Source organism: Sander lucioperca, chromosome 20 (genome assembly GCF_008315115.2).
Source record: "Sander lucioperca isolate FBNREF2018 chromosome 20, SLUC_FBN_1.2, whole genome shotgun sequence".
Lineage (NCBI taxonomy): Eukaryota > Metazoa > Chordata > Actinopteri > Perciformes > Percidae > Sander > Sander lucioperca.
Genome location: NC_050192.1, coordinates 8,601,664 through 8,654,067, shown reverse-complemented (window position 1 = coordinate 8,654,067; position 52,404 = coordinate 8,601,664). Strand labels below are relative to the sequence as shown.

Genomic DNA, 52,404 nt, shown 5'->3' with positions numbered 1-52,404 from the left:
TGACAAGCTTAAACTGTTGGCGTCCATCATCCTGCATATCAGATTAGCGTGAAGCAAACCAATAAGGGCACAGCAGTGTACTGCCAATATCTAGATGAATCTTGGGCATTTACACAGTAAGCTTGTGGTGATGACAAGCTTGGCAATGGATGGCTGGGGCAGATTTTAACACCAGACTAAAGAGCTCAGACAGACAGAAGCTTTCGTTCCTCGGAGGGACAGCTCACTCTGAGTGGGCCCGCAGAGGCTACGAGGCTCAAATGGAGGACACCCAGTGTGACCTGGTACAGGAGGTGACCGAGGCACTCCTGGAAGCTATTTGGTAAGATCAAGCCTAATTAAGTGAGCAAGAAAGCAAGTAGGCTCACTATTTGCTCATTCGTTTGGCAGTAGCTTGCTGCAGAGTAGATTAATTGTCCTTAAGGTAAAGGAAAATTGAGACCCAGAGGAGAATTGAAGTCTTGGATGAAGTCAAGCCTTTAGTTTGCCCAAACACTTGCACTAGACTTTTAAAAGCCCTATTTCGTTTTAAATCAAGGTGAAAGTGTTGCTTTTAAAAATCAAGTGACTAGCTAATTTAAATTTACTCTATCACACACACCCTGTTGATGAAAGGCGTACAATCAACAAGCCTTCTCCAGCGGCTAATACCAACATAAGAATGCTCGTTACTTTGGCAGTAATGTGAGCTGCTTTTGTTTTATCTTTCATGCTAAATGGTCCCTTATCAACCTGCGTAGGTGTGTGCACTCACCTAATTGAGTTCCCACATATAGGCCATGCATGTGATTCACAACATGCCTGCACATTGATCGCTTTCTCTTTCTGTCACTGTACTCTTACACACTCCCACTCTAGTTTTTTGATGATGAGAACAAACATTCTACAGATACGTTGAAGCATAAAAATGGCAGGTGATTTCAGTCTGACTGCACTGTGCAGCACACGGTTTGCGACAAAAATATACACGGAGTTGGTGTTTAAGGGGTAGATGGGAGGCATCAGGACAAACAGAGAAGACGTATATGAGGAGGCATAATATGCGCATACACTCATATACATAAAACATGCACACATATGTATACCGCTACATTAATAGAAAGCCATGCATCTTTGTACAGTTTGGCTTCAAAAATGTGTGTGTGTGTGTGTGTGTGTGTGTGTGTGTGCACATGCTGATGAGTCAGAGTGAACACTGAGTCCTGCCTGGGGCATCACTCCTCCCTGGCAGTGGCTGTGTCAGCATCAGAGACATTTCAGCCAAATGTCAAGCATACTACCACTAGTACACATCTGTATTTATATTTTCATGTGAATGGCTGTACGTACTGCAGTTTAAGTATGCATACTTAATGCTGCACAGCAGGTCATCTGTAATTGTATCTAGCTGGTGTGCTGGGGAATAACTTATTTATGTTTGACACTGTGCTTTTATTGCATACAGAGTTCTAATAAAAAAGGCTACACTTGGATAATAGAGACAATCACTTTGGTTGTTGTGTAACATCCCATTTGTGAATAAAGATCACATACAAGAAAGGCCTTGAGCCATAGTCAGTGTTCAAATGTAACAAGTACATGTCTCAGTTTGTGCGCTGAAACATCAGGATGCCCTTGATAATGATTAAAAAGGCCCGTAAGGAAGAGAAAGAAGCCTCCTCTTCCACTCTGTATGATACTTCCACTGTATGTCCTACCATGCTCTCTGGCCTTGCCACCTCCCCCAACCACTCAACCACTGAGTGACTACACTCTCTCTGAAGTCAGTCCGCACCAATTAGCCTTTGCTACAAGCTGTGCCTTCACACTGTCAGTGCAGATCACCTGCTAGTTCAACACTGCCTATTAAAGACTGAGATGACTGAACATGGAGGTGGTCGCGGAGGCTGGCTCTCAGGAGTGGTACTTGTCTGCTTGTTGCGTGTTTGGCTCGAGAAGAGAGAGACATCTGCACCAATTCTAAAGCACAGTCTCCACATTCCCCTTTTTCTTTTCATTTGCCAAATTTTTAAAAAGGTAAGAAAGGGAGGGGAAGAGAAACGGAGAAACATGCATGTGTGTGTGTCCGTGAGTGTGTTTGAGCGAGAGAAAGGGATAGTTAGTCTTTGTTGGTCTATGTAAATAGGGGCATAGAAAGTAGTCATAGGAAAGCTGCATCTCTGCTGCCCCTCTCAGGTAATACGATGTAACTGCACAGTCTCTGCTGGGAGTTTAAAGGTGTTTCACAGACAGACACTCTCTCAAATTTCCTTGCCTCTCCTCCCCCCTCCTCCCAAAAATTCTTTCTTGCTTCCTTCCTACATCATTTTGTAATTGTTCCCTTTTGCTTTCCCATTTTCATGTTGTCTCTTTCATAGCTCTGTCACTCTCTCTGTCTCCCTGTCTGACGCTCCCTTCCCCTCCCTTTTCTTTGTGCTGCAGTACTGTGTAATGGATGCCCATGGGTTATGTGTACCTGCTGCACTGTGAGCCCATATAATCAGTATCAATAGTCAGCATAGATACATTAGTATGTGACATGAAAGTGGGAAAAGAGAGATGAAAAAATACAAAACAGATTCTTCAATAAGGCAGTGGTCTACATATACAGAACATGAGTTGTATTGTTATCTATGAACAGTAAATTAAAGTGTACCCTTTTATAAAATATTTCACACAACTCTATATAATTGAACTGGAGTCACATTACTGGGCTAAGTCCACTGGAGACTAATACAAGGACCGCTGGTAATGACACAATTAATTAAATGCAGACAGCCATTGGAAAATAGGCATGTTTTTACCATAGCCAAGCATCAAATTAAAGAACTACAGTATTTCCTAAAATCCATTTCCACTAAAATAATACTAACCTTCTTAGTGATAAAGTTAAGACTACCATTAGACTAGTCTGGATCAACAGAAGTACATTGCCAGTATAAGCCAGATGTCCGGCTATGCCCCTTAACAACAACCTCCGAGCTAGCAAGCTAACGTTGCATGCTGAAAATGGCAAGTTTTGACGAAAATTTGATTTGTGCAATGACGCAGGCCTGCTTGGTTCTTTCGGTGAATGTTTGTTAAGATTTACAAAGAATGTGTTTACAGTATTTACTATCTAACTGGGACGTTTCAGAGCTGATTGGTGGGGATTGCTGTGGACGAAGGACACACAGCAATACACTACATGGTTATACATTTAACCATGTATCCAGCTAATTTAAAAGGCTCACGTTACTGTATTATGTGGACAGTTAACTTCAGTTAATATTGTATGAGGCGTTTTTATTTTGTGGGGTGCGAATGTTCCATCAAAACAAGTTCCTTTCCAAGACCATTTTGCAGAGCCACCGTCGCTGCGTCCTGAGCATAGCGCTGCCCAAGGTGATTGTGATTGGTTTAAAGAAATGCAAACAACCCAGAGCAGTTTTCTTCCTATCCTAGATTTGTGGTGTAACCAGACCTGACCCCACAGTGCTGTGAAGATAGGTCTGGCAATGCAAGACTACCATAAGATTAACAAGTTCTAAACCATACGGTACTGAAAATACAGAAAAGGTTCTTCATCAGTGCCTTCCAAAACAACACAAATTACTGTACCAAGAACAATTTATGAGCATTTCTACCACCCTTGAAATCAAAAGGCCCGACCCAGTGGTCCACCTACGTAGATATGTTCCCTTAGTTTGCTTTATTATTGTTATTATTATTATTATTATTATTATTATTATTATTATTATTATTATTATTATTTAAACTCCTTCTCAGGACTGTGTGGAAAGATAAAGACATTGGTCTTTACATTATATTATCTCTGACCCTCCTTTTGTTATTGTCATACCTGTTTCGGTGGGATAAGTTAAACCTTCAACATTATTATTAGTTTGTAAAGTTTGGTGGCCTAAATTCCAGCATAGCTCATACAAGCTTCAACACACATGAGTGGCTGTACAGGGCCTTTAAGGTAAAGTTAAATTTAGAAAAAATGTACTTAAATAAGTGTCAGATTGGGGTTATGGTTAAGTTTACGAGTGTTAACATTTAACGATGGGGGACCATGGTCGCTGGTGCAGAAGTCACAGACTTTGTGTGACCTGTTCTCTTATACTTATATATGGCAGTATAACAATGTCACACCACATCTTCCTTCACTACAGTCAAAAACAGAAAAAAACAAAACAAAAGAAACTTGTCAGGAAAATGTAAACATGGTTTGCTTTAAGTATTAAAACCAGTGCTGCTGTTTTCGTTATGAGCGCAGCATATTAGACATAGGGTGATGATTTTAATAGACGTTAATATAAACTTTTAAAATACAAATTTAAAATGTGCTACATACAGTAGCTGTAATGAGACTGGATGCAGAGTTGCTGTCCTTGGTCCTGAAACACACTGCATGCTGACAGTCTGGGTCTGGAGCTGTCTATGGTGCTGAAAACAACCCCAGACAATTACCAAACTAAGATGCTCAGTCCCACAAAGTCATGGAGCTGAAGTGTGACGTATATGCAATTAAATGTACGGATTTTGATCGCTGCAATTCTCATAGTATATTCACTGCAATCAGATGATAATCAATTAAATATTTCAAACTATTTGTGATAAAGGCAAAGGGTACTGAAAATGTCTATGTTGTGCTTGGGTAGTAGAAGCTTGTAGCAGCAATGCAGTGACAGCACCACGGCTAAGTACAGAGTCTTGGGAAGATGTACTTAGAGCTTTAGTGGCGTATGTTAGACAGCAAAAGCTGACTGCAGCGTACTGAGCACCATAGGGTTGCCAAAGGGAGACACGAGAGGGAGTAAGACAGAGGGAGAGGGTGAGGAAGGGAAAGAGAGGAGGGAAGAAGGGGGATGACAGAGGAGCTTCCATTACTAAACAGAGGGAACATTAAGAAGATTTAATTTGCCTAATGACAAAGGCAGATCCCTTAATGGCTGCACACTATATTGTAGTGAAGCATATTCCATTAATGCAATACATCTCTGAATATTTACAGTAGGTCTGGCTCCCTCAGCTTTTTTTTCTCTCTTCGGATTTTCCCTTCTTTTTTTTGCTTATACCCCTCTGTGCCAGTTCTTTTTATTACATAATATTGCGGACAAAAAGTACAGAGAGAGGCTGGTGCATGTGCATCCATGCTCTCTTTATGACTCCCTCTCCCCTGCTACTTCTCTATTTCTTTAATCGCTTTACTCCATCATCATCACAAACACACAAACAACACAGATACCCAGAGCAAATAAGCACAGATACGCTAAAATGCACACATCCACACCCGTAACGATAACAAGGGCAAATCCAAATTCTTGTCTTGTTTCACACATACTCATCCAAATCAAAGCAGTATGCGATTAACATCAAAGCAAAGTTTACATACCAAGCTCAAGGGTGTGGGTAAAGCTTGCGCATTCATAATTGATGGCAAAATACACACACACACACACACACACACACACACACACACACACACACACACACACACACACACACACACAAACAAACAAACAAACAAACAAACAAACAAAAGGGGCTCTAACTTCATACTTCCAAAGTGGCCATTACTCAAACTGAGCTAGAGGGCCAACACAAAAGAAATGAAGACATACATTTGTTGTAGGGAAATATAAATGGATGCATTCATAAGTCTAGTCATAGTCACATACTAATGCATGCACAGAACTCTGTCAAACATACAGTAACCCCCATTAACCCAAACACTACCTTTGGCCCATAGAAGCACAGTTTGAGCAGAGGGAAACTGTACATAGTGAGTGCATCATTAGTATACACTTATAAAAGATGGATTATCATGTTTGCTTGACCTTGATTGGTGGGGTTTGTGTTTTTGTGAGGCTTCATTTGGTTTAGGTGATGCTCCAATTTGTTACACATAAGCAGCTCATTTCTCTCTGTTAGCAGGCTAATAATGTTATAAAGCAGAGGACTTTGTTTTGCGAGGCCAGAGAGCCGTTTGAGGGCTGTAACTCTCTATTCTCATATTCTTCCCTGTGTAGCTACGCTCGCCTTTCTTTTCGGCTGTCCCGTATGACCTTTCTGCGGCTGAGTTAGAGATTAGAGGTTGGATGGGGGAGAATACAGCTGGGACAATTTAGATTGTTAAAGAGAATCTACGGTTTTAAGCAGGGATGCCAAAGAGAAAAGAAAGGTCTTAAAAGATACATGAAAGCGGAGACACAGCAGTACTGGGAGATGAGAAAAAAGGGAGAGGGGAAGGGCCTGGTGTGTAAGCAAGTGCGTGTGCGTGCATGCTTTTCTCATTGTATGCCTTCAGCTAGAAGTGGTGGGAGGTCTTTAGTTTTTATTCCAACATAGTTGTTAATCCTCTAATTGTGCTTAATTACCTGATGGCTCTAATTAGGGCCATTGATAGTATGAGAGGAGCAACCCTCCTCATCGACCTGAGAGTCATAAAAAGACCCCTGGCTGGCTGATGCCCTCTCAGTAGTGTAGGTCTATGTGTTTGTGTGTATATGATGGACCAAGCAGAAGAAAGACAATAAAAAAGGAATTTGATAGAATGTGGGAACTTTTGCCAAGTATGGTGGGGATGAAAAATGTGTTGGTATTGCAGATGATGAGGGTGAGATCATGATTGTTGATGAAGTGCGTGTGTGAGGTAGAGAGACAGAAAATGAGTAAAAGTGATTGAGCATATGTTCACTTCACTTCTGTCCCTCTCCCCTTCCTTTTCACCCACCATCTTCTCCTTCTTCTGCTCTAATTTTTTCTCCTACGAATGATGAGGGGTTGACATGGCAGTGGGCCTGCTCTGTTAACCAGCTTATGTAACCATGCTCTGGCGGCTTGGAGGATGTGCTGACAGCATGCTTTCTCAGCGTCATTAGCAGAGTTACACAGCTGGCTCCGAAATAGGGGGAGGAGCGAGGGAGAGCGAGAGATGAAATAGAGGGAGGAAAAGTGGAAAGAAAGTGTGACTAGGGAAGTTGGGAGCAGAGCAAAGGCATCAGAAGGGATGAGGTGGAGGGATGGCTGAAGATAGGAGGCGGGGTGTGGGAAGAAAGGAGAGGATGCAGGGTTGCCTGGAGCTATGGGACCTCCAGGAGGTCTATCCCAAACTTTCTCAGCTGAGCATCTAGCTCAAACACTATTCACACACATTTTTTTTCCACATTTACTCAATTTTCATTGCAGCAATGCAGCAGGCACGCCGCTGTTCCACCTATTGTTTTTTTAGCCTCAAAGGAGACAGACATGAAAGAAGAAAAAAAAGAATTGCTCTTCTCCCTTAGGGCGTTCATACTGCATGCTATCGTGCCCCACATCAGAGGCAACAGAAAAGCAATTCACATGCAAATACCAATCTCCCTGTGTACTGAACACAGATTAGAAAAACAGCAACCTTGCATCACAGACCCCGAACAATGTCGGGGAAGACGCGTCATATAACACAGATATAACGTGTCTAAGAAACATCAAACAGAGCCGGAAACTGCGCAACAGAGGAAGCTGTCAATCAAGATGTCTGAACTCCAGCACCCTGTGAGGATCAAACAGAGTATAAAGACAATATACCACATGAGCCAACTTTTTTATGTATTCCTTATTCCCATTCTGCAGTGAAAACAACTTGTGCAGTGAGTGGTTAGTGCAGTCAACAAACCCTTTTTGATTTGGCTGTAAAGCTGTCGTGTACATAAAATGAAACACGGCAACAGCAGTTGAATCAGCAGCCAAAATATCTCTGAGGCAGTTATGAGCAATTTAAATTAGGCTACAACAGCTATCATTTCTTGGCCACAGGGCTGGACAGCGATAGGAGGAACACATGCATCATAATGAGGACAACTGGTGAAGGAGAAGACCGATAAACAGTTGACGGGGTGATACTAAAACATAGGTGCAGAACTATATTTTCCACTCTGTTTTTTTCTTTTTTAATCCAACGTACATAACACCAAACTCCCACAAAACACAGACACGCCCACACCCACACTCTTTTCTGTCTCTCTCCCTTGCTTGGTTTAGCAGAAGCTGCTTGGCTTCAAGCTGAGTATGATTGGTGGAAGGCCCAGTCCACAAGAGCTGTGAGCTCAAGGCCTGGATAAACATCCGTTGGGCACAGCACAGAGTCAGAGAGAGGTGGGGATACACTGCACATCTCCAATACCCTCGCCACCAGCAGCAGCAGCACAAAATCTCCTTTTCTTAAAACTTTGATGCTGAGGGGAACCACTGCTGCAATCTGAGGCCCCTAGTCTTCAAGTGTTGACACTGAGATAGAGTAGAATCTGGTGAAGTTTGTGGGTAAAGCATGCTTATGGAAGTGGGAATAGTTAAGGACTTTTATTAACCTTTTAGAAGTGGTGTCAGCAATAGGGAGGGTTGCATGACTGCTGGAGGAATGATGATTGGATTTACAGTATGCATATGTATGTGGGAGAGAGAAAGAAGGAGACCATGAGGCCGACATATGCATTTGTTAATGTGTTGTTCACTGCAGTGTATAAGACTTTAAAGCCTTCATCAGTCAGTCAATACCTCCAGCTCTGACAGCTTCCAGTTCTCCTACCTTACATCTTTTTATTTTACTCCTTCTCCTTTTGCCTCAGTTACACACACACAAACATTGATGTTATTTTCTAATTCTGCATTTCCCTTACTCTAACACCATTTCCCATAGTCTCTGCCTTCGTTTCTTCTTTTTGCTACCGCTCCCATCTCTGATGCAACTTTCTCTCTCCAGAGGGGGATTTCTGTGCCAAGTCATGGTTTATGGTTATATAACGTCTGTTTTGGTGTGTGTGTGTGTGTGTGTGTGTGTGTGTGTGTGTGTGTGTGTGTGTGTGTGTGTGTGTGTGTGTGTGTGTGTGTGTGTGTGTGTGTGCGCGTGTGTGTGTGTGTGTGTGTGTGTGTGTGTGTAAGCCTGAGTGTCTGTTCTGCCTGCAACGGTGATGTCACAAACAGGCTAAAACTTTGATGAGCCCCACAAATGTCTTGGGGCAGTGCAGTGACACGGTTTCACCTCAAAACCACAGAGACATCCTGCAGCAGCGCTTAACACAGAGAGCAACGGCTCTGGGCTGATGGTGAGTCGGACATCTCCACGTACACACAGAGGTGCCACGCCTAAGGAGACGTAAACAACAACAAATAAACGGGGAAATTAAACATGCCAGCAGGGTACAAACTCATTTGCTTATTCATGGAGTCCCTCCATACTAGTGCGTGACTAATATTTTAGCAGGCGGATAATATCAGCTGATACCAGCTCCTTACAGATATATGGCTATAGTTCTATAGTCTTTTCTACTGTATTGTTGACCATAGGGCTGCAACTAAGAGTTATTTTTATTATTTTATTATTATATATGTTGTTTGGTCTATAAAATGTCAGAAAATGATGAATGTCGATCAGATTTTTTTCAAAGCCCAAGTTGACGTCCTCAAATGTCTTGTTTTGTCCACAAACCAAAGATATTCAGTTCACTGTCACAGAGGAGTTAGATACTAGATAATATTCACCTTTAAGAAGCTGGAATCAGAGAATGTTTACTTTGATTTTCATAAAGAATGACTCAAACCGATTACTCGATTATCAAAATTTGTAGTTGGCGATTCATTTAATAGTTGAATACTAATCAATTTAATTGATTCATCTTTGCAGCTATAGTTGACCATCCTGTTCCATAATTAAAGTTTAAAATATATTTTAGTTACTGTATTTTTGAAAATGAATATCCGGTGAAGTTTACTGTTCAAAATGCAATGATATCTTACATGCTGTTATTGTCATATTTGATGACTGCAAAATCTCTTCTTTGGCACATTGAGTGGCGTAAACTCAGTGTCATTCTGCTGTGCATGCCTAACATGTATGGCTTGAATGATAATAAACTTTACCTGGTGCCTTGTAACTTAGTACACACTTTTGTCCTGAATCTGAGGAGTTGTTGCAAAAACTGATTATAATAAAGCCTGTCTAACTTTAAAATTTTCTCATGAAAATAAAGTTGAATTCATAAGGAATTAAATGTACCCAAAGACGTAAAACATATTTTTATGCAAGTTTTTTTTCTTCTTCCTTTTTATTATCTGGTGAGCCCTAAGAATTATTGTATTACTTATTTATTATTACAGGTGAAGTTTGCACTTTTACAGCCAGTCAAAGTCAAACATTTGACCCGTTCTCCATTGTCAAAAGTGGAGGCCCATGATTTTAACTGGATCTTTCAAAGCGAGTTGAAAAGTGGACAATGCAGTGATACAGCGTTGCCTCGGGGCCACAATACTGCCAAACTGGCACTAAGGCTTCTTCTAAGTCGGTTGGTACTCGCTGTGCTTTGGCTGCTGAAAGAACATCCCTTGAAGAGGGAGACAGAGAGGGAGAGTGATAGATGTGAGAAATGCTAGAGATTTTCTATTCTGTGTGAGGTGCCTGCGTGCGTGTGTCTCTTGCTAATTTTTGTGTTTTTTCAGAGCTTCCTTTTATGTAGCACACTGCAGGAAAACACAAATATCCCTAAGGCTGGGGTGGAGGGAGAACTTGAAGTTAGGCACAGAGAGAATCGATTAGGACACACAAATACACACAGGGCCCCCAGACACTTGTGGTGGTATCCGCATGCACCCACATTCCCATACACACACACACACACACACACACAATGTTACACAACACCTACCCCATATCCCTTGCTCTCCAGAACTCGCCCTCTATCCATTTATCATTCACAGTTTTCTCATTTTGTGCCATTTTTCCTGGTCTCTGTTCTCTTCCTCCCCTTTCCTCCACATCCCAAACGCCCATTCTCAACATTATTTCTCACAACACAAGGGAGACACACTTTCTTGTTTTTTCACTCATCCCAGAATGAATCCTTTTCCTCTCCTTGACTTTGATGAATCATTCTGTCCCCCCTGAAGAGTCCAATGACGGAATAGCTTCCATGCCATTGATGTTTACCAAAGCTAACTATCCATTGCCAGGACTCTGCTGCTGGTTACAACATGGCTGTCATTTACTTGGCGAAGTCGAGAGTATAAAAAGCTGAAGTGGGGTTGTAGCTGCCAGTGGCAAAAGTAAACACATCACAGTGAGCCAAAAGGGTGACATAAATGTCATTGTTAAGCAAGCAGAACAGTGACAAGGCCCTTTTACACTGACTTCAATGTTTCTCCTTGGAGACAGTCTGTAAGCTAAATACTTTAAGACATTTTTGACAAAAGTGGCACAAAAAACAGATTAATAAGAATAGTTTGAGCATTGGCTCTGTGTGGCTGTGCTGGTAAAAAAAAGATTGGCTTCGGTCTGTTGCCAAGCTGCGCTTTTTCAGTGCACTCTCGGTTTTGTAAATCACTTTGGATAAAAGCGGCCGTTTAATTATAGATTAAGCACAAACCAAAATTGCACTTGTGATGAAATTATTTCTTTTTAAGAGACGCTGCCAAACACAATTGACGCCGGCTGGCTTACAACTGGGTGCAGGTGGTCAGAGCTCAGCCGTGTTTGATTAGGGTTTCTACATAATGAGTAGATACATGCACTCACATGCAGGCAGAAATTCAAACATACACACACACACACACACACACGCACACACACGTACACACACACACACACACACATACACACACACACACACACACACACCATCAGATTTTGGTCCTTTGGTGAGCCAACACTCATACTGTATTTGGCATAATGTCCACCTATTGGTATTCAACACATAGTGCAGTCTTGCTTTGATCTTTGTCCCGTGCTCTCCCCGTTCGCCCTCTCTTTCTCACTCTGCCTCAGATCACTCTATTTACCTCAAAGACAGTTTGTCCATATTTTAGTCTGATTTGCATGACAGCCTTGGTGAAGCTGTCCTCTAAGTCAAGGTGGAAGAGGGACTGTTTGACAACTTGATCATATCAAAGCAAACTGGGAGCCGCCAGCAAAAGTCAATAAAAGATAGAGCTAGTGACAAACTCGAAACCACGTAAATCTGGTGTTTGTCAGGTGTGCTGAGATAAGTTCACAGAGTGAAAACACTATTAATGAAGGTTTAGAGATTCAAGTGGTTCTTGTTTTTACAACCTTATGGGTTTGTAATTGGCTCTCAGTCTCCCAAATGCTTTTATATCAAGGCCTAACAATGGAGATGACCCCCAAATGTCCAGGGGAACGTCATTTGCACAGATTCATGCCGTTCAGGCTTTCTGTAAGTGAGGACTATTTCTATATATGTTGATTATTTTCTTAACTAATCAATCAACTATTTGGCCTATAATATGTCACTAAATAGTGAAAAATGCCCATTGTATTTTCCTAAAGCCCAAATGAACACATTCAAACACAACAGCTTTACTACCATAGAAGGACTAAGAAATCCAGTGAATATTCATATTTGAGAAGTTGAAACCAGTGACTTCTGGTCATTTGTGTTTAAAAAAGTTATCATTGTTTAAAGTATCAAAATTGTTAATTTTCTATCAATAAGCTAATCAATTAATTAATTAAGCTAAGAACTTCTTAATACTCACTTTGAATACAGTCTCGCCAAACAATAAAGGTTCTTATATAACTTGCAGAGCAACAGGGGCAGGTGTGCTCTCAAGGGACTGTCATGTGTTGTAAAGTTGCAGGCATCCTGTATACATATATTTGATGTAACTGAAGGTAAATATGACAGAGACATTGAAGAGTGCTCTTCATCCATATATGCTCAGCTATGGCTTCTTTCCCTTTGATCTCTAAAAATAAAAAAGGCAATTCTGAAGTTAGACAGGAAGAGCATTGATCCGGCCTCGTGAAATATCAACTACGCATCCAGCCACACTTGGCTGAGCCCGCCGATCGAACTTTGGCAAGTTATGATGTGCATGTGGGAGTGTGCGTGTCTGCACATGTGCAGGTATATGAGCAGTGAAAAGACCTCAACCCGCAACCACACACACTATCCATCTATCCAATAATAGATTATGGGACTAAAATTGGCGAGTAAAATGATGTCTGCTCTCTTTGCTTTAACATTATAGTGTGAAACTAAGGCAATCTTTTGGCAGTGTACTCATGCAAACTCTGACAGCCTTGCCCCTGAGTCGCCCATGCCTGGGGAAATGTGCTGAGTTAAGAGTGCTTCATTAAACCCTTGCACACATATACAGACACACACATACAAGTACTCCCTTTCCTGTAGCCACTATAAATGTGCAGGTACACAACCACACAGTACAAATGCATACATAAGCATAAATACATACACACAGAGATAGGACCCTTTTCGCCTGCAGTGGGTTTTGCTGGCACACTTCCTCCACCTAACTGTTATTGCATTAGCTGTATAATGTAATGATGGGCAAGGTTTTGACTGTTTGCCATCCTTAAGGGGCCTAAAGACACTGTAGGCTTTCACACAGTAGAAAGGGACATACCAAGGTCAGGAAGGATTGAGGCTGACACACGAGTGCGTAAACTAAATTAAAATGAAGTGTTGAAGCAGCGCACTCAAGAAAAAGGACATGAAAGGAGTGGAGAGGAAGTGAAGTGCTTTGTGTGTGCAAGAGAAAGTCAATGACAGAAAATCTGTTGTGTTGATTCAATTCTGGAAGTGTTTACACCAGCACAGTGTTATATGGAAACTTGTAGACAGCGATGAGCAATTTCCTCAAAGTCATATCGGCTCTCCGTCAACAAACAATCAACATGTTTCTACAACTTGCAAAATGTGAATAAAAAACGCTGATTGATGATAAACACTCATGGCAGAACATGTGCTGTGTGGCTCTAAGACAGGTTAACTATATTAGACAAGTAACTATACGTGTAAATATAACACTATCCCAGTGTTTATGTGGTTTAAGAAAACATTTCAGTAAATGGAAAGATTGAGTGAATGGTATGAAAAAGATAAGAGTATAAGAGATAAATCATAATCCCAGTTTTCTAAATTATTAAACAAAGATTATAATAAGTAAGAGAGGTTTTCTTTTTGTTCTTTACTTAAGACAAAATCGCTATTTATAATAAAAAATAATATAAATGAAACAATGCCTTATAATGAATGAAACCCAAACTCTAGAAAGAGAAGGACAAAAACATATTTTTAAGAAAGAAAGGGATTCATGAAAGCGGCTCTCAGCGGAAATTTACAATGTATTAATCTCAAGAAGAGCAATATTCTTTGGTGCAGCAAAGTGCATAATGGCCAGAAATGAAACTCAGTTACAGACAAAATAAACTGAAATAACCTTTTGAATAAATGCAGTAATATAGAGGGAACTGTTCACAGTGGAACATATTAAATAGATATCTTAGATAGGGCTGGGACGGTTACCGCATTACCGCGGTCATGTGACGCCTACCACGGGTCTGAGCTTGTCACCGTAATCACCGCAAAAAAACATTGGCCTGCACATGTGTGAGAAATGTCTTTGCCTTTCCTACCGTGTATTACGGTAGGAAAGGCAAAGACATTTCTCCGTTCTCAGCTGAGGTAGACACATTAACGTTACAGCTGCAGTGTTTACCATTGCCAGTGTTGGGAGTAAGGGCGTTTAAGTATAACGGCGTTACTAACGGCGTTATTTTTTCAGTAACGGAGTAATCTAATTAATGACTTTTCCCATCGTTGCAACGCCATTATCGTTACTGAGAATGTAAAGTGGCGCGTTACTACAATTTGGTTGAATGAAGCGCAAGGTTTTCAGGCTTTGGCTACACATCAGCTGCCTGGAGAGTGCAGGGGTGGGGATGATGACACCGTTGCAAATGCGATGATGATTGGCTGGGTGGGCGGATGCCCTGCTCACGCTGTCTCACTGCACGCTCTGACTACCACTAAACACAAGACAGCGACAATGGCGACGAGCCAGGGAAATTCAAAGGTAGCGTTCTCGAACTGGAAGTACCGGCACTACTTCTCGCTCATTGGAATTAAAGGCAAGAATGTTTGTTCTAGAACGTAATAGCGTTATAGAACAAAAAATAATGTCACAGTTACTTTGCTGAGTAACTAATTACTTTTACAATGTGGTAACTGAGTTACTAACTCAATTACTTTTTGGGAGAAGTAATTTGTAACTGTAACTAATTACTTTTTAAAGTAAGATGACCAACACTGACCATTGCACATTAGCCTAGCAGCTAGCAGAGTTTCCTTCTGTTTATAGATTTTTCCCGATAAAACGGCACGGTTGAATTTCAGCCTGCATGCATGTTTCGTAGCCTAAAACAGAGCGGCTTATATTGGTAGAGAGAGCAACAAGTTAGTGAACGGCCGAGTCGCCCTCTCTGCTCTCTGTCTGCTCAGCTGCTAGACGGGCTGCACTCGGCATTTCGGCAAACTATTTTATTTATATTTTACTTTATTGACAAAAGAGCTTTCTGAACTGTCTGTGGAATGGATCAACGGAGATGAGAGAAACCATTGTGGCCCTAAATGACAGCAAAACTCAGTAAAGACTCTCACATTGAGCTGAAATGGAAAAACTGTGCTGCAATCTTTTTATACAGTCTATGGCTGCAACTTATGTTGTAAGCCAATGTTTTTCATTCACTTTACCGGCAGTATTGCCAATAGATAAAGCCACCGTGTCTTGAGAAGCTCTAGCTTGTTGTTTTATTATTCACTTTTTACTCACTTTACATCATCTTTGCTATCCTCTCGCTTTTCCTCACATCGGCACTCATACGCTACTCTCCATTACCACTCGCTCTCCTTGACCACACGGGCACTGACGTCACTCACTTAAGGCAGACTGCCATTCTTGCTCCAATTTACGCTACTCTCGTAAGGGGGTTGTGATATACCGCTCTACCGCGGGAATTTCTTGCTTTTCAACCGCGGTAAGAAAAAATCCATACCGTCCCAGCCCTAATCTTAGATACTAGTGTGTCATGTTGCACAGCAGTAAAAAGAGTGAGTGACGGCTCAATCCAAACTGATTGACCCAAGTAGTGTTTACAATTGTGGCTTGCTAACAGCCCTAACACACTAAGCCAACAGTTGGCCACCAGGTGCAGTTGGACTGTGTGACTGCTCGTCAATTGTTTTTGAGGGCCTGTTGTTGGGCTCAAATTGGCTGGTGGTCAATCAGCACTATTTCCTAGTTCCATTTTTTTCTCCCATAAGCTAAAAATCATGGGCTGCCATTTTTTGTAATACATACAAAATATTGTATTCTGAGCATTTTAAGAAGCGGTTTAATCCGATTTACAGCAAAAAATAATTGGCTATTCGGCAAGTGGTTTAAGTGATTGGACACCAATAAGTCTTGGTCACTTGTATTTAGCGCTGTCCACTTGTGATACAATAGCCAAAGTCACATTTTAAAACTAATTGTAAACAGGGTCTCTGTCAGCTCTCGTTCATTAAAGTCAGCTTGGTGTGTAAAGATTTGGTGATGCCTGCTGGTTCATTCACACTAACTCAAACATTTCAAAATTTGTCAAATGTACAAAGAAAACAAAATGATAACCTACAAGATTTATCTGGCTATGAGGGTAGAAGAAATTACGAGACATACATCACCTCAAACGTTCAAAATACCTTTAACTAACTAAAGGCATCATTCGGACCTGCTGGTTGTTTTCACGGAAAATGAAGTACTGTAGTATCATAAATAATTGAAAAAGTGATGATGTTCATTGGTAACAACATAGGTTCTAATCAAATGTTAAGTGATGCTGACACATTACTCTTCTTATCTCCTGTCCTCGAGGGAAGCTCTTTTGAGCACTGAAGTTGAAACAAAGAACTCCCTGTTTCCCTCCTACCGGTCCTTCAGAAAGGGTTTCTCTGTGTCAGAGCAGGGTGCACGTCAACTTTTAATGCTCTTATTTCACCTCTCATGCTTCTCCTGCTAGAAGACAGTGAGAGTTCGATGAAGAAAGTTAAAAGAAGAAAAGATGAGAAAAGTTGGAATGGAAGAAAAAAAAAAAAAAAAAGGATGTGGCTGTGTTTCAGTACGGTAAATTGAGATAAGGTGACCTCTAAAAGAGACTTCTGATGGCACATCAATTAAACTATAAATCATGTCAAATCTGTTCAAGTCATTGCATTGTAGCGAATATAGGGTGGACTTATATTTCCATGGAAATTTATTTCTAAACAATGAGTTGGCACTCTTCTACTTCTAAGCTGGAAATTTATTTACTAAATTGGATTTGGGCAACATAACCGTGTCTATAGGTATAGGATATGATACTGATGAAATTCTCAGTTATAATAATTTAATTGGCTTTTAGATCTCCAGACACTCTTAAAACTAATGGCTGATATAAAAGTTGTGTGAATAAATGAGTGATCAACCAACTTAAGTATATGAGGAAGAAAATCACTTCATGTAGTAAAAACTATGACGGTTCAGGGATTCTACCGTCAAAAGATGTGAGAATTATCATATTTATTGTAAAGAAGACCTTGGAACATTCTATTAGCATAATCCTGTATGATGAATAGACAGTTCCCAAGGCAGTGTGCATTGAAGGCTGAGGGTTGGGTCGGCAGTGTGGTTTGCTGGCCCCGTGCCAGAGCACTCAAGGGTCAATTAGGGCATATCAGCTGAGAGCTTGACAGTCTGTTGGAGATCTCAGCAGGCCACACACGACTGAATCTTTAGGGTCCAGACAGGCAATTAAGGTTCTCCAGGTGAGGGGAGGTTGATAGAAGCAGTTACTTTTTTTTTCGGCAACCACATTGTAGTGAAAGCTGCTTAAGTGAGCCAACACTGGTTGGATGGTGGTGGCTGATTTAGGCAATTGCTGGGACAATTGCAGCAAGGGAAAAGTCAAACTCAACTTGTGTTTTATTTGATGGGTGGGCTGGCTTCCTGGCCAGACAAATCCAGGAGCCTAAATGGCACATGCCAGTGTCCATTACTGGACAAATATGTTTTCTGAGACTTAGGGACAAGGAGCTGCTCAGATTTTTAGAATGAAAAAATGACCTGAATAATATGTGTCTTGTCAGATTTGCTATTAATGCATGAAGGTGCAAGTGAGAGAGTGAGAGAGGTGAAGTGGCCAAAGTTCTGTGCTGCAGGAGTAGGAGACAAAGTCAGCCTCCTGGACTACACATCCCACTTTTGTGTACTGTATGTGTGTGTCACATTAGTTTGTTTGCGTACACACCCACTCAGGCATCTTGACAATGACAATGTATGGCACTGAAAGCCTGCAGCCAGATCCCTGCTAGAACAGCATCCTGCATCGCTCTACAGTTAGAGGACACAGCCACACACACACACACACACACACACACACACACACACACACACACACACACACACTTTACAAACACTGTCACAGGAAGTTGGGCTAAAAGTGTAGTGGACAGATGCATACTCAGCTGGGGAGAGAAGAGTGAAGCTAAAAGCGAAGGGCACACCTACAGTAGCACTACAATCACAGTGAGAGAGAGAAAGAAACAAGTAAATAGAGAGCAAAATCCATACAAAGCACAGGCATCAACTTCAACCCTGAGGTTGTGCCACTAAAGTTAAATTTTAAAGCCAATCACGGCAGGAAAAAATTATAAGGACAAAAAAAGTGCATCTTCAATGCTTTCCTAATTCAACGTGATGTGTAATTAATTCTGGTTGACTTAAAAATTAAGGCAAGAAAAACAGAGAGGCAGAAGGGGAGGGGAGAGGGAGAGCTGATTTGAAATGTCCTTGTATAAGGTCAGGGCAGGTGTTCGGTGGTGGATGGACGTCTGTGTGTATGTGTCCTGATATTTGCTTAAAGACAGAGTTACGCTGCATCAGTTAAAAAAAAATTAAAAAATACCTTGTCATTTTCTTTATTTGTTATTCAAAACAAAAAGATGTCCAGTATCTCAGTCCTTCCAGAAAAATGCGGAATTTTTTTGTGATTGTTGCGGGCAAAAATCCTTGATTATGCGGCACGTTTTCTTAAAAAATGCGATGGAATATGCGGGATATTTATGCAATGAAATTGCGGGAACTTCATGAACTTCATCATGGCTTCATCGCGGGGTTTGCAGCTTTTCGATGATGTTCACGTCACTTCATAACGTCACTTCATAATGTCACTTCATAACGTCACTTCATAACGTCACTTCATAACGTTCCCATGGCAACAGGGGAAAAAGGCTGCTCTTGTGTGAAGTAAACGCAACATTTCTCAACTTTCTGCTAAGATATATGTGAATTTTTTGCAACGAAAATGCGGGGATTATGAAATCATGCAAGCCCCGCATATTTTGGAAAATCGGCAATTTATGCGGCGAAAGTGCGGCGTATTTGAAAAAATGCGGCCCCCGCATAAATATGCGGACTTTGGCTGATTAATCATTGAATTATGCGATGGCATAATCGCGTTTTTCTGGAGGGACTGGTATCTCTCACTTAATATTCTTATTATGACTGTATAAGTGATCAACCCTTGTTGGCTGGCTGCAGTATAGGTCATAAATCCCACCGCCTCCATTTTAGCGGATGTGACATGGGCCAAACTAAAAAATTAAAGTTCACCTAAAATACATTTCTCCCAAAGATGGTTTGTCATTTTAGGTAGCTCTTATCACACTATTTGTTCAAGTGTTGATTTTTCTGATAAGTTTGGTTTATATATATATAAGAATTAAGTTATTTGATTGTATAAAAACAGGGTGAAACGTCATGATTGACAGCTGGGAATAACTTGCTATTGGTCAAGCAGGTGTATGGGCAGGACTTACATACCGCGGCTCCACCACGGGATCACTACTGCGGAGACTCTGGCTCTAAAATTGCAAGATGGCAGTGCCCGTATCCGGGATATTTTGGCTTCACTTTTGTCCAGTGGGAGGAAGTGGAGACACGTTTTTACAGTCTGTTGCATACTCACGCAGACATACATACATGCTGAATACCCCTCAATAAAATTGTATGAAGTCCATCAACTTTGGATTTGTAAAGAAATTATGTTCTTCACATATTGCTTCCTCCAGACGATCACATTCAGTACTAAATTTTACTTCAGCTGAATCAGTGTATTCTTCCCTATTTTTTCTATGTAATGGCATGTTTGAAAAGAGGGGCCAAATGTACTTTTCTTGAGTGCTGCACAGCAAACTGCAAACCTTAGAGGAGCGATAAGTTCAGAGTCTAACCTAGCACCTTGTGTGCTTTGAGCAGGCAGGGACAACACAGTGTTCCGTCAGTGTCCACACAACTGACTTTACCACAGCCTATGTGTATTGACTCTGTGGCCTTCATGTCCATTGTGCACACACATTTCTGACTCATCTCACCCACAGATGCATTCGAAGACATTGATTATTTCCTGCCCATTTTTCTTTTTTTCTATCATAGTCATGTTCTTGCCAATCTGTTTCATTGTCACTCTGTGAAATGTTGCTTTCTGTTTATACTCTCATTCAAACTCTGTGAAAAGAGACATTTGGCAAGGGAGCGAGGCAACAGTTCCTTTTGTACTGCTTATCTACTCACTCCTGTTCATGTGGCCGACGCCTGAGGTTTGATCCCTGCTGGGAGTGCGGACGCAGGAACTGACCAGACAAGAGGCTCCTGGATTTCTCTGAAGGGCGGGAGGTGGTTTGGGGATTGGATGTTGGGGTCCGATGGGGTGGGGGGAGTAGTTGCCCTGTTATATGAGTCCAGACACACTCTCCTCTTTTGCTAGCAGCTAACATTCCCCAGCAGAGCTCCCCTCACGTCTGCACAGCCAGCAGCTTAAATTAACAGTCTGGGGCTGCAGACAGTGGCAGCAGAAACAGACAAACTGTTCGAACCCACAGAGAAAGACTCACAAACACTAACTGCGGTCTAACTATACTTGTGAGTACACTGCCACTGACAAGCGAACCTGATGAAACGCATTGTTCGCACAGTTGCACTTGTGATTGAATAAATACTGTATGGACTTATAAAAGAATACTGACATGAGCGTCCCAGTGTGCGATGAATTACTGTCGCTACCAGAGTCTTGCTGTCGTCAGCAGGGACAGCACTGCTGTGCAAGAAGCAGTCTTACTTTATTGATACACTTTCACTCACACAATACCTAAGCCCTAATCCGAACTTTAAGCCTCGCCACAAAATCCTTAACCCTTATCTCAGAAGAAACATGATCCTAATTCTAGTCTTAAACTTAAACTCTTAAACCCCTACATTCCAAATGTTCAAACTACAGTTATGTCACTTCAGTGTTGTTAATATGCAGTGAAGTGACAATATCATTGATCGACCAACAGCTGAGGCTGATGGGAATGTCTGTTTTTCTGGTATTTGATCATAAAACAAAGTATTGGTCATTGGATCGCCAAATTTAGGAAAGTTCATCCTGTGGGCATCATGAATGTCACTTTCATGGCAATCCATCCTATGCAGGTAGTAGTACTGTAACTGACCGACTGACATTGTCTTACATGGCTAAAAACATTCCAGATTTCTGGTATAAGTCCTTTATCATAAAGTGTCCTGGACAAATATCCACAGTCCTTATGACTTAAGTTCAAACTGGTTCTCACAAGGAGGGCAACAAATAATTCACACATACTGTACTACGCATCGAACAACACTGACACATGCTCATCAAACAACAAACATCATTGATTTGTGTACTTTTGTGCACATGCTGGCAAACACAAACCGTCTGCTATTCACACACTCCCAATTCTATGTGGCATGGTAGAGAGGATCAATGTGTCAACACAACAAAACCAGGGTGGTGGCCTCCTCGCGGCACGACAAGGTGGGAGATATTGAGTGCCTGGCCCCTGATCCCAGTGGTGGAGACAGACCCTCTAGGGAGAAAAAAGAAAATGGAAGCAAGGAGATCGAGAGACAAGAGCACTCAAAAAAAAAAGGTGATGGCAAAAAGAATAAAGAGGGAGAGTAATGATGGGAAAAGAATGAGACAGGGAAGATGAAGGTCTTAGAGGCATAGTGTAAGGGGCAGAGGAGGGAGAGACAGCTTAGAGGAGAGGGAAAGGTAGATAAACACTACTGTATGAGGGAGCGTGAGAGAAACTGTCGAGTATGTGTGTGTGCTGAAGCTGAAAAACAGTGAAAGGAAGAGAAAGAGAATGTGTGTGTGTGTGTGTGTGCGTGCATGCGTGTGTGTGTGTGTGTGTGTGTGTTCCCACATATTACACAACAGCACATCAATATGTACAAACGGTAATTTACAGGCATCGAATTATATAAAAAAAAGCTGCCATCAGTCATCAGAGAGCAAAATCCCAGCTTTGCTCATCACATGGCACTTCTTTGGTGTTTTTCTGTGATTTGCCTTTGCATTTTATCTTCAGATTTCACAAACGGATGAGCACTGAAAGGAGTTGGCCAATGCATAAACAACCATGATCAAGCTCATGTTATAGAGTTTGTGGATACAGAGTTTTTTAGTTTGATTCTAAGTGTGCATGCAAGCAAATGTGTCGTCACTGTCATTATTGGTAAATGCTGGCAGCAAATGTTGATTTACATACTGATAGATATTGAAGAGTACCTATTAATATGCAAAACAACAGTGTGTACAACTATATAGTGTACATACTGCTGAGTGAGTGTCTCACAGGCTCTCTGGGTTTTCATTTATGTCTGGGAGTGTCTCTAATGAGAATATAACTTTCATGTTCATGTGTATGACTGTGATACAAGAAGTGCATTGTGTGTGCAGTACGAATACATAACTGTGTTATTATACGGAGACATTAAAGATGTAACTGTTCTCCGGCCAACATCCTCTATCTCTGGTCTTCACAAAGAATACACTCCCTCTCCTTCCCTTTGCGTATGTCCTGTGAGCAGAGACACATAGACATTCAGGTGTGCACAGAGAGGGTTGTGTGTGTCTGAATAAATCTTTCCATCAGTCTGCATGACCTTGCACTCATGAAAATGTGTTTTTAACTGAAGAATGTTAGGTAGGAATTACAATTGAATAAACAGAGGTGGCGTCTGCACATATATGACAAAACAACTCGTACTAAATGCCGACATATACATGAATGTGTGTGTATGCCGTATGCACGTGAATTTGTTCTGTACATCTGCAGCAATGTCAGTTTGTGTGCATAACTCTGTGTTTGCATTTATGTGTGTATGCTACAGTATATGTTGTATTGCGTATGCATACACTATTTGCATGTTTGCTCTGCTGAGAGTAAATACGTGTGTATGTATATGCCTGTGTTTGTGTATACACGCGTCGGTGTGTGTTTATTGAATGCGGCTGGCTTCAAATCCTGATGGCCCAGCTCTGGGAAAAGAGAGAGGGGGAGTCAGGGAGGCAAGGAAAAAAAAAACAAACGGGTCCAATCCTCTGAAGCTGATGACTGTGTGTTTGTGAGTGAATGTATTTATCACAGATGCCAGGGAAATTAGCATTGAAATGATTCTGGTGACAGACTCGCCCTGGATATCTCCGATGGCAGACACCCAAAATGTTTATGTTTACAGAACTTCAGGGGAGAGTAGGAAGGGAGCGAGAGAGCGAGGGAGAGAGAGAGAGAGAGAGAGAGAGAGAGAGAGAGAGAGAGAGAGAGAGAGAGAGAGAAGAAGAGAGACTATGCAGTATGGGGAGATAATACGAGAGGTAAGATTAGGTAGAATAAAAAGCCAGGGCAGGAAAATTGGAGGAAAGAGATAAAATATGTAAGAAGAGAGAGAAAAAGAGCAAGACTCTAGAGGACGAGCTCTGCTGTAGAAATAGTTGAATTGCGAGTCACGCTTGATAAGGACTTCAGCTGAAAAAAAATATGCTCCTCCTACACAGAGGAAGTGAGAAAAGAAGAGCATCCAAAAACAAATAACAAAGAAAGATACTTCTCTATGTATGGGAGTGATACTGCCCATAGACCAAAGATGCTGGGAGAGCAAAAAATGCAAGGGGGAATTTTTTTTTTAACATAGCGGGAAAAGTTTTGGGGAGGGAAGCAAAAAAGCAGGGTCAATGCAGAGGACGACATCAAGATGAAAGCTTCTAAGAAGAAGTGACAGAGCAGAGAGTAAGGGAGGGAAAAGGGCACAGAGGAATAGAAAAATTTGCCAGAAACGGAGCCAGTAGTGCAGTTAAAGGCACAGGCAGGTATATAAAGTATATATAACTTCTTCCTCTATGTGCATAATAATTTAATCCCCCCCTATAAGCCTGTTTTATTATTAATCAGCATATCACCGTACAGCCTACCTCCTGAACTACTGCTGCACTGCTGGCTAAGGAAGTGGATTGAGAGACTGAGGGGAGAAAGAAAAAGAAGAGAAGAATAAAAGTGTCAGAGAAAGAAATGGATGAAGAGAAGAGAGAGGACATTTGCTTCTGGAGAGCTAGGAGAGTAACAGTGTGTTGCCATGGCAATGGATACACTAGTGGCTAAGTAAGTCTGCGTGAATACAAATGGATGTGAATGTGAATTTCTGCAATTCATTAAAAATAAATAACTCAATTGAATTCTCTCACTTATTGCACCTAAGATTTGAATGCCAGGGTCTGTCATCATGATCCCCAAATTCAAGGAGCTTATTAGGTGTGCAGGCATCCCAGCAGGCTTCCCATTAAGGCAATCTAATTGCTAATGGAATGTGTGCTTTCATAGAAAAGGAATCAAATCAAAGTTTCTCTTAATACTCATACAGCTTAACAGAATCTTCAGGCAGGACTTATTAATAAGAAATGGAATACCACCCTGCAGATAATATTCGCGTCAAACTGAAATGCTGCGATATCTGACTGTGACTAAATAAGGAAGGATCGCAAAGCATTATTCATCTTAGAGCTAGACTGTAAGTAAATCCATGAAAACATTAATAAATCATGCAATAAAACTTCAAATTAACCATTTATCCTCTTCATTTGTGTTGATTATTCATGAAATCAAAAGCTTCATCTAATGTTGTTTTTGGCCAGTCAATAAGGCAAGTAATTGTTCACTGTAAACCGGCCAATATTATCATCAAAATGTCTACTACTAACATAATCAGAGCACGCTCTCGTGCAGAATTACACCGAACACAGACTAAAAAGGAAAGCGAAGCCAAACAATTCTTAATGCCTGCATTATACCATATCAAAAGTATGACTTTTTACAATTCAAATCAGCTATGTTTACCTTAGGTCGAGTTTAAATGAGATAAAGCAGAAGTAGCAAAGTAAACAATCTTGGCGTATAATCTTCTAATGCGGAGATGCTACAGCATAAATCCCTCACAGGCTCAGAAGTACAATTTATCCTTCTGTTTACCACTGATTTGCAATTAAGCAGCATATTAAAAGAAAAAAAAGTGCATCTTCTTTGTATAAAAAACATGCATAAATAAAGTACAACAATAAACAACTCAAGGGGCTACACTGCACACGTCCCTAGACTGCACAATCGACTGTAGTTTCTTTAGTTACTTCGTCTCACTTGGTGTGGATGCTGAAACAGAAGGAAGAAGTTGCATAAGCACAGTGTAAGTTGAACTCTGTATTCTATGGCCCCCTTTTCTGTTTGTTATCTGTGTTTCATTATGGTAATTAACCACTGTATTATGAGCGGAGGCTGGCGTAGTGACTCTCTCCCTCTCTCACTGCAGTGATTGCAGCAGTGCCTGGGTGTTGGGGAGAGGAGAGGATGTTTCTGGGTCACCAGCTGCCAACGTTTTCTGCAAACACAGCACGGCTAGACCTCACCAGCTGTTTTCTCTTACCATCTCTACCCGTTCAAACTTCCTCTCATTCTCTGTGTTTCTTTTCTTCTCTTTCTCACTACAAGTTTCTCTGCTTTTTCCAGATGCTTGCCTGGGGCTAGAGGAAAATTAACTGTCTCCTCTCTTACTATGGCTTTGTGCAATTTAGTTTGCATACTAATAGAAAAGAGAGTGAGACTTAGGCATGTCTGAAACATTAGGACATAGACATTATATAGGCAAACGGAGGAGACAGAAGTAGAAAAAAAATGTCCTTTGATTTTGGCTATGGTGTCATAAGGAGGAAGTGTTGATCATACAGCTCCGAGAAAGATGTGATTACTCTCTACCCTCCTAATCATTTAATTACCACTCTACAACCTTGCAAATGAAGGGAAGATGAAAAGAGGGAAGGAGATTTTTAAAAAAAGAGGACGGGGAGAGAGCAAGAATGCAAATTGAACTGGGAAAAGAGTAATTGGTCAAAATGATAATTCTAATCCTACAGCAGTTAAATAGGCATAAATTGGATTTAATCCATGGGGCAGCAAATGTGTGCAACCACAGTGGTAGTAATTGTAAGTGTGTTTTAATAGATGTCCCATATTATGTATGAGCCATTTAGACTGCATGCTGCTGTTAAAAATGCTAATGCATGCCATCTGTGTGTTTGTGTGTATGTGGGGGTACTGTGTGTGTGCTTACCTTTATTTTAATTGTGTGCTCAGACGCCTGCTCTCGATTTTGTACACGAGTCTCCATCGCTCTAAAACACCTGTGCATTTTTTCTCTACAAAAAGGACATCCAAAAATATTGTAAGCACAACTCTATCTGTACTCATGATATGGATAACAGTGTGTAAAAGCAGGTGAGGAGCGGAGCTAGCACGACTCCTATTGTTGAATAATTACAATTTAAAAAGTGTCCTCCATAAACTGATGAATGTGCTTCGCCAGTTCTTGCAGGCCTGCACTCCAAATATAATCTTGATCAATATGTTCTGAGCTGGGAGCTAATCTCTTCATAGTCCGCACGTACAGTACTATTCAGTCGTGTTTTTGAGATAAAAGATCAAACAGTCAGTTACGGGGATTTACGCTAGGAGGTCACATACACCCACACACACAGATATCCACTACGATAACCACGCAACCTTAAAGTTAGACCAAGCACTCTCATGCTCATGTAAAGTCTCACAAAAGTCAAGCTGACTCATTGATGATATACAGGATGAAGCAATATAAAATCAAGTGAAGCATTTGCTACTTTTGCACACACAGACACACAGATACACACATGGAAGGAGGAGATAGTAACACTTAAAGGCAACACTAATTAGAATTTTTTTTAAAGAGACCGATCACTTTGAGCAAATATTATCATTTCACACATGCGCTTTGAACTGAGGCTGGTAGAAAATGTTAAGCACTCTGACAGCAGCCAACATGCCCTTGAACACACTTCACACATGCCAGTTCAGTGAATCTACTGGGAACAGTTACAGCAATGTACAGCAGCGCCGCCTTACCACGCCTCAGCTCTTCAATAAAGAAACTTAGAACTTTGGTCTTTAACGAGTCAATATCTTCTGCACCTTAATCACGTCAAAGCACTCTCATCCTGTGTGACCCTGAATATAGCCTAGATATGTTCTTATAAAATTCATCCTATATACTGGTATTTTCAACTGGGATAGCAACTGGAGAATGGATGGCTGTACACTATGGTTATCCATGTGTGTGGTATTTATTAAAAGGTTTCTATCTTACTCACTCCCAAATCTTAACTAAAGGTTATATTCATTAAAATTCACAACATAATTTCCATTCTTCCCCACCAAATTGCACAGGCTACTTTGAAGAAGCTATGCTAAATTACCTTCAATCACTTGTTGTTTGAATGCATTAAACTGTAATGTGAAATCTAAGAGCGATGTAAATAATGAGGAGAGCTGTATAGAGTACATAAAGTACTGAACATAAAAAAAACACTGCATGTCACTGATTGCCGTTGCCATGGTACAATAACGTTCATGGAGTACTGTAGCTAACCTATAATGGCAATCACAGCCACTACTTTGCAAAGGAATGAAGGCATTGCAGGAATAAACCAGGACCTTCTGTAACAGCTATTGTAATGTTAAAGTAAAAAAGACAGCAAAAAGGATAGTACAAATCAGTACACGTGTTAACAGCATGAGGACAGGAAGAAATGACACAAGCACAGAGATGAAGAATAGGATCTAACATGAAAGGGTTTGATGTAACAGGAAGGATGAGGGAAGGTTGGAATTAGGGAAAGACATGGAGGGTGAACTGTCAAAACCACATAAGCTCTGTCACCATGAAATCCACACTTTCACCAGCTCACTTTACCGCTTAATCAAAGTCTAGCCTGAGTGATTACATGCCCCTTTTTTTTTCATAAAAGTGCCACTATTTTTTTTTTTAAAAACTAAAAAAAAATAACTCCTAATACTGTGCTCTACGAATCATTTCTAATTTATTCTCACGAGTCGTGGTCTGCCAGCCAAAGCTATTATAGGAAAGTCAGGATGATGTGCTGTCAGAAAGCAGAGAAATAGATGTCATCCACAGCAATAAGCCTGTAATAACTACCGTCAAATTATTTTCAGGGCCTAAGCAACTTTTCTCTCATCTCCCCATTTGGCCCCCGGCGCCTCTTTTGCAGCTTGTAAAATGCTTATTATCATAATTGCATAACTACCCATATAGCATTTGAGATGTTGAATTGAGGCAATATATGCCTCATCTTATCATTAACATACAAGGAGATTACGGAGCTCCACTTGTGCACAAAAATCATCCTCTCAAGTATTTTCTGTAACAGTTGTGACTAATACATCTGCATACATGTGGTACAGTCTGCATGTACACCACGGCAAGCAGTTAATTACTAATTACTGTACTGCCTTGGCTTGGCATTTACATTTGCCTCGTTCCCTCAAGAGGATAATTCAGGTGTGTTTGGAAATGAGGCAATGAGTGAAAGAGGACAGAAGAGAGAGGAGGGAGAAAGAGCACTTGGTTGCGTTTAGGGTGGCTCACTGTTGTCAGAGTGACATTTTGGTGGGATGTGCACTTTCCAAAAGCCCTGTGGGGGTGCAAGGGGCATGCCCAGCCATGCCAGTCCTCTCTATGCACTCACACTGTATCCTGACACTAAGCACAACAGGCAGCCCAGGCCAAGCGCCCAAACACATTACACTCTTCCCCTATCTAACACTCAAATAAATACACACTAATTTTATAATACCTGACATAAACACAATACACTCTGATAATCGAAAATGAAAATATGCACACATACACACACACACACACCTTCTGCTGCACTGTGAGATTACACAAATGTGTCCCGGCCTTTATGCCCTCGGGTAGTCCATCTGAGCACTCAAGCGTTTGGCTCCCTGTGTTCTGCATATGACCCATACGGTCTCGGCCCATGGTCTGGCACATGAATATTGGTAGAGATGAGGCTGGGTGACAGAGTATGAATGGCTGCAAAGTAATGTGGTTGAACAGGACAGTGGTTTTATATAGAGACTGAGTGAGAATATTGTGTGTTTTGAACTTTGACACCCTGTTATAGAATCATCTTGGGTGGATTTAGAGGGACTGAAAGGCTACAGGGCTTTCAGCTTTCATTCCCAATGATACACAGCAGGCTGCAGCATTGACTGAAAAGCAACATCACTTGGTGCGGAGAATACACATACCAATCAGCCAGTCTGCTATCCTGCTGCGCTAAGGGGGGATAGTACGAGCTAAGACTTGACACACATTTTTGACAGAACCACTAAAGCTAAAATGTCAGCACACTGTTGGGGGAGTAGGTAAAAAAAAAAAAAACTGGAGAGAGAGGGACAAAGAAAGAGGACGGGTTGTGTGTTAACCAAAAGTCACAACTCCTCTGAGCACAGGTTGGGGTTAATGTTACAGCTGCGCTTCAGTGCCCTGCCAACAGCAGTAGTAAACAAACTGCACACATAGCTTCTGACCTAAAAATGTCAGATATTAATACGGAGTGAATTTTTTTTATCTTTTTCTAAACATATCCCACTTTGTGGCTGGTACATGCAGCATTTTGCTACACAATTCAATAAGGGAATATAAAATAAACCCAGATACACCTCAGTGTACCTTCATGAACAGATTAAGTGCCCAAAGTATGAATAGGGTTGGGTATCGTTTGGATTTTTACGATTCAGATGCCGAACCGGTACTTTTAAAACGATTCCGATTCCTAAACCGATTCTTGAAAAACTGAAAAATGACATCAAAGATGTAATGTGGTTACTAGCGATGACATGCAGTTAATGGTTAATATGCTTTTACGTCCATTTTGGTGAGCCCAGAGGGAAAATATGGCATTTTAAAAGTAGCCTACATTTAGGGTAGCTAGTTAACGGTAGACTACAGAGAAAGTGTGATATTTTTACGTCCGTTTCGGAGCTACGGAGGGAAAATATTTCAGTCAACACATTAAGTGGAACCGAAATGAGGAACCAAAATTTGCATTCTAATCCGGTCCGATTCCTACCGGTTGCGTCAGAACCGGTTCCATAGTGGAACCGGGTTTCGGTACCCAACCCTAAGTATGAACCATGTTTTAAGCTGTTGTATGTCAGTGTCCAAAGCTAATCTAATCAATAAGCTAGGTGGCATTAGTGATGGAAACTGTGACATTAGTGTCAGTCAGTGGATGCCAATCAAATCCCATTTGCATTTCTGCTGCTCAAGCTGCACTTTCAACAACCGCATTGAACTTGAAGAAGAAGAAGCAGCAAGGCAGGTTCATCCATCACAACAAGGTGACTTTTTTTTAAATAACAGAAGCCACAGGACCTGGGCTGGAGCCAGACGTATGTGCTGGGCTGTCAACAAGAGCTTTTATTATCCACGGATAAGAAATAAAGCCTAGCTCATTAGAAGATGGATAATGTGCAGGGTGATTTGATCTCAAATATGATAAATAGGGTTACCATCGGAACAAGCTCTACATTAAAAAAGAGCTAGATTTCACACAGGCTTTGCCCTCTAATGGGACCCAATGGACAGAAGACCGTACTCTGAGAAATTGCATGGATTTGCACAACCCATCAGGGTGAGCCCATTCATCCTTATGGGGCTCTGGGGCCCTTTTACCTGCTCAGTATAGAAAGTGTAGCGTTATGTTTTACTGAATGAGGACAAGCAAACAGGTGCTTTACTTAGAAGTGCAGCTTAACTCTGCTATGCTTTGGAGTTTTGGTTTTCTTTATGGACTATAATAGACAGCTACTGTTAAAACAAGACGCACCAGAGAAGCACTAGTGTCATCTGGAAGAAGCTGTGGCTACAATGCCAAGAATTGCCTCTTTGTGAAAGGAATAGTTTTACATTTTGGGAAGAAAAGCTTATTCACTTTGCTGAGTGTTTGATGAGAAGACCACTCTCATGTCTGTATGGTAAATATGAAGCTTAGCTCATCACAAAGACAGGAGGAAAATGCTAGCCTGGCTCTGCCCAAATGTAACAAAACAGCACTTCTAAAATTCACAAATGAACACATTGAATCTCATTTGTATATAGTAATATGTGCAAATATTGAAGTGTAAAAACCATTTCTTTGGCCAGTCTGATCGGAACACCAAAAAGGAAAGCTGTGGATCCCTGTTTGGAGATAAAAAGATAAAAAATTGTGACACAATGGCACACTGTGTGGCTACAGCCTTGATGTAAACTCTTCCTGTCCTCCATCTTACTCTTCACAGCTGGCAAGACTGATATCCCATGACAGCATTGTGGTACAGAGAAATGATTTATAATTTGCAGCACATCCCAGGAAACTTCCTCAATAGTGGGCACTGTCGCTGGCAAGTGGAGCTATAGGCACAATGCCCAGTCTGGTCCGGCCTCTCAAGGTGATGGGTCTGGGATCGTCAGTGAATGTGCTGCAGATTATCACAGATGAATGTGTGCAATCTATGATTTCACACTGGGAAGGGAGTTGTTGATCCATCACACTGCTGACTAGTGTAATCTTCAATCACACACAGAGTATTACACACAGAGTATTGATACTCTGATACGGAGTATGTGTCAGCAATCTCCTCTTATCATGTGGTGTTTTGGCAGACATTCAGAAACCCTATCCTGCCATGTTTTTGTATAGGGAGCTGGGAAGAATTGCTTTCTGGAAAAAAAAAAGCACTGCTGCTTGCTTTGATCTTGGCAGAGAGTGTTTGATTTGTGTGCCATTTTGGACAACAGCTTTCTGCTCCTAAGAAAAAAATACGTCAGTCCTTCCCAAGAACATGAAGAAATTATTAGGCCGATGATTCAGCTATAATAAGTATATCCTTCTCTTCAAACAGGGAAAGAAAGGAGAAGTTGCACCCCTTTTAACAGTATAACTCCAGTATACGCTGAACAATCTTTTCTCCATGGAACTGCCAAACCCACATGTTCACGTTTGCTTAGTGTGCGTCGGCTGTGTTTGATTTTGTGACAACCATATCTTGCAAATGCCTAAATTCTGTTCACCAACAAACTCATAAATCTTTGATTTTGGAGTATTGCACCATCACGTAAAAGACAAGAGTCAGCAGCAAACTTTTCAAATAAGTCTGCACTTTTAAATGCACCATCAAAAAGGTAACTTTGACAAAAATAAAACAAGACATCAGTGTAATGGATAGCCAAAGCACATTTAAAGTCTTTCTGCAATACTGAAATGAATGGAAAATATGGCAGTCTCAAAAGGTATGAAAAACACAACAATCCATAACAACATTTACTTTGGAGAATGGTCGTCACATCCTGTAAGGAATACATGATTTGACGAGCTAAAAGAGTTGTCAGACTGTTCGAATGTCAGTAACAGTAACTTTTTATGTCGGAATATGATAAAAAAACAAGGATTTAAATGACAAAATTCAGGCTGTAACCTCGCAACTCAAAACATTGTCTTAATGAACACTTCAGCGAGTAAGAATACTCCAACAGAACAGGCAAGGGGGGGAAAAAAATCAAACCCAATCACCTCCAGTGTTAACCACTATACAAGGACATTGCTGGGCTATGACCATCTTCTTAACTTTAATGGAAATAGTTCTATGGTTCAACAAGCACAATCAAATACAGAGTGCTAACAACCTTGCTGACCAAGAATGTTCAATTTGTGCTTCTTCCCCTTGTTCTTGTCTTTAAATACAGTACTGAAGTGTATATGTAGACATACCACACACAAAACACACACACACACGCACACACACACACACACACACACACACACACACACACGTCTAAGACTCCAGAGACCCAGAGCGCCCTTTCTCTCCCCCTCTTTTTCTAATCCTGGCAATTAGTGAGAAATAATTAATGATAAAAAATGAAAAAGTTCAGGGCAGAGCCTTGAAGATAGAGTTCTGCACCGTAAGCATTCAATTCCCCCTCTCAAGGTCCTCAAGGTCCACTGCTCTCTGGCTCTGATCCTCATACAGCTACTTGGGGAGGCTTGAACAAAGGCCTCTTTGATATCAGCCCGCCCTCCGTCAGTCGGTTTTACTCTCTCCTCCATCGTTTTTCTTTTCCTGTTTTTCTAACTGTCTTTGCATAAAACTTACTTACAGCTCTCTCTCTCTCTCTCTCTCTCTCTCTCTCTCTCTCTCGCTCTCTCTCTCTCTCTCTCTTTCTCTCTCTCTCTCTCTCTCACCAACGTTGTGGCCTGCCTGCTAAGGGTCTATCTGAATATACTTCGAAGGTCACACCAGACATCTGCTGCACCCCCCCCCCCAGAGTAAGGCTTTGTTTGATTGCCTCCCTGTGAAATTAATAAGAGTAGCCATTAACAATCTGGTATAAATAGGAGGCCAGTAGATGTGTAGCTGTGAAGGGCTACGTGATGCAGCTGAACCTTGATCATGCAGTGCAGCGAAGGAGCTAAGAGTGGTGGGGGAACGGGCAAGTCGTGACCTTGTAAAAGTCACTCCGGGGCCACATACAAGCATTATGTGGTCTTGTGATCAGAGAGAAACTGCAATGTCATCCCAGTCTCGACGCAACTGTGATGTGGCGTCTGTACAGGCATTTTTCTTTTAATATGTTCGACTGTTTGTAAACATCTACTTTTTCCCCGAGGAAATCAATATTCATGTTCATACGTAGTCCAGTGTATGTACGCATTTGTGTGTGTATGCATGCATGTGTGTATCGACATTTACTTTGAGAAGATTAGACAAACAGCTGAAGAGAAGGCAAGAGGGAGAGAGGGGGAAAAAAACACTCCTGAGCACTCCTGCCCCCTGGTGGCAGTTTGCAGTAGCACCTCAGACTGCACGAGGAAGGCTGCGAGATACTGGGTTACAGTGGGGACTGCTGTGTGAATAGTCTGGGGGTTTCTGCTTATTGCACCACCTCCTCCTCCTGAAGGGTGGCTTTGATCTGTGAATGCATTTAAATTCCAAAGAGGCTAAAAATTACCAAGGGGTGGTAAAGCTCATTCATTCATAAATGTAGCAACTGGGATTTAGATCTTTGATTACAGTGAGAGTCGACATCATTTCACAATACTCTTCAAGCTAATTGTATTTTATTGGGCAGATATTTCAAATGCTTGGTGTCAGAATTTGAATACTGTCTTCATATAGAGGTTTTATTGACATTGGCAGTGATAATTTAGCACAAATTGTGAGGCAGATACACAAGTCCAACAAGAAGCATGTTAGATTTCATCTTTTATCCTGTCTTATTGGACAGATCTGTGTGTTTCATTTTATCCAAACCACTGCACACTTCACAGGAATTCAGTGTAGGGAGTGTGATGCGCGAGTGTAAAACTAAAATAAAGTAGAGAAGGCAGGAAAGGATTATCACAGTAGTAGAAAGGCTTGTAAAACAGCTTTGTGAAAAGCCTGTAGAAAAGGTATTTGATCTGGGGGATCTGAGTTAACACTTTGACCGCAGTTTATGGTTTTGGCCAGAAGATGGCATCAGCAGTTAGTGCAGTGTGCTGTGGTGCAGTGCTACCACACCACTGTTGCCTGTCTAGGTCAGTGTCTGTAGTGAGGCAACTGCTATTTGGCAATCTGCTTGTGGACCAAAGACAAGTTTTCTTATCCTGACCAAACAACGTAAGTTCCAGATTTCAGGAAAACTGTGCAAATGCATGCACTTTTTCACTTTTTCTCATTTCATTCAGTCTTCATCAGTCTCTGCTTGATATTTCAATCCCCTCGACTGCTAACCCTCCCACACACTTACACTCACACATGCATCCCTGTCAAAGTGTCTTTGACTTAGCAGCACACCAGTGTGTGTGTGTGTGTGTGTGTGTGTGTGTGTGTGTGTGTGTGTGTGTGTGTGTGTGTGTGTGTGTGTGTGTGAAAGAAAGAAAGAAAGAAAGAAAGAAAGAGAAAGCAAGTGAGAGATCATTAATATACATGCTAAGGAGCATGGTAACACTTGTCTGGGGAATCAATAGAAACATCAGAAGGAGGAAGAAGAAAAATTAGATATTGACTGAGGTAATGGGGTGAGTTGTGAAAAAAATTGCATTTAGCGAACTGGTGTTTAGCAGTACTAATGTAGCCAGTCTTTGGGTGAAGCATATTTGGTCTGAACTGTAAAATGTACAAACAGTATCATCATGAGAATTAAGAGTGTAATAGGTAGTTAAATAATGTGACTGCAAAATCACTGCCATATAAGATAGAAAAGGGTAAACGTATTCCTTAGATGGATGTATAAAGGTTTAATACTGTCACCATTAATTAAATGTTATCCATTTAATTAAAAAAAAGCACAAGTGTGTGCATGTTACTGTGATGACACTGTTCTAGTCAAGACTAATATAGAGAAGACATTAACCTGTTACAGTTTGGTTTGTTTTTTAATGCCCACATCCCCTCCTTTGCTCAGGAGCAACAAATGCCAGCTGGCCCGAGGACAGTAGAAAGCTACACTAAAAACAGTAAACTCAAGAGCTCACTATCCTACCAGGAAAGTGCTGTAAAAAAGATAAAATTAAAATAATTACCAAAAATCATATTTTGTTCTTATAATTCTGCTTTTATGCTGCTCCTGACATCTGACTCTCAAACAAAGAAAAGTCATAGGAACACACACACAGTATATCATCTGGTCATCTAGTTAAAGGCTATTACCATCACCATAACAACAGTGACAACCACCACGTTCAAACTCTCCAATCAGCCAGAAATCAGCACTTGAGATATAATCATTTTGCCAAATCTTATCACAAAACAGACAAGGCAATCTTAGGAGACATACCACTACCAGTCAGCGATACAGACAGTAAGTTGCCCCATCTCATCAAATGTATGTTTCTTAATGCAATAAATGCATAATACTCAGTGGACTCAGTGTTTTGATTGTACTATGTTGATTTAAATGTGATTTAAAAGGTGGGGGCAGTAGGATTACATAAACACTGAACCATGCCTGCATGGCTTGTATGGGTTGAAGAATATCAAAGTAAAATTGTAATAAAATGTAATAATACCATGGTACTGGTAAAATGTACACTCATACTGTACCATCATGATAGTGACCAAATTACCATGGTATTGTGCCATGGAAGTTGGTCACCAAACAGACATTAGGCCTACACCTGAAAGCTGCACTTCAAAGCTACAGCAAGGATGACAAATAGTATAGCCTATGATATTTTACATCATGCAGTAAAAATGTCATTGACCTACCAACTCACATGAACAAGAACGTAGAATAAAGAAGTCTGTCATATCACAACAACCTTAAACTTCAGCCTAAAAAAAAAAATCACAACTCCTCTTTGACAATCTCAACAAAATCTCTACTTTACAAAAAGTTTGATTTATCATGGTTGGAATAATGGCCCTCTCCCCTAATATGTACATTGCTTCCACTATAATAAATCAAAACAAACAATGAAAACATGTCTAGATCATCTACATACCTGGCATTTCCACTTGTTGCCAGAGCAGGTCCTCCATCAACGTTTTGCAGAGTGCCTTCAATGGGTAATCCAGGTTCCATGTCTTTTAGGGCTGCAGTTAGAAGTCATCACCTAAAATAAATAAATAAGTAACGTTGAGTAAATAAAACAATGGCAGTTTAGCATACCATTCAGGCTGGTCTTGCATTGCTAAAATGTGACACCTTTAAAGACGTGTACTGCAAATGTACTAGCTTATTCACACCTAATTTAGTCAAATCACCACATTAGCTGCTGGCTACTTGCCACTTTTAGCCAACAACGAGCTTTTGCTTTGAGCTGCGTTAAGCTAACGCTAGCTTGGGTACCTATAGCCATAATTTAGTAGTAACGTTAATTAAAGCTTAAAATTCGACACTATTAAAAGCCTATCATATACATAGCATGGAATGTTAGTGTAGAAGTTATAAAGCTAAGCAAACTGACGCCCGTCATGCTACATTGCTGGTAGTGGTGTTTTGAATGTTGCAAGATAACGTGACACTCGCGAAACGTGGTTTACTTGGTTTAAAGGGTCAATTCACCTTAATAAAAATTAATCGCACTTTCCCCTGGTGGTATAGTATTAACCCCATGTAGACACAGACCGGTGACGGTTGAAAATAAATAAATAAACGACTCGAGAATCCTTAAATGCAGATGCTTTAAGTACAGGTGTACTGAATTAAGCAATTAACCTATCAAGCTCTGTATACAGATGATTGGTCATCATTTACACTCACTAGTTTATGTAGCTCTTTGATGTTTTACTTTGTATCTTATTTTTTAATACAAATGTGCAGTTAAGAGCCCAATGCTTTTGCTCATATCCGTATGCAGCATACAGTTATAGTTACTTACAGTGTGATTATGTATGTTCGGCTACTCCAAATAATATAAAGTTTGTGTTGATGAAGAAGTAGCCTATTGACAAGATAGATATTAGTATTGGTATTGTTATCGCCAGAGTTATCCTTATTGATATATTCACCCTGATATTTATTGGAATCATATCAAAATCAAAATTCCTCCACTGGAGAACTGGCCAAGATAGAGTGTGTCTGCACACCACATCACCGTTATATGATCTAGACACACCACCTAACTGGTAGGTGAACCAAGGTGCAAGCAAGGTGAGCCATGCAGGCTGTGACAATTTTGGAGTGAAACAGATCCAAAGGCAAACCAGACTGGCCAGATCTGGAGGACGATGTCTGAATTTAGTTTGATCTGGGCATCATTTGTGATTTCATCAGCAGAAATGTGGCAGGCCTTGAGAGAGTACAGGCCTGGCACCACAGGTTCTCTACACAGCTTTTATTAACGGAAATCCCCCATACCTGCTGATGTAGAAGTGGCTTCTAATGTTCTAAAGAACATGCATTAATCCCCATCAGATTGATGTGGCACAACATCCCTTTAACCAATTTGGAGCTATCGCCTGTTTTAGTCATGCTGGTGCGGCCTTGTCAGGGATAAATTCATTAAAACCACTACATATGTGACAGAGTCAGTTTGTTGGACTGATGCATGTGCATGTTTTAAGTTTGTTGCTGTGCTTTTTTTTATTTTTTTAGTGTTTTTGGATCACGGTGTGTTTTTTCCAACTGCCTTTGAACTAACTGAACAACTGAATTGAACAAACTCTGCCCACCCCTGATGTAGAGAACCTGTGTAGCCTTTTTATGGAGTCATAGGCTCATTTTAACCTAGGTGGCATTTTCGGCTTGTAACTGTATTTTAGCCTTTAAACATTGTAATTTTTTATTGGCTTTTAACCTTGCGACATATAGAAGGAAACAACCATGCCTCAGGACATCAGAATCTAGCTATGGCTAGCCTTTCGAGAAATAGTGAGGCAAAATCTACAATGGCTGCTGATAATGCGAGGGGGAGTTCCAGTTCATGTGAAACCAAACATGGTCAAGTGCAGATAATGATCCGGGTCATCTTGGGAAAAGAGGGCTTTGCAGGAAATACATTGTCCCCCTTGTGCAACAGTTCAAAGTTGCATGTTTCTGGAGAGGGCACTATGGTCCATGGAGAGGGAGGACAGAAGGGTTGCTTTAACACCAAAGAAAACGGGACTTGTGTAGTATTGTTGCCACTTCTAATACTCTGTGAAGGGGCAAGCAACAAGGTATGATGCTGAAGAAATCTTGGAGTCCTGTTTAATTTCGGTAGAATAATCCAAGAGAAAATAATGACAACTTTGGGATTGGATACTCTCTTGTTCAAAGGACCAGGTAATCAGGAAGTGGTGACAGAAGTTAACTTTGTAGAATTCCCTCCATCACTTATCTGCTTTGCTTGTAGCCAAACAGACCACAGAGTTGCGTCATTGCTCACTTTTTTTTTGCAGCGAGAGGAATGTTTGAGAGGAATAACGCTTCGTTTCTCAGAAAAAAAGAAAAGAAAAGAAATATGAAAACACACACAAGGTATCTTCAAAACACAGAAATAGTTTTGGACTGTTTGGACTTATTAGTTATTTTATTTTTATTGTTATGATTATTATCTAATGTGGCTTTACCAGAAATGGCAACATCTGAAAATGAATTGTTAAAAACGTGTAACAAAGATGGAGTACAATCAGCTCTCCTTAGGTGTATTCTTGCAGCCTTAACTTTTTTGAGTTGCAGGTTAAGCTTAGTTTGGCAATAACTGCTGTAGCACTGTGGATTTGGGCCACAACAGAAGCCTTGAGCAATAAACTAAGCAAATAATTATTAAATATTAAAAGTGAATAGTCACAATGCTGTTAGTATGTGGTAGAATTACATGTTTAGGGAAATCACCTATAGGCAAGATTGGCAGTTTTTCGTTGTGGTCCACTATCATCTCGCAATGCTGATGCCGCCAGAGTTTTCCCCCTTCTTCCTTTCTTTAAGGCCACAGTGTGAATGCAGCATCACTACTCATGTGCCAGTGCGTATGCCTCCAGCCGAGTGTCACGAAGCTGGCGCGTGTGTACGTTAACACGTGCCTGTATGTGAGCGGTGGTACACGGTGGGGTGCATTGGAAAGGGGAGGGGGTGCGCGTGGCGCCGTAATGTCACTTGATGTTGAACATCACAGCAGATAGATGAAGCTAAAGCAATTAAATGGGAGGAGGGCTTTGCGTCACTGGAAAGGTGGCTGCCCTGGATATGTGAATGGATTAAGAAGAGAACTACATGAATGACTACATGAATGAAAGAACAATGAATGAATACTATAGAACTAATTCCTACTTTTAATTTGCCCTCTTTTTACAGCTCATAGATTCTCCTTAAGATAAAGTTATTAAATACATTGCAGAAAGTAGTCTCAAATGGTTTGCTTTATCATAATCATCAGCTTGAGGTCAGATGTTAGGCCTATATTTTACCAACTTTCAAACTGACCTGTGACATATTTATTGCACATTTTTACATCATAGTATAAGAGTGGTGTAGGCCTACATTATTTCAAGGACAAGAAACAATGACAAATCATTTTTTTCTTAATGTTGACTTATATTGGGGATATTTGCTTTGTCTTGATAATTGTGTTTAGACCATAGTTTCATTATTTATTTACCTTTGTTGCTCATGTATCATGAGCTATGCTATATTTCTCGAATTTAAGATTCTATAAGAGCCACAATACTGCAAATCTGTCAAAAAAAGAGTTCTGGGAAGCTAACCAGGTCCCATCCTTCTATGAGCTTTTCTACTATCCTGCTATTTTCCAATTTTTCCAGTTCTAACTTAGATGCCATATTTTTATTACACATATTTAGTCATTTACCATCTTTTAATTACACGTTCATAATGTATCCACATTTGGGTAAAAAAAATAATTATAATAATATAAATATACAGTATATTATATAATTATTTAATTGTATTCTTGTTTTTACATTTGTGTTCCATGTTCGAAATAAATATTTAAAAACTTAAATGTACATATAACCATTTGAGCTTGGTGCTGTCAATCATTATTTAAACTGTGATACTGCTGGCTTGCGATTCTACCAGGAGCTTAGTTAAAAACCACTGCACATTTAACCTGCACTCAGTGTCACAGGCATCAAAACTGTCCTGATTAGATGGTAAAAATGACAACCAGCTGTGCATATGTCCAGAGTCCCTGCAGGTTCCATATAACCGCTCTGCTGTATGGACAGCTCGCCACAGCTCACTACAGAACAATTCTCCCAAGGCTCAATGACCAATGACTTAAGGTAGGTCCTGCTTTATTTCCTAAGCCTGAGTCCCTGTGTCAAATTCTAGTTTAGAGACTATTGCTTTAGTTTTGAACTTGCATATTCCTAAAATGAATACATATTCATTTTAGGAATATTTCAAATGAGGTAAATATTTCAAATCACCTAGTCTCGCTTTGCCAGACCCTCCAAAGCACGCTGAAAGAGGATCTGGCTACTCCACATAGCATTCAGTGATGGGAGGAAAACGTGCTCCTGTTTATTGGCACTTTTTAAAATTAGAATCAGAATCGTCATGGGCGGGTCTAAACTCTGCACAGAGCCGCTGCAAAATAGTCATGTGAGAGAAAACTCAGATTGGACAGATGGTCTAGCTAGCTGTCTCAATTTACCCTGCAGAGATCTGAGGAGCAGGCAACAAATAGTCCTCATAAATCCACCAAATTTAAAATTACAGCACAAAGAAAGCGGAAGGAATCGGAAAATACATGCATCCGGCGGAATTTCCTGCAGCACCGGAACAATCCCTGAAGTGGAACTTGACGGATATAGACTACAAATCACCTGACAGACCTACAGGTAGTATTAAACATCTACCTGTCCGAATCAACAACAGTACATTTTCAGGATAATTGCCTCACATCCGGATGTTCCGCCAGATGTCTCTCACCTTTAACTCTATATGTTGCCGTTCTCAAACTCCGTTCCCTTCAGGAAACACAAACTGCGAGCTAGCAAGCTAGAATGCCAACTTTTGGAGAAAAATTGGATCATGCAACAAAGCAGGCTTGCTTGATACTTTCAGGGAATGATTGTTAACATTTACAAGGAATATGTTTATTGGATTTACTATTTATTTGTCTATTGTAATTTGTTTTGTAATAATATGATATTGTGAAGTAGGGGCAGGACCTAATAAGCTATTTGCTTCCGCCTGCTCCTTCTCGAACTTGTCCTTTTTTTTTGGGGTCTTTGGTATCGTTTGTGTTTTAATTTTGTGGTTTTAATTTTTTTTGTTTTGCAACATTGGGTCTGTCCGAGGTTTCTCCCTAAAGGGAAGTTTTTCCTCGCCACTGTCGCACTAAATGCTTGCTCTTGGGGGAATTACTGGAATTGTTGGGTCTTTGTAAATTATAGAGTGTGGTCTAGACCTACTCTATCTGTAAAGTGTCCTGTAACTCTTGTTATGATTTGATACTATAAATTATATAATATATATATAATAAGCAATAAAAATGACGATTTGATACTATAAATAAAATTGAATTGAATTGAATGGTTGATTGTTCGAGATAAATAAAAAAATGAAAATTAAATTAAATGAAATCTAACTGGGTCGTTTTGGGACCGATAGGTCAGAATTTGCTACAGACAAAATACACACGGCGATACACTGGTAAGAGTAAATTTCGTATAACCATGCATCCAGCTAATTAAAGTACATCACGTTACTGTATTTTGTGAACAGTTAACTTCATTTAATATTGTATGTGACTTTTCTTTTGCGGGATGCAAATGTTTCACCAAAATAAGTTCCTTCCAGAGACTATTTCGCAGAGCCACCGTCGCTGCGTTCGGAGCTTAGCGCCACTAAAGACGTTTGTTATTAGTTAAAAGAAATGCCAACAACCCAGAGCGTTTTTTTCTCCTATCCTGGAATGTATGTGTTGTGTAGCCAGACCTTACTCCACAGCGCTGTGAAGATAAGTCTGGCAATGCGAGATAACACAGGTAGTGGGAAGGAAGGGAGGTTAATGGGGCCCACCATTTTATATTTGCCCCTGGTCCCAAGCGCAGGTTAATCCGGCCATGAATTCACCAAAAGGCGTCAGCTGTGGTGCAAGCCTAAAAAAAATGTTGTGATACTATAGAAGCCTCTCTGTTAAGATGCATACTCTAAAGGTTGATAAATGTCAGCAGCTATCTTAACAGCATACACTACGACAATGTAATTTTAAGATCATATCAGTTGTGGTGTGCTGAATTTGCACACCACAACAGTCCTTTAAAATATTTTAATGTATAGACTCCTTATGCTCTTTGGACTCCATACTGTAGCTTCCCAGACCCACTACTCTTAGTGGATATTATATTAAGAGATTGAGTAAAATACCCTACAATAATGTCCCTCAATCTCAATATATATATATATTTTAACAGTATACTGATGTTAAAGGAGCCAAGTGATTATAAGGTTTACATTTTAAATACCCCTATGCAAATATGACAAAGGGATATTATGGTTGAAATGAATGTGTAAGTGTTGAGATGGAGCTCAGTAAGCAGTAAACGGACACCAAAGAGAAAGGTGTGTGTGTGTGTGTGTGTGTGTGTGTGTGTGTGTGTGTGTGTGTGAGGAAGAAATAGTTGCCAAAAACAGCCCCCAACTACCCCTTACCCCAACCCCTCCCCCCAGCCTGGGGTTTGAATTAATGTGTTTCTATTTTTGGCTCTCCCGTGTTTCCAGGGGAAACCTAATGACGCAATGACGTCAATGCAGGTCACCAGCAAGAAGCAGACTGGAGGAATTGAGTGGCTTCCATTAGAGGTTTTGCAGCATTTTCCAGAGAGGAGGGAGGAGGACAAAATGGATTAAGAATAAGAAATGCAAAGAAATAAAATAAATATAGACCGAAATGAATGGGAGGCAATGCGACTGACGTCTGGAAAAAGAAAGGATGGAGGGAGGGTGAGAGGGTGGAGGTGGAGGGATGGTGGGGGGCGGTGTGGGGGGGAGGGGGGCCCTACTGCTGCATATCAATGGGTGCCGTTCAAATTCCCAGGGATTATTGGAGGGAAAAAGGGGGGGAAGAGAAAAATGATGCACGCTTCCTCGGATCGGTGATGACTGGGTGAGCCCATTCTATTTTTATTATTTCCTCTTTGCTTATTGTTGAAGTGAGTAAAAACAACAACCTGCCATTCTGTTTTCGTGGTTATAGACAGTGTTGCTATATAGAGAACCATTGAGAAATTCATCCCCGAGTTTTGACGGCGAATTGTGAGTGGCCAGTGTTTTCTCCGGAGAGACGTTTTGATGTGTGATGTTAGAAGAAAAAACATGTTCAACTACAAGTGTCTTCGTGTTGACTTCCACTGAGTTGATTGCAATTCTTCATCATTAACCGCAGCGGCGGACGTGCTCCGTCTACAGCGCGGTTATACCGATGCAATACCAATTCTGCATCCATCGACATACAGTATATTCACCGCTGAGAGAGAGAGAGAGAGTGCGCTGAGGGGAAATACATTTCAGTACGATAATTACAATTTTGAAGACTAGCCGTGATCTTTGAAATGTTAGGAACACCATGAGAGGATCAATGCAAAGCTGTGTCGTCTAATTGCAATGCCAATCACTCCACGTATTACATCATTTTGAATAGTAACATATAAACGATTCCGGTGAGTTTCATTAAAATCGAGCTATCTATAGAAATGGAGCTGGTTGATCATCATTTGCCAAGAGGCTACTTTTCACTGCCGGGCCGTGTGTGCCGTGTGTGCCGTGTGTGTGTGTGTGTGTGTGTGTGTGTGTGTGTGTGTGTGTGTGTGGTGGGGCAGTCGTGCGCGTGGAACCTATAAGAAGTAACGTTACTTCTTTTAGCGTGGAATAGCAACGATTAGATCGTTCTACGAGTGCACACCCACGCACAAACACATATTGCCCACTCGGCAGGCTTTCAATGCGTTATGGCAACAAGTGCCAATTCATGCACGATCAATTCATCTTCAGACTGCACACCCCACTGTGACGCCCCCAAAAAGAGAGATTTAATATGGTTGTGTCAGCTGTTTTTATTGTGTTTAAATAGTATTGTTTTAGTTTAGTTTTTTTGTGTGTGTGTGTGTGTTTCTGTTACCTTTCATTCAACCTTTTCTTTTTAGTTTTTATCAACTCCACTTTTCCCTCGTTCCACAAACTGGGCTCAAGTGCAGGGCGTTTACCAAGCAGCGAGAGCTGGTTTCAGCACCACGGACAGCTCACGGTGTAGACAGCGCTCTCTCCCTACATCCGTCGTGTTTAAGGCCGATGAGCAGGTGCCATGCAATCGTCTTTAAACACTGGACTGATTATCATTTGCTGTAAAGGTGGACCTACCTCAGCAACTTCTATAAGACGGAGAGCTCACACGGGTTAGGGGCCTGTAGAACTGACACTGCGAAAATGAGATCATTGGAGCCCGTTTGAATCCCTCGCAGATATGCATTAAGTAAATATATGATCAAAACACACAGTCTTCCATCAGTGTATAACTAAGTAAGCTAAGTATGGGACAATGTAGGACACATTTAGAGAAAGAGCAGTAGGGGATGTGACACTTCCCCCCCCCCTCCCACCACATATGACGCATGTGGTGAGGTAAGTGTGGCAGATGCCTACGTGTGCAGATGGTCCAGTCTGCTGGTCCCTATCCGCCCTGGGCTTGACGTAACACCCATTTACACGCATAGGCCCCATCATCCAGATGTGGTCGTGTGCTGTGCATGTCTCTTCAATACACACCACAAAAGCCCTTATTTTTGAAAAAAATTTTAAACCCTCTTTTTGTGAACTTGTTCTTTATTGGAGCATGAAATTTCATGATGCAGGCCTGCACATTGAATGGATTTACACTCACAGTTTAATGTTTGATGCAGGATTTCCCCCCCTTTTTTCTAGATTTCAGTTCAGCTGGAACCTCAATTCAAATGCTAATTTCCAGATTTTTTTTTAAATTGTTTATGGCGAAGACCAAAGCAATTATAGCTGCAAACACAACTCTCAAGATATGTGTTGTAATGATGATTGCTGCAGGTTGTATCAAAAAGATTGCATGTGTAGTGTTATCCTCTGGAATATTCCCCCATTCTCACACTCCCTCCTCTATAGCATATAATGCATTTCAGCAACTATTTTTGTTTTTATGTACCAAATAATTGCTTACACTAAATGAATTACCAAAAACAACACTTTGCATCGATTTAGCTTTCTGAAAACTGTGAAGTGACAAAACATGCGTTGGCTGACATGACGGATTCAATCGTTTTGTTCTTGATTGTTACAGATAGGATTATTAATTTACAATAAACGCCCCTTAAATCAAGAGACAGTCAAAAAAAAGGATGAATGCTCACAATGTAAACCTTGTGAGAAGCACACCAAAGAGACTAAACACACCCTCAATAAAGCTGCAATGGTCAAAAATGTAAACATGAAAGTAAAAACTGTTAACGACATATTACTGTCAGAAAAGAGCATTTTATTGCAGTGTTTAAGAAAAAATTTTGAAGTTTATGTGAAATGCCCACTTACACCATCCTATTTGTAGCCCTCTATAAAGTATGATTTAGGGCCTAGACCTTTAGCAATGTACACTTTGAGGTGGTGGCTTTGCAGGTCATTTTGTTATGTTAAGGGTGTGTCTTCTTCATACAGTATGGTGCACTGGCACACATGGTGGCTGGCTTGTGATGGTGGACGGGGGTTGTGGTAATTGAATCTTTCATACTTGCTGGCTGGTTTTCCAAAGAAACAACACCGATTCAGATCTAGATGAGAAATGAGTTCACTGAATCTGTCATGTTTTCATTCTAACTGTATCAGCTGGACAGAGTTTGGATGTTCTGATTGTATATTTGTGGTTTGATTGCCTAATGCAACCTTGTAGAGCTCTGACATGGCAAGGCAAGGCAAGGCAGCTTTATTTGTATAGCACATTTCAGCAACAGGGCAATTCAAAGTGCTTTACATGGTAGACTCTGATGACGTTTTGAAAAACTGCTCTGAATGTTAGAGATTTATGGCTGCTGATGTGGTTTCTTAAGTGGAACTCTGAACGGAAAGGGTGGAAACAATATAGTTATTGTAGCATGTTGCATGTTTCTGGGTAAAGCTCAGAATTTCATATTGTGACAATATTTTGGGTAGGATTTTTTTTTGTTTGCTTCAACGCAATATTTTATCAAAACTAGAGTTGGATGAAATAAAATCATTAGTAGTGTGTTTCAGGTGGTCAAGAAGGCACTCCACTACAACAGTCAGATACATTTAGAAAATGGTTTTACATAACTGGAATGTAATATTCAATTTTAGCAAAAGACAATATTTAAGCTGCGATATAGTTTCCTTCTGAGAAACCAAATGCAAAGGAAATCATTGTTGGAACATTTAGCCGTGAAATTAAATAAAGTTTGAGACAGGTCATACCATAGTGCTATTCTGAGATCATCTCCTGTCATGGCCAGTGCAGAGTTAAAGAAAGCTGAAGAGCTTGAATGTGGGGATGGTGGAGGGAAGTATGTATCACATTGTGGGCTTTACCACCCAAGGAAGAAAACGCCTGACTCCTTTAACTCAAAATACAAAGTGACTCATATTTTCCACAAAATGTCTGGATCCTGGATCTTCTAATGTGACACATTTTGAGGTTGCATCTGCAAGTTGTAGAAGAGAGACTGGAAGATGCAACTTCAAGAATTCTAGTCTTCTATGGCAAGCCATTTTAACATTTAATAGCTAGACTGGATATGTATTGCAGATATCCGTAATTCAACTCTTCCTAGTTAAAAAGAACAATTCAGATATCCACAATGACATTCTTCCTATCTACAATTGTCATTTCAGATATCCACAATGTCATTCTTACTAGTACAAATGACGTCACGTTTCCCATTCACATGTATGTGGCTTTCAATTTCAGATATCCACAATGTCATTCTTCCTATCCAGAATGAACATCCCAGATATCTGCAATAGAATTATTACTAGGAAGAACTCCCATTTCAGATATCTACAATACAATTGTTACTAGTCAAAACTCTAATTTCAGATATCCAAAATGAAACACATTCCAGATATCTATATTGTAATGTTGACTATCCAAAATACATTCTGACTAGTAAAAATGTCATTACGGATACAAACAACTGCAATTTTACTAGGAAAATGACAATTGTGGATATCTATAAAAGAAATGCTTCCCATCCAGAATATCATTTTATACAGTATATCTGAAATAGTAACGGATGCAGTGTTTGACGTGTGTTTGTCCGTGACAATATAGATATCTGGAATGTGTTTCATTTTGGATATCTGAAATTAGAGTTTTGACTAGTAACAATTGTATTGTAGATATCTGAAATGGGAGTTCTTCCTAGTAATAATTATATTGCAGATATCTGGAATGTTCATTCTGGATAGGAAGAATGCCATTGTGGACATCTGAAATTGCAACGTGACATCATGACCACGTAAACACACACCCCACTTTCTAAAGCCAAGTGGCGTGTTATCGGTACGCATTTTGAGCTATCCACGTGTATGTCTACGCCATATACAGCGGACGGGTTGGGTTTAGGAAAAGAAGAACGGGACGGTTGGGTTTAGGAAAACAAGAACGGGATGGTTGGGTTTAGGAAAAGAACAACGGGACGGTTGGGTTTAGGAAAACAAGAACGGGACAGTTGGGTTTAGGAAAACAATAACGGGACGCGGGACAACAACGGCACGGTTGGGTTTAGGAAAAGAAGAACAGGACGGTTGGGTTTAGGAAAACAAGAACGGGACGGTTGGGTTTAGTAAAGGAAGAAAACGACGGTTGGGTTTAGTGAAAGAAGAAAGCGACGGTTGGGTTTAGTGAAAGAAGAAAGCGACGGTTGGGTTTAGGAAACGTAACATGTGGGACACGATCCCCGGTCTCCTGGGTGAAAGTCCTGTGTTGTTTGACCACCACCCCAACCAACCTCCTTATGCAGATTTCTGGGCTTTCATACTACTACTTCTTTTCTCAGGAGAACTTGGCGTAAATTGACACGCAATCCGAAGCCATATTTGAGCACACACACATACATGTAGATTCCTTTAAATGTTAAGGGGAAGATTAAAAAAGAGAAACTGGATCTGTGAATTCTCACAATCAGAATTGAAGTCATATCTTGCTGCTCAATCAGAATCTTATTAACCTGGAGTCCCAGTCTCTGTCACAATAATCATATATGTGATGTTTTAGGCTTAGTGGCAGACATCCATTTAAAATGTAGGCAATGGCATATAAAGAGCCTTTTTTCCATATCCACTGAAGTTTCTCAGCTTGCACTCTAGTAACATTTGTGTGGTCCTGGTAGCTTTGCATAAAAAAAAAACGGTTGTCATTCGCAAGGCAACTTTTACTTTTATACTTTAAGTAAATTTCCAAGCCTGTACTTTGTTACTTTTACTTGAGTAAAGAAGTTAAATCCGTACTTCTACTTTTACCAGAGTATTTTTTAACACAAGTATCTGTACTTCTACTTGAGTATGGGAAGTGAGTACTTTTGCCATCTCTGTTTTTTTCCCTTTCATTTTTTTCAACCTAAATCTCTTTGGCGTGGATAAACGGAGCAGGTTATACATAGAAACTCCATCATCAACAACAACTGTACTATGTAAAATAAATTTGCACTATAGCATATCAAATCCTCGTATTCTGCAATAGGGCAAGGCCTCCAAAGACACTTACCTATTTAAAATGTGAGGAAGATCACACTTTAAATGTTCAGTTATTCAGTGACACCAATCTAAACCTCCTTAATGTAGTTGCCTGCCGGCCAGGAGAAAGTCACAACTTTATAACAGCAGTTTGGTTGTACACCGTGTTGCTGCTGAGGTAGTGAATGGAGGTTAGATTAACAAGGGTCTCATGACAAACTAGATGGTTTTAGGTTAAATTGTGACCAAAATCTCTCGCTTATCAAACCTCTGATCAGCTGTAAGACCTTTCAAGACCATTCATTTCATTACAGTATGATGCAATCACACAGATCATGCCTGGTGTGCTGGAAATCAGCTGTATGTGTTTCGACACTGCAGGCAGGAAGTCTCCTGTCAAGACCAACAGTGAAAATCAACAATATGAGATCATCCAGCCTAAAGACTCAGTTTAACATCCGATGAAGACAATACATGAATTCAATAAGTGTCCAACTCTGCTGACGGCTAATTAACAATGAAAATGATGCTGCGCATCTTGCATTAACGTCTTTAATACGGTGTCTTTTATTTACATTTCACCAAGTGTGTTCATCTGATGTAGCAGTATTGACAACATCTGTACATTTTTTTTGTTTTTTTGCTAACAAAAGACAAGAAAACACAACAACAATGAACACAATTCTAGACATACACAATTCTAGACATGTATACATTTCTTGCATGCATCAGGTGTGCTAATGGCTCTTTTTCTTTCTATAGATGCTGAGGAGATCACCACAAGATCATAAAGTCAACGTTTTTGTCCTTTGTGGGTCTTTTTGCGGTCTGGGCTTGCTGTTCCTAAGGCAATAGCCAGGAAGCCCTTACCCCAAAAAGTATCTGCACTGGACTCTGGCATCTGAAGTATGCGTCGCCTTTCATTCTCCCTGATGGAGCAGTGAGTATCTCTCTTTCTCACACACGCACGCACACACGCAGATGAGTTAGTGAAAGTCTGAGACAATGCAGATGTGGATGAAGTTTAATTACTTAAAATGTTAATGTGATTCTTCTTATATGTTATACCTACATGTATAATGCATATTGCACATTTTGTTGTCATTGTGTTATATAATTCTATCTTTTGCCAAATCCCTATGTTTTGCATTGCCAGTGAATGTACATCTTTTATATCCTCTTATTCTAAAACTTTTTTAATATGAAAAATCTGCCACTAATAGCCCATCTTCATGTATTTGTGTTGTACATGTTTAATGATTTTGCATCATCTCTGATCTGTGAATTGTCTGTCGTGTTGTGAAAATAACTGGATGTAGATAATTAGTCACTGCCTGATGCTTTTCACACCACAATATGTCAAAGGATTCATCGCTCTAAATTCATCAATCTATGCACTCAAAATATTTGAGATCATAATGCTACTATATATATAGTGTTGTATTTACAGATGATATACTTGTTCAAACGTTCAAAAATACATTATGTCATATGTTATAGAATAGGATAATTCTCAACACAGGCCAGACATTTATGGAATGACATAAATAAGATGTACACATTGTACAAATGAGCTGAGGGAAAATGAACATGTAGCTTCAAACCCTCTGACTCATGTGTTACGCAAACGTGATTATTTAATCAAACCCGTGAGCCTTCACAATGTGTTTTATTTACGTCAAAACCTGAGGCGCTTCTTGTGCGCTAACGAGAACACTTCACTTATACTAACCATTTGACGTCATCGCTCTGGTACTGTTCATATGCATGTGTATGTATGTCCTGTACATGCAGTTACAATTAGGAGCAAATGAGATGCAATAATGGTAGTGAGCATCTCTTTCCATCTCAGCATCCTTTTCACACTTGTCTCTTCTTTCTGATTCTAAATGATTACCTGTTCTCCTGCACTTCATCCATGTTCAGTTTTGTTTCATTCACATTCCTCCTCTTCCCTTCAAAGCAGCTGCTGCCATCTCCATGTTCATTATTGTGAACTGGACATTTATGACTTGTTAAATAAAACTGAAATAAGAATTAAGAGAAACTATTGTACTGTCTTGTTGTCCGCCCACTATTTTATAACCAATATAAACCTTCCTTTTAGATTGATTGCAATTGTTTTGAGGCATACTAAATATTGCCAAATACTAAATTACACAAATACAAAAGATAGAAATTATATGTCAGTGAACAAAATGAACAAATTATTGTGATTTCTAATTCTCGTTTTTAAGTATTGCTTCACAATAATTTATCAGTGTGCTTTAATATAAACATAGATATTAAATATTAAGTACAAATACACTACAGCTAAAAAGTCTAAAACTGTCTAAGACTCTTCCTGCCTTTTAGGTGGCTGCAGTATCACACAGACTAACACGAATGGCATGTTTTCCGGTAAGCCGGGCCTCCGCATTCAGTAATTGACCTGACAAATCTCTGACTGACCTTCAGATTGGAGCCACAGATTCAGAGTTAAAGCACAGCCGTGGTTCACAAATTGTGTGTCACACATCGCCCTGGGAAATAGGACAGGGCCTCATCCATGTCATCAGATAGGGACGTGGGTTGGTGGATGCACTTTTGCTCCTCTCCACTTGTAATGGAGTAAAATAAATTGGTGACCACAGGCAAAAGACAGTGGAAAAGGGATTGTTTTGGTCTCATGCACAGTATCGATTATGAATATGTCACTTTATACAAAATAAAGTGTTTGATAAGAAGAAGTAAATTTGGGGTATGGATTTAAATTCCCCTTTGTCATTAAGAATCATATCATCCAACAGGCCAGATGAGTTTAAGAATATTACTAATTATGAAATAATAATCATATCAAACTGTATCAAAAACATGCCAGTTGAGAACATGCCAATAGAGAATTTTAGAATTTTTTGTATTGTTTTGAAGGACAATACATTTAAATAAACCATGGAAAGCCTTTGGCCAACACCACAGGAAAATACTTGCTGAGATCCATTGTAATTCAAGGAAATGAATAAGAAAGAAGACTGGCATACAGTGTTGAGATACTGGCGAACTCCTCCTCAGTTGAATCTCTGGGTGAGTATAGCGCTCCAGAGGATGTTTGGAGAACTGCAACCAAGAGCACACTGTGCAGCCCCATCACAGAGACAAACAAAAAATGTTTTAAAAAAATAAATAAAAATAGTATCAAAAATGTGTTCCAGTAAA

The 52,404-nt window shown here is 40.4% G+C and overlaps 2 long non-coding RNA genes across 2 annotated transcripts; one reads left to right on the top strand and one right to left on the bottom strand.

Annotated features, from left to right (window-relative positions):
• The first annotated feature begins 14,690 nt into the window (after positions 1-14,690).
• LOC116060150 lies at positions 14,691-26,838 on the top strand. Its single transcript, XR_004107446.2, has 4 exons — positions 14,691-14,902; positions 22,641-22,648; positions 23,990-23,993; positions 26,828-26,838. It is a non-coding gene; the product is annotated as an uncharacterized LOC116060150 (long non-coding RNA).
• Positions 26,302-37,217, bottom strand: LOC118494008. The gene is made up of 3 exons (XR_004896074.1): positions 37,117-37,217; positions 36,554-36,664; positions 26,302-26,380 (listed from the first exon to the last, which is right to left on the bottom strand). It is a non-coding gene; the product is annotated as an uncharacterized LOC118494008 (long non-coding RNA).
• Between the last annotated feature and the right edge of the window lie 15,187 nt (positions 37,218-52,404).